The sequence below is a fragment of the Bufo bufo genome, chromosome 4 (assembly GCF_905171765.1).
Source record: "Bufo bufo chromosome 4, aBufBuf1.1, whole genome shotgun sequence".
Taxonomy (NCBI): Eukaryota; Metazoa; Chordata; class Amphibia; order Anura; family Bufonidae; genus Bufo; species Bufo bufo.
The window spans coordinates 118,445,129-118,506,076 of NC_053392.1; the positions used below are offsets into that span (position 1 = coordinate 118,445,129).

A 60,948-nucleotide genomic window follows, 5' to 3' on the forward strand; every position below is an offset into this window, starting at 1 on the left:
CCTCAGTATCTCTCAGATTTTGCGGATGTCTTTTCGGAGGGTGGGGCTCAGGAATTGCCTCCTCATCGTGACTATGATTGTTCAGTTAATCTCATCCCAGGGGCTAAGTTGCCAAAGTCTCGGCTGTACAATCTTTCTCAACCTGAAAGAGAGGTCATGCGGAAGTATATTGCCGAGAGTTTGGAAAAAGGTCATATTAGACCATCTAAGTCTCCGGTTGCAGTTGGTTTATTCTTTGTAAAGAAAAAGGATGGATCACTTAGACCTTGTTTGGATTTCCAGGAATTGAACCATATTACGGTCCGGCAGCTGTATCCCCTTCCTTTGATCTCTGACTTTTTTGATCAAATTGTTGGAGCCAAGGTGTTCTTCAAGTTAGATTTAAGAGGGGCCTACAATCTGATCAGAATCAAGGAGGGGGATGAGTGGAAAATGGCCTTCAACACGCACGAGGGTCATTTCGAGAATCTGGTGATGCCTTTTGGGTTAACTAACGGGCCAGCAGTGTTTCAGCGATTTGTCAATTACATTTTCCATCATTTTGTGGGAAGGTTCGTGGTAATTTACTTGGATGACATTCTAATTTACTCTCCTGATCTGAAGACCCATCAGGATCACGTGAGACAGGTTTTGTCGATCCTTCAGGAGAATAAATGCCAAATTGGAGAAATGTGTTTTCTGTGCAGGAGCTTCCGTTTCTGGGATATCTGCTTTCTGACTCTGGTTTTCGTATGGACCCCGAAAAGGTCCGGGCGGTTCTGGAATGGGACCAACCAGAGAATCAGAAAGCTTTGATGGGGTTTTTGGGGTTTACCAATTATTTTAGAAAATTTATCTTGAACTATTCTACCATTGTAAAACCTCTGACCGATATGACTAAGAAGGGCGTCGACTTCTCTGTCTGGTCGGAGGAGGCATTGCAAGCCTTTTCGGCTATTAAGGAGTGTTTTGCGTCTGCTCCCATTCTGATGCAGCCCGATGTGTCTCAGCCATTTGTGGTGGAGGTGGATGCGTCAGAGGTGGGGGTTGGAGCAGTGTTGTTGCAGGGTTCATCTCCTGGCAAATGGGTTCAGTGTGCTTTTTTTTCCCAAGAAGCTCTCGGTCGCCGAGAGGAATTATGATGTAGGAGATAGGGAATTGCTGGCCATCAAATTGGCCTTTGAGGAATGGCGTCACTGGTTGGAGGGGGCGTCTCATCCCGTTACGGTATATACTGATCATAAGAATTTGGCTTACCTGCAATCTGCCAAGCGTCTGAATCCTAGACAGGATAGATGGTCACTGTTCTTTACTAGGTTCAATTTTGTGGTTACTTTTCGCCCGGGGGTTAAAATCATCAAGGCAGATGCATTGTCTTGTAGTTTTCCTGGGGGAGGTGATTCAGAGGATCCTGCTCCGATTTTGGCTGATGGGGTGGTGGTCTCCGCTCTGTACCCCGAATTGGAGATGGAGGTGTTGGGAGTCCAGGAGGGGGCCCCTGATTCTTGTCCTTCAGGGAGGTTGTTTTTTCCTGATGGACTGCGATACAAGGTATTCAAGGAACATCACGATACTGTCCTTGCTGGACATCCTGGTGGCAAGTCCACCTTTGATCTTATTTCCCGGAGGTTCTGGTGGCCCGGGTTACGTAAAAGTGTTGAGGATTACGTAGCAGCTTGTGAGACCTGTGCACGGTCAAAGGTTGCTCACACTCGACCTTCTGGTTCACTTCTTCCTTTGCCTGTTCCATCTCGTCCTTGGACGCACTTGTCTATGGACTTTATTACGGATCTGCAGAGTTCCTCTCGGAAAACTGTGATTCTGGTGGTTGTTGACCGTTTTAGTAAAATGGCTCACTTTGTATCGTTAGCTAGTTTGCCCAATGCCAAGACTCTTGCTCAGGTTCTTGTTGATAACATCGTAAAATTACATGACATTCCCTCGGATGTGGTTTCTGATAGGGGCACGCTGTTTGTTTCCAGGTTTTGAAGGGCGTTCTGCTATCGTCTTGGCATTCAACTTTCGCTCTCTTCGGCTTTTCATCCGCAGTCGAATGGGCAGATAGAGCGTACTAATCAAAACCTGGAGACCTACTTGAGGTGCTTTGTGGCTGAGAATCAGGACTGGTCCTCATTCTTATCCCTAGCAGAGTTTGCTTTGAATAACCGTAGGCAGGAGTCCACGGTTAAGTCACCATTTTTTGGCGCATACGGTTTTCATCCTCAGTTTGGTACCTTTTCTGGGACTAGTTCCTCTGGGATGCCAGAGGAGGAGAGATTTTCTTCTGCCTTGTCTTCTATCTGGCGGAGGATCCAAGTGAATTTGGAGAAGATGGGTGAGAGGTATAAGCGAATGGATGACCAGAGACGTGCGACTGGTCCGGACCTGTGTGTGGGTGAACTGGTGTGGTTATCTACTAAAAATATTAAACTGAGAGTGGCATCTTGGAAACTGGGTGCAAGATTTATTGGACCTTACAAAATATCTGTGGTTGTCAATCCAGTGGCGTTTCGTCTGGATCTTCCGCAGATCTGGAGGATCCATGATGTGTTCCACAGGTCTTTACTGAAGAAATATGTGGAACCATCGCCATTGCCCCCTCCCCCTGTTCTGGTTGATGGAAATTTAGAGTTCGAGATCTCTAGGGTTCTCGACTCACGTGTTCTTCGAGGTTCCCTTCAGTACCTGGTGCACTGGAGGGGATACGGCCCGAGGAGAGGATGTGGGTTTCGGCTGTGGATGTTAGTGCCAGCCGACTGGCGAGGGCCTTTTACAGGGCCCACCCGGATAAAGTTGGGCCGGGGTGTCCGGAGGTCACCCGTAGAAGGGGGGGGGGGGGGTACTGTCATTCCCTGCTCAGGTTATGTGCAGAGGTCTGCCAGGCTAGCAGCACATGTGTAGTTTGTTTTATTTTGGGTGTGGATTTGAGCTGTATCCGCCTCCTTCCAGGTGCACTGGGTGGGGTCGTTTGTATGAGTTTAAATTACTCCCTTTCCCAGTGTCCTGTACGGGTTATAGCTTCTATCTTGCTCTGTGGAAGGAAGGAAGGAATTGCTGTTTCTGCTCAGCTACAGATAAGTTGGTTTTGTTTCTCTCTTGTGTTCTTTCTAGGCTGTTAGGGAGACACCTGCTCCCTCCTTGCTTGAGGAAGCAGGCTGTCTCTTTTCCCCTTTTCCACTATCTTAGGGATCTTAGGGTTTCTTCAGTCTTAGGCACGGGGGCACGTTTATTCCCACCTTCAGGGTCTGAACGTGGGCACAGAAGTCAAGCGAGAGTGGGTAGGGATTTGCTAGGAGGTGACCTTTATCTACAGCTTCTGGCCTAGACACTGGTTTCATGGTTTTCTGTGTTTCTATTGTATCTTGTATCCTACCCAGCGTGACAGATGCTAGTGGCTGCTCTGATGTACTGCGAACACTAGCGCAGCAGAGAGGGAACAGGAAAAGCTTCAGGGGAGAGGGGTAGGGTGGAGACTGCCGGGAGGGAAAGTGTGTGATGTAATGATGACAAAGGGGGACAGGTCAAAGGCTAGGGGGGATGCAATAATGATAATGCAAACCAGGCATTAAAAATAATAATGCTGGAAAAAATTAGCAATGAATAGATAAATAGTGGGGAAGGAATGATTAGCAATTAATCAGGGGGACACAATAGTAATAATAATGAAATAAAAGCAATAATCATAGGTGAAATGATGATACATAAGCAAGATTGATAATGAATAAATAGTGGGGGGTATATTATATATAAAAATATATATATATATAAAGAATATAAATAAAAATAAATATGAAAATATAGAAATAAAGTTAGTTATCAATTAAGCAATCAATCATGAACTGATAGTTCGATAGGCGGTACAGTAGAATACAATTAAATACAACCACAAGAAGTGATCATTCATGGGGAATAAATAGATATATATATATATATATATAAAAAAATGAAAAGAAAAAAATCTATATATACATATAAATATTTATATAAATATAAAAATACAATCTATAAAAATGTATATACCGATATAAATATACATAAATATGTGAAAAGATGAATTCATTGATTGATTAATAGACAAATTGAATTCTAATAAATAATTAATGATGATAAATGATTAAAAATTAATATCAAAAATTAAAAATATAAGGCTCCAAACTAGATGCGTATACTAATCCAAATGGCGGTGGTATATACCGTACTTGTTAAAATAATGTATTACAATAAAACTAAAAATTTGGAGCAACTGAGGCGGTTTTAACCACCTCCGGACCGCTGTACGCAGATTCGCGTTCCGGAGGTGGCAGCGCTGCGCACAATCACGCATATACGCGTCATCTCGCGAGACGCGAGATTTCGCTCCAAGCCGGCCCGTGCATGCACATCGCGGGCCGGCAAAATTCAAAGAAGAAGTTCGTCACCAGCCTGCCAGCAACGATCATTGGCTGGCAGGCTGGCGATTTTTAAAAAATCCAATCAAAAGTCATATAACAGATCATATTAGTAAATATGATCTGTTATATGGCTTCTCTGCTTCTCTGCTGGTCCTTTTCGTCGGTTGGATCCAGCAGAGAAGCAGACTGAACTGTAAGTACACCAAACACTTCACTGTAGCCCCTGATCACCCCCCTGCACCCCAATTAACCCTTTGATCACCCCTTTGATCGCCCCTGTCAATCACCAGTGAAAGGAAAAAAAGTGATCAGTGTAAACTGTCACTTTTTTTTCACTAGTATTGGCTGTTAGGTTTTAGGGATAGTTTAGGCCCCTTGGTTAGGTAGTTAGCGTCAGTTAGCGCCCAGCCCACCGCACCGCAGTCACTTTTATTCGCTGAATAGCATATCGCTAATCAGCATTTGTACTTTTATAGTATCTGTAAGTGATCAAAACTGATCACGGTCAGATCTATAATAGTATTAGTGTCGCTTTAGTTCGCCCTCCACCCAAAACGCAGTGTTTGCCCGATCAGTCGCCCACACGTGCGTTCACCCACGCCCGCCCCACCGCAGTGACAAAAAATATATATTTTTTGATCACTGCACATTCATTTTACACGCACTGCGGCGATAAAAAAATCAGTTTTGATATTTTTTTATCAACCGCAGCGGCCTCCGGTACTTCGCTAGCCTCCCCTTTGTAAGACAGGCTTGCTTTTTTTCTTGGGTAGTCTCAGGGAATACCCCTAAATTTAGTAGTCCAAAATGTCAAACAGGGGGTATTCTTCTGAAGAATATGAACCTGTGGAAAGCAGTGGCTCTCTGACCCAAAGTTCGGACGAGGAGGTGGAGGTCCCTGGCAGCACCAGGCGTACCCGGCCCCGTGTCGCTAGACCACAGGCTATGCAGGATTTGCTTCAAGAGCAGCAGAGTGGGGCTGTCGCTGCCGGATCACGTGGTGAGGCATACACCAGCAGCGCAGCCCTCCCTGGACCTAGTACCAGCACTGCCGTACAACATGGTGACGTGGCGAGCACCAGAAGGGCAGTTGAAGCTGGTACGGTGGCACGTGCACTAGTTACCCCGTCGCAGCCACCGCACAGACAGGCCCGTAGAGCCCCTAGAATCCCTGAGGTGCTGGCAAACCCTGATTGGCAGTCACCAACTTCAGCCGCACCTGTAGTTCCCCCTTTCACCGCCCAGTCTGGAGTTCGGGTTGAGACGGCTCAAATCGGTTCGGCTCTGGGATTTTTTGAGCTGTTCTTGACTGCGGAGCTCTTGGACTTAGTCGTGGCAGAGACCAACCAGTATGCCACACAATTTATATCCGCCAACCCGAGAAGCTTTTATGCCCAGCCTTTCCGGTGGAAACCAGTCCAAGTTTCCGAACTTAATATTTTTTTGGGCCTTCTCCTCAACATGGGCCTGACAAAAAAGCATGAATTGCGGTCACATTGGTCAACGCACCCGATTCATCACATGCCCATGTTCTCTGCTGCTATGTCCAGGGCACGATTTGAGGCCATCCTCAGTTTCCTGCATTTTAGCGACAACACCACCTCCCGTCTCAGAGGCCACCCAGCTTTTGACCGGCTCCACAAAATTCGGCCCCTCATAGACCATTTCAACCAGAAATTTGCAGATTTGTATACCCCCGAGCAAAACATCTGCGTAGACGAGTCCCTAATACATTTTACCGGGCGCCTTGGCTTCAAACAGTACATCCCAAGCAAGCGTGCCCGGTATGGGGTCAAATTGTATAAGCTCTGTGAAAGGGCCACAGGCTATACCCACAAATTTCGGATCTATGAGGGAAAAGATCAGACCCTGGAGCCGGTCGGTTGCCCTGACTACCTGGGGAGCAGTGGGAAGACAGTCTGGGACTTGGTGTCACCCTTATTCGGCAATGGGGTACCATCTTTATGTGGACAATTTTTACACAAGTGTGGCCCTCTTTAGGCATTTGTTTCTAGAACGGATTTGCGCCTGTGGCACCGCGCGAACTAGTCGCGTGGGCTTCCCCCAACGGCTTGTAACCACCCGTCTTGCAAGGGGGGAGAGGGCTGCCTTGTGTAACGAAGAACTGCTCGCGGTGAAATGGAGAGACAAGCGTGACGTTTACATGCTCTCCTCCATTCACGCAGACACGACAATCCAAATTGAGCGAGCAACCCGTGTCATTGAAAAGCCCCTCTGTGTCCACGACTATAATGCGCTCATGGGAGGGGTGGACTTCAATGACCAGATGTTCTCTCCGTATTTAGTTTCCCGCAGAACCAGACGCTGGTATAAGAAGGTGTCTGTATATTTAATTCAATTGGCGCTGTACAATAGTTTTGTTCTCTACAGTAAGGCTGGGAGAACACGATCTTTCCTCAAATTCCAGGAAGAGATCATCGAGAACCTCCTTTACCCAGGAGGTTCCGTGGCCCCATCCACCAGTGTAGTTAGCCGTCTACACGAGCGACATTTCCCCAGTGTCGTTCCTGGTACCTCAACCCAACCGTCACCCCGAAAAAGATGTCGTGTCTGTAGCAGGAGTGGAATAAGGCTAACACCCGCTATTTCTGTCCTGACCACCCTGCCCTATGCTTTGGTGAGTGTTTCCGGAAGTACCACACACAGGTACACCTAGCATAGGGATTGCATCTCACAGGACAGGCACACAGGGCTATTAGGGCCCTTTTACTCTCAGCTGCTGCAAACCTCTCCTTTCACCTGGGATAAAGTGCATAACGTACTTCGCCACATCTTTGGGCGATTTGCGCTTTGCACATTGTCCCATGGGGAAGGAGAGGTTTGTTCTATAAAGGTAAAAAAAACTAAACAAAAAAAAAATTACCGGTAAGTAAAAAAGGTAAAAAAAAGTTAATATGTTCTGTTCTAAAGTTAATAAAGTTATTGCTTTGCGGCCTGGTTTTTTCTTTTTTGTTTTGTTTTTTTTACCTTTCAGGTGGACCAACCGATCGACTAGCTGCAGCACTGATGTGCATTCGGACAGAAGCATTGCGCTGCTGTCAGATTACACGCAAGTCGGTGTATGCGGCGCTGCAAGACGAGATTTCTCCTCTGCAGTAAAAGATATGTTTGCCGAGGCATATGAGCTGAGGAGGTGGCGGTGTTCATATACTTTGGCAAACACTTTGTATATATAAAAAGAAAAATCCCGGCAATGATTTATTCATCCACATCGATTGATGTGAATGGAGAAATCTGGTTTGCCAGGGCATACGAGCTGAAGTGGGTATGGATGTTGGGCGGAGCTCCTATGTCCTGGCAGACGCCTTTCCCCTCCTTTTTCTTTTTTTGGCAGAGATTTTTTCATCCACATTGATCGATGCGAATGAAGAAATCTGTGCCGTTCATTTTTTTCTTTCAGCCCAGAGGCTGAACGAAAAAAAAAAATCTCATTACCCGTATGTTCAATATAAGGAGAATAGCAGAAACTCCTAATGCTGGGCATACATGTAATGATTGCGGAGACCCTCAAATGCCAGGGCAGTACAAACACCCCACAAATAACACCATTTTGGAAAGAAGACACCCCAAGGTATTCGCTGAGGGGCATATTGAGTCCATGAAAGATTGAAATTTTTGTCCCAAGTTAGCAGAAAGGGAGACTTTGTGAGAACAAAATCAAAAAAATCTATTTCCGCTAACTTGTGCCAAAAATTTTTTTTTTCAATGAACTCGCCATGCCCCTCATTGAATACCTTGGGGTGTCTTCTTTCCAAAATGGGGTCACATGTGGGGTATTTATACTGCCCTGGCATTTTAGGGGCCCCAAAGCGTGAGAAGAAGTCTGGTATCCAAATGTCTAAAAATGCCCTCCTAAAAGGAATTTGGGCCCCTTTGCCCACCTAGGCTGCAAAAAAGTGTCACACATCTGGTATCTCTGTATTCAGGAGAAGTTGAGGAATGTGTTTTGGGGTGTCTTTTTACATATACCCATGCTGGGTGAGATAAATATCTTGGTCAAATGCCAACTTTGTATAAAAAAATGGGAAAAGTTGTCTTTTGCCAAGATATTTCTCTCACCCAGCATGGGTATATGTAAAATGACACCACAAAACACATTCCCCACCTTCTCCTGAGTACGGAGATACCAGATGTGTGACACTTTTTTGCAGCCTAGGTGGGCAAAGGGGCCCACATTCCAAAGAGCACCTTTCGGATTTCACAGGTCATTTACCTACTTACCACACATTAGGGCCCCTGGAAAATGCCAGGGCAGTATAACTACCCCACAAGTGACCCCATTTTGGAAAGAAGACACCCCAAGGTATTCCGTGAGGGGCATGGCAAGTTCCTGGAATTTTTTATTTTTTGTCAAAAGTTAGTGGAAAATGATGATTTTCTTTTTTTTTTTTTTTTTTCATACAAAGTCTCATATTCCACTAACTTGTGACAAAAAATAAAAACTTCCATGAACTCACTATGCCCATCAGCGAATACCTTGGGGTCTCTTCTTTCCAAAATGGGGTCACTTGTGGGGTAGTTATACTGCCCTGGCATTCTAGGGGCCCAAATGTGTGGTAAGGAGTTTGAAATCAAATTCTGTAAAAAATGACCTGTGAAATCCGAAAGGTGCTCTTTGGAATATGGGCCCCTTTGCCCACCTAGGCTGCAAAAAAGTGTCACACATCTGGTATCTCCGTACTCAGGAGAAGGTGGGGAATGTGTTTTGGGGTGTCATTTTACATATACCCATGCTGGGTGAGAGAAATATCTTGGCAAAAGACAACTTTTCCCATTTTTTTTATACAAAGTTGGCATTTGACCAAGATATTTATCTCACCCAGCATGGGTATATGTAAAAAGACACCCCAAAACACATTCCTCAACTTCTCCTGAGTACGGAGATACCAGATGTGTGACACTTTTTTGCAGCCTAGGTGGGCAAAGGGGCCCACATTCCAAAGAGCACCTTTCGGATTTCACAGGTCATTTTTTACTGAATTTGATTTCAAACTCCTTACCACACATTTGGGCCCCTAGAATGCCAGGGCAGTATAACTACCCCACAAGTGACCCCATTTTGGAAAGAAGAGACCCCAAGGTATTCGCTGATGGGCATAGTGAGTTCATGGAAGTTTTTATTTTTTGTCACAAGTTAGTGGAATATGAGACTTTGTATGAAAAAAAATAAAAAAAAAATCATCATTTTCCACTAACTTGTGACAAAAAATAAAAAATTCTAGGAACTCGCCATGCCCCTCACGGAATACCTTGGGGTGTCTTCTTTCCAAAATGGGGTCACTTGTGGGGTAGTTATACTGCCCTGGCATTCTAGGGGCCCAAATGTGTGGTAAGGAGTTTGAAATCAAATTCTGTAAAAAATGACCTGTGAAATGCGAAAGGTGCTCTTTGGAATATGAGCCCCTTTGCCCACCTAGGCTGCAAAAAAGTGTCACACATCTGGTATCTCTGTATTCAGGAGAAGTTGAGGAATGTGTTTTGGGGTCTTTTTACATATACCCATGCTGGGTGAGATAAATATCTTGGTCAAATGCCAACTTTGTATAAAAAAATGGGAAAAGTTGTCTTTTGCCAAGATATTTCTCTCACCCAGCATGGGTATATATAAAATGACACCCCAAAACACATTCCCCACCTTCTCCTGAGTACGGAGATACCAGATGTGTGACACTTTTTTGCAGCCTAGGTGGGCAAAGGGGCCCATATTCCAAAGAGCACCTTTCGGATTTCACAGGTCATTTTTTACAGAATTTGATTTCAAACTCCTTACCACACATTTGGGCCCCTAGAATGCCAGGGCAGTATAACTACCCCACAAGTGACCCCATTTTGGAAAGAAGAGACCCCAAGGTATTCGCTGATGGGCATAGTGAGTTCATAGAACTTTTTATTTTTTGTCACAAGTTAGTGGAATATGAGACTTTGTAAGAAAAAAAAAAAAAATCATAATTTTCCGCTAACTTGTGACAAAAAATAAAAAGTTCTATGAACTCACTATGCCCATCAGCGAATACCTTAGGGTGTGTACTTTCCGAAATGGGGTCATTTGTGGGGTGTTTGTACTGTCTGGGCATTGTAGAACCTCAGGAAACATGACAGGTGCTCAGAAAGTCAGAGCTGCTTCAAAAAGCGGAAATTCACATTTTTGTACCATAGTTTGTTAACGCTAGAACTTTTACCCAAACCATTTTTTTTTTACCCAAACATTTTTTTTTATCAAAGACATGTAGAACAATAAATTTAGAGCAAAATTTATATATGGATCTCGTTTTTTTTTGCAAAATTTTACAACTGAAAGTGAAAAATGTCATTTTTTTGCAAAAAAAAAATCGTTAAATTTCGATTAATAACAAAAAAAAGTAAAAATGTCAGCAGCAAAGAAATACCACCAAATGAAAGCTCTATTAGTGAGAAGAAAAGGAGGTAAAATTCATTTGGGTGGTAAGTTGCATGACCGAGCAATAAACGGTGAAAATAGTGTAGGTCAGAAGTGTAAAAAGTGGCCTGGTCTTTCAGGGTGTTTAAGCACTGGGGGCTGAGGTGGTTAAATAGGGAACGTCACACTAAGCTCGGGGTATTTCAGAGATTTATCTCAAAGGCCTCGTTAAGACCAAATGGGTTGAGACAGTTAAGTTTGTATATCCAAAACATATCGCGCCTTTTTATCGTCTGCATAACATTATGGCAATCAGAACCGATTTGTTCAATGGGCATAATGGAAAAACCAGTGGCAAGACCCTCATGGCGAATGGTTACGTGTCTAGACATGCTGTGCTTTAAGAAACCCTTTTTGATGTTTGACCGGTGGTATTGGGCTTGATGGGCATGATGCTTAGAATTGAGGCCAAAATGTTTCATCTTGGTGACATCAAATCAGAGTTTCTAGTTTCTCAAAGTCTGAGACTACTTTAGAAGCCTCTTTCTGGCCACTCTGCCATAAAGCCCAGATTAGTGGAATACTGCAGTGATGGTTGACCTGGAAGTTTCTCCCATCATGCAGATCTTTGGAGTTCAGTCAGAGTCACCATTGGCTACCCCTGGTTATCTTTCTTACCAAGGCCCCTTTTTCCCCTGTTTACTTAGTTTGGTGGGGAGGCCAGCTCTAGGAAGAGTCCTCGTTGTCCCAAACTTCTTCCATATAAGAATTATGGAGGCCACTGTGCTCCTGGGAACTTTCAGTGCAGCAGAAAATTTTTGTACCCTTTTCCAGATATGTGCCTCCACACAATCCTGTCAAGCTCTACAGGCCCGAGCTCTTTCCTTCTCAAGGCTTGGTTTTTGCTCCGATATGCATTGTCAGCTGTGAGACCTTAGGCTACTTACACACTCGCGTATGGTGCGGATCCGTCATGGATCTGCACAGACGGATCCGTTCAGATAATACAACCGCATGCATCCGTTCAGAAAGGATCCATTTATATTATCTTTAACATAGCCAAGACGGATCCGTCTTGAATACCTTTGAAAGTCAATGGAGGACGGATCAGTTTTCTATTGTGCCAGATTGTGTCAGAGAAAACTGATCCGTCCCCATTGACTTACGTTGTGTGTCAAAACGGATCCGTTTGGCTCAGTTTCGTAAGACGCAAGCAGCGTTTTGGTGTCTGAACTGGAGACTAAACTGATGCATTCTGAGCGGATCCTTTTCCCATTCAGAATGCATTAGGGCAAAACTGATCCGTTTTGGACCGCTTGTGAGAGCCCTGAACGGCTCTCACAAACGATAAGCCAAAACGCCAGTGTGAAAGTAGACTTATATAAGCAAGGCTTTGTCTTTTTAAATCATGTCCAATCAACTGAATTTGCAATCCTGTAGACTGCAGCTGTCATTCAGTGGTTAAAATGAATAAATCACAGTGAAGCCCAGTTTTTTTTTTTTTTTTTAGTTGTAGCCCTGTCGCAAGTAAGTCACATGTTGCAAGCAACTTACTTTGAATTCAATGGAGCAATACGCTCATGCGACTTGCGACACAAAATCCAGTAGTGTTGGATTTGATGTGACTGTAGGTTCACAGTCGCATCATGTCACGTGTAGCACTGCAACACCTTTGACATACATTATATGAAAAGTCATGCAACACATGTTGCCGTGTAGCCCTAGCCTACGTGCCACGGCAATTAGCGGTAATCTACATGCAAATCCTCTAGTGTTGATGATTTTGTGAAGATCTGTACATGTTGATATAGGCAGTATGTATAAACTGTGCGAATCTGGAACTTATTTTTTTACTTTTATTTTTCAGGCGCTGTGCGTCAGGATTTGCTTTAGCAAAAAACCTTAGCCTGAAAAATGAATTTTTATGCATTACTTACAAAATGTTACAATTTGATGCAACATTGCAAGAAGGCGTCCATAAAATGCTGTATGGCTTTTTACAATTTATCAGGTGTGTACATTTAAAAATATACCCAAGTATGGAGGGTGGTGGGTATACATTTTACTATTCAGGTTTTCTTTGTGTATGCAAAAATTGTCCTGAAATGCCTGACAGAGAAAAGGTTAAACAGATTATATTTTGATGACACTTTCTCTTTACAATAATTTAGGCATATAAAGTGAACTCCGTATTAGTCTCCTCGTAAACAATGCAGCTCGCCAGCAAAATTTGCAAATGGATCACTGCTAATCCCAGGGCCACACTTGTACTCGTTGGACATTTCAAGGAACATGTAAAGGGGTGGCATGGCAAGTACAGGAATGGGCGGCCTTAATGCCACATCATTATAGCAAGAGCAATTCTAATAATGAAGCAGTTCTGCAGTCCCCTAGGTCTTATGATTTTCTGGGGAGAGGTAGTTACAGACAGAAATAGGAAATCTCTCTTTAAGGGCTCATGCACACGACCATATGCCCTCCAAGACATACGGTCCGTAAGCGGGCCATATGTCCCAGAGGCATAAGTTTGCACGGGTGCGCATAGCATCATAGCTTACTATGATGCTGTGCGCATCGGGCCGCCCGCAGGGCTATCGTCCCGCACTCATAATATCATGAGTGCAGGACAATAGTCCCGCGGGCGGCCCGATGCGCACATCATCATAGTAACCTATGATGCTGTGCGCTCTGGGACATATACGGTCCGTGAGCGGGCCATATGTCTCGGAGGGCATACTGTTGTGTGCATGAGCCCTAAAAAGGACAAATACAGATGTGTCCTTCCTTGGCTGCACAAGTCCTTATGTGTGCGTCACAAGATGACCAGCTTTTCAAAACATCATTTCAAGATAATGTGTCACAAGATGTATATCCTATATGTGCAGCAAGTCAGTGGTTAGTTTGTAAGTTGGAGTCTGTTCAGAGTTTTGCTAGCATGTCACAATGTACCAATTTGGTTTCATGAGAACTTCTTAACCACTTGCCATCCGGGCCATTTGCCCCCTTCATGACCAGGCCAAAATTTGCAAAACTGACATATCTCACTTTGTGTGGTAATAACTTTGGAACGCCTTTATTTATCCAAGTCATTCAGAGATTGTTTTCTCGTGACACATTGTACTTCATGATAGTCATAAATTTGAGTCAAAATATTTCACCTTTATTTATGAAAAAATCCCAAATTTACCCAAAAATTTGAAAAATTCGCAATTTTCTAAATTTCAATTTCTCTGCTTTTAAAACAGAAAGTGATACCTCATAAAATATTTATTACTTAACATTCCCCATATGTCTACTTTATGTTGGCATCATTTTGGAAATGTCATTTTATTTTTTTAGGACGTTAGAAGGCTTAGAACTTTAGAAGCAATTCTTCAAATTTATAAGAAAATTGCCAAAACCCACTTTATAAGGACCAGTTCAGGTCTGAAGTCACTTTGTGGGGCCTACATAGTGGATACCCCCATAAATGACCCCATTGTAGAAACTACACCCCTCAAGGTATTCAAAACCGATTTTACAAACTTTGTTAACCCTTTAGGCGTTCCACAAGAATTAAAGGAAAATGGAGATCAAATTTTTAAATTTCACTTTTTTGGCAGATTTTCCATTTTAATCAATTTTTTTCTTTAACACATCGATGGTTAACAGCCAAACAAAACTCAATATTTATTACCCAGATTCTGCGGTTTACAGAAACACCCCACATGTGGTCATAAACTGCTGTATGGGCACACGGCAGGGCGCAGAAGAAAAGGAACTCCACATGGTTTTTAGATGCCATGTCCCATTTGAAGCCCCCTGATGCACCCTTACAGTAGAAACTCCCAAGAAGTGACCCCATTTTGGAAACTAGGGGATAAGGTGCCAGTTTTATTAGTACTATTTTTGGGTACATACTTTTTGATCATTCATTATAACACTTTATGGGGCAAGGTGACCAAAAAATTGGTTGTTTTAGCACAGTTTCTATTTATTTATTTTTACAGCGTTCACCTGAGGGGTTCAGTCAAGTGACATTTTTATAGAGCAGATTGTTACGGACGTGGCGATACCTAATATATATATACTTTTTCTCATTTATTAAAGTTTTACACAATAATAGCATTTTTGAAACAAAAAAATTATGTTTTAATGTGTCCATGTTCTGAGAGCTATAGTTTTTTTATTTTTTGAGAGATTTTCTTATGTAGGGGCTCATTTTTTGCGGGATGAGGTGACGGTTTTATTGGTACTATTTTGTGGGACATACGCATTTTTGATCACTTGGTGTTGCACCTTTTGTGATGCAAGGTGACAAAAATTGCTTGTTTTGACAGTTTTTTTTTTTTTTTTTTTACGGTGTTCACCCGAGGGGTTAGGTCATGTGATATTTTTATAGAGCTGGTTTTTACGGACGCGGCAATACCTAATATGTATACTTTTTTTTATTTTTTCTATTTTTAATTTTTTTTTTTTATTCCTTACTTGGGAACTTTTTTTTTTTTTACATGTGAAACTTTATTTTATTTTTTCAACCCTTTATTTTTTTTTACACTTTTCGTCCCCCATAAGGTCATACAAGACCTCTGGGGGACATTTACTTCACTTTTTCTTTTTTTTTTTCACAGTTGATTTCTCCTGTAACTGGGGCTGACATAGTAACCCCAGTTACAGGACAAATGCACCCCTAGAGAGGCTGTACAGCAGCAATCCTGCGCTGTACAGCCTCACAGCAGGGCTGATCGAGGTCTCTGAGAGACCTCACACAGCTCCTGCACACTCCGGTCACGGCGGTCACATGACCGCCGTGCCGGAACAGGAAGCGCACAGCTGTGTCTGCAGCGATCGTGAAGGCAGGGACACCTGGGAACTGTCCCTGCCTTGCCTTAGGGTTGCCCTGCTGTCACTGACAGCGGGCAACCCGATCAGCAGCTGCACGATTAGCGTGCAGCTGCTATTTCTGACAGGACGTTCTAAAACGTGCTGTCAAAAATAGACGTCCACCCATAGGACGTTTATAGTCTATGGGCGGACGTGAAGCGGTTAACCAAAGTTCTTAACCAAATTCAAGCTTAAGTGCTCTCGAGGGATGAATCAGTAAAGAGCTCTCACACTAAAGCTTATATTACACATGCAGATTATGCAGGCGACTATCGGGAGGGAAGCGTTCCTTCCCGGCAATCGCCTGCTCTCTAGCTAATACATGCAGCGATCTACTCCTCAGTATGTGGACAAGTAAATCGCTATGCCATCGTTTGTCCCCACGCTGAATCATTGTGTGCCGGCAGCAGAGCGCTAATCACACAGCACGATCTGCCGCTGGCAAACGAGGATTTGTAAGGCTGCTGAAAGATTTCATTTACTGGGGAACAAGGGTTTGCTCACTCATTGGGTAATCGGCGACAGTATTACACTGCCAGAGCATTGTTAATGAGCGTTCATACAAATTCTTGTTAGAGATGATCTTAGCAATTATCTGCAGGAGTAATATAAGGGGTTATCCCATCTCATTGATCCTATTTTAATTTGTTATAGAAGTGCCTGTGAGCATTTTTGTAATTATGTTCCTTTAGCAAATCCCTACCGATCTTGGAAAAAATCTTTCAATCCTACCCCACTGTTGTCTTCTGGTATCCACTAGATACGACCACCGCTTGTGGACGGCGCCTGCGTAAAACACATTTTCTTCCCCCCACCGTGCATGCGCCATGGTGACTTCTTCCTGGCCAGTATAGTATAGAGCCGCGAACACGCACGCCGCCCCGCACAATGGTGACTTCTTCCTGGCCGAGTACAGAGACGCACATGCTCTGTATGCAGTGCAGTTCTGTACTATACTCGGCCAGGAAGAACTCACCATTGCGTATGCGCGGCGGCGTGCGCATTCGTGGCTCTGTACTATACTGGCCAGGAAGAAGTCACCATGGCACATGCGTGGCGGCGTGCACGTTCAAGACAGCGATGCGCGGCCCGGCCGGGACAAGCCTTCAATCAAGATCACTAATGCCTCGTTTCCACTGAGCGGATCGGTTCGGTACGGTTCGGTACGGTACGCTATTTTGGGTGTTTCCATTATGAAAGCGTGCCATAAAACCGAACCGTACCGCGCCATTCAGGGTCCTGCTTCTCATGTGGGTCCATAGAAAATGGAACGGTACGGTTAGGGCGGAGCTACTGGCGTCACACAGTACTTTCCACTGATTGGTGGTCAGAAAACATCAATGCTGACGTCAAAGCAAAGCGCCAAACAATCACCACGTCGCCTTATTAGTCCATATAAAGGAGAAGGATGCCAGCAAACAACAGCAGGGTCTGGTTATCTGAGGAACTATCTACGTTCTTATCAATCATCGGCGATGGCGTTATTCAGAGTGAGCTTGATGGATCAGTGAGAAATGAAAAGGTCTATAAAGATATTTCGCAGCGGATGGCAGCCGAGGGATTTGAACGGACGTCGGGCCAGTGTAGGGCAAAGCTTAAAAAGCTTAAAGCACAATATAAAAAAATTAAGGACGCCAACAGCCGTAGTGGAAACTGTCCAACTGCTTGGAGGTGGTACGACGCCATGGACGCCATTTACGGTCATCGGCCAGCAAACCAAGGCAGGGAGGGAGGTCTGGACTCTGCAACTGTAATTCTCGAATCCATGGTAGACCCCTTTGGTAAGTTTTTTTTTTTTAAAACTTCGCTTAGAATATCGCTCTGCTTACCATTTAAAATATAATATCTAACCATATGTTTATTTTCAGAAACAGTTGATGTACTCTCCACTGATGCATCAAACTTATCAGAAGATGGACCTTCAATGTCTTTCAGCAGCAACAGCAGCAGTATTTCCTCAAGCCAACCACAGAGTAGCCAACCACAGAGTAGCCAACTACAGAGTACTCCCAATGCACCAAGGCACAATGGTAAGACATGATGATAAAAAAGAAATTTTTAACTGTGCATTTTCTTAAACTAAAACAGCAGTGGGGCAGATGTGCAGGAGGTACAGTGTTGGAATAGATAAGAAGGGGGAGATCAGCTGTGGGGGAGATGTGCAGGAGGTATAGTGGTGGAAGAGATGAGAAGGGGGGGATTAGCAGGAGGTACAGTTGTGGAAGAGATAAGAAGGGGGGGATTAGCAGGAGGTACAGTGGTGGAAGAGATGAGAAGGGGGGGATTAGCAGGAGGTATAGTGGTGGAAGAGATGAGAAGGGGGGGATTAGCAGCAGGTACAGTGGTGGAAGAGATGAGAAGGGGGTTCAGCAGTGGGCAGATGAGCAGTGCTGTGTATTGGTGTAGCAGATGAGCAGGGGGAACAGAGGTGTGGCAGTGAATCAGTGTGGGGCAGATGAGAAAGGAGCTTACAGTATTGGTTTGGCAGATGTTACCAAAAGCAATATTTAGGTCTTTTGTATATTACAGGTGAAAGGAGAAGGTTACAGTTGGATCTGCGCACAGTCATGGAGGATATGCGGGCAGCAGAAGAAAGGCAGCTGGAAAGAATGGATAACCTTTCTGAGAGGCGGTTTCAAGCAGTACGTCAGGATGCACAGGAAGCTATGCGCCAGGAGGCAGAAATTGCCCGGCAGCAGATGGAGCAGTTGGCTACCTTCAACCAGGCCTTCCTCGGTGTCCTTGGTCAGCTTGTTCAAGTGATTGGAGCCAATCGTCAACCCAGGTCACCACCCAGACATTAGTGCCTTTCATGCAGCACAGGACCTGTACCCAGGTTTACGTTTAAAAATATATAATTAGAGTGGGTTTTAAAGGTTAGATTTTTTTTTTTTTTTTAATAGGCTCCTTTGAGCCATCAGCGATCACACAAGATTGGACACATTTGCTCCTTGCTGCACATGGCTTTCTTTGTGCTGCTGCTTTGATTCCCTTCTGCCTCCTTTGCGTTATCACCCCCCTTGGACGGTGGAGCCTGGATTTCAACAAAGGGCACCCCCGATCGCTTAATTTCTTCTCATTTTTGCATTGTAGATGTAATTGCGAATATACTTGGCATTTTTGGTTTACCTTTTCCTTTAATTTCCTTTTTAGATGTTTTTTTTCTTGGTCTGAATTTCTCACTTCCTGTTCCTTCTCAGTAAACCAGACAACATCATCTGAGCTGTGTTTAGTCAGTCAGCACAGCTTATTGAACAGCTTACTGAGGAGGAACAGGAAGTTAGAAATTCATACAAAGAAAACAAAAAAAAAACATTTATTGGAAGTGAAATTGAAGAAAAAAACAACAATGCAATAGCTTAGGGATATGCAATTAGTGGATATCCAACTGTTTCAGAACTACAATTCCCATGTGGCATAGCAAGACTCTGACAGTCACAAGCATGACACCCAGAGGCAAAAGCATGATGGGACTTGTAGTTCTGCAAAACAGCTGGATTTCCGCTAATTGCATATCCCTGCACTAGCTTAATAAAAAACAAACCTTTACAAGCTCTTTATTGTAAACAATGTTTTTACATTATCAAAATTTTTCCTTTACAAAATATGTAGGAAGATGATTTTTTTTGTGGAATAAAAAACAAGAACGACTTCTCTGAGTATGTCTGATTTTATTTAGCATTTAGCAAAAAGTAATTAAAGATTTTAATTATTCACGGTAACAACGTTAACGTTAAGGTGCCTCATCAGAGCCTGACGTATTTCACTGCACTCTTCTTCCATATCCTGTGCTGCTATTACTGGTACTGGCTCTTCTGGAGATGTATTCCAATCCTGGTCAAAGTCTTCTCCATGACTTTCACAAAGATTGTGAAGAGCACAGCACGTTAGGACCATGGATTTGGTTAGTTGTATGTCACTGTCATTCCTCTTCATAAGACACCTCCATCTACCCTTAAGTCTTCCAAACGCATTTTCCACTACAACACGTGCCCTGGATGTTTTCTTGTTGTAGATTTGCTGCTCTGTTGTTAGGCGCCCATTGTCTGGAAATGGTTTCAGGAGCCAATTTTGTAAAGGATAGGCAGAGTCCCCAAGCACATAATAGCCAACATTCACCCCACAAATGTTCTTAGTGCTAACAGGGTACAGGCCTCCCTGGCCAACCCAATCCCAAAATGTTGACAATCGGAGAACCCGAGCATCATGCAAACTCCCAGGCTTTCCTACATTCACATTCCAGAATAGTCCCTTGCCATCCACTACTCCCTGGAGGATGATGGAATGCCAGCCTTTTCGGTTGAAGTAGTCAGTGTGGTATTCTTGTGGTGCTATTATTGGTATGTGTGAGCCATCAATAGCACCAACACACTGTGGAAGGCCCCACCTGTTCTCAAAGTACTCAGCCATGTCTTTGAGCTTTTCCCTGTTAGGAAAATGAACAATTTCAGGCGCTAGCAATGTGCACACAGACTTACAGAAGTCCTGCACACACCGGCACACTGATGATTTGCTGACACCAAAAAGATGACCTATACTCCTGTATTCACTGTTGGTAGCCAGCTTCCACAGTGCAATGGCAATTCTTTTCCTTACAGGCAAACAGGCTCTGAAGTTGGTGCTTTTCTTTTCCATCACTGGACGTAGCTTTGCACAAAGGAATGAGAAGGTTTCCTCTGACATCCTTAAATTCTGCACCCACTGTCTGTGGGTGAATCCTGGGACGGTCACATTCCACCACTCATTGGCACGAGGGAAAGCCCAAATCACTGGTCGGCGGCGCTGCTTTGCCAAAAGGAGAAGCATCTGTAAAAAATGCAGTGTGTCAGTGTGTATAGGTCAGTGTGTGTGTCAGTGTGTGTGTGTAGGTCAGTGTATGTGTGTGTATAGGTCAGTGTGAGTGTGTCAGTGTGTATAGGTCAGTGTGTGTATAGGTCAGGGTGTGTGGGTCAGTGAATGTGTGTGTGTGTGTTTCAGGTAAGTCAGTCAGTTGTGCTTACCCTATAGCGCTGCCGTCTTTGTCTTAGCAGCACAAATGTATACTTCTCCTCCCGGCTACACATCCAAGCTAAAAGTTTTCTTCTCTTTTCGGCTGTGTTTCTCATTGCCGCTCGCAACCTTCTCTCATACAGTGCGGTATGAATTTTGCCTATTACGAACCAAAAGGCTAGCAGAGAAAAGACGAGCTGCTGAATGACCTCCATTGTTGTTGTTGTTGTTTGGCTGACGCTGAGTGACGCTGCATCACGTTTCTCGTCGCACTAGTGTGACATCATGAGAGGCATTTTTTCTAAAACCTGTATGGCCCCGGCGGTCCGATTTGCAGTGGAAACGCTCACCAGAATAGACCGGACCATTCAAACCCGTTCCATTCTAAACGACCCGAACCGATCCGCTCAGTGGAAACGAGGTATAAGCCCGCCCAGCCTCACAAGCCGGAAACCAGAAAGTGAACAGCGCACCTCGCAGCAGGTGAGTATGAAATTGCTAGATGGGACAACCCTTTTAAGGGTCCTTTTACACGTAGAGATGATCTGTCAGATTATCGGGAACGAGCGTACATACAAAAGCTATTCTCTGATAATCTGACAGATAACTGGTCCGTGTAAACAAAGTACCCCAAGCATAGAAGCAGCCCTTGTGAAGATTTGGATAGATGGCAACCAGACTACCAGGATGATCTTCCACCTGAAAATGAAGATTTAATTGATTTAAATATATTTCAGTACCAGTAAGTAAACTTTCCAGTATAAATATGCTGCATAATTATATATCTAAAATTTATAATCGCTGTATGCATTTTCTTTACTTAAAGAACATAGTGCACAGCTGTCTTTAACATATACATTCATTAAAGGGATATTCCCATCTGAGACAATGGGGGCATATCGCTAGGATATGCCCCCGTTGTCTGATAGAGAGGTGGAACCTGCACCTCTCTCGTAAACAGGGCCGTGAAAGTCGCGGAGGGTGCCTGCTGGAGCCTCTGAAAATAGCTGAGCGCTGGCTCGGCCATTTCTGTCGGCCCCATGGAAATGAATGGGAGCAGTGGCTGCGCAAGCATGGTGCGCCCTCCATGACTTTCGAGGCTCCGTTTCCAAGAGGTGACATCCGCACCTATCATACAATGGGAGGCATATCCTAACGATATGCCCCAATTGTCTGAGATGGGAATACCCCTTTAAAGCACTGCCAGAATAAAACATTACAAAATAACAACTTAAAGGCCATCGCCACCTGTATTTTTACCTAAAAATAATTTTTGTAACAGGGTTTTAACAAAAATGTCATTTTTTGGGGCCTTCTGCAGCTTCTATATATCATATTATATAGCGAGCTGCAAAATGCTGTTCACAGTCAAATTGGGCAGAGAGCTCAGCTGGAGAAGAAGCCTTCAGATGAGCCCGCAGAGATTTGTAACACACAAGTTACAGAAGCCACGTGAGGCAACATCTTTAATCAAACCTTACACCTTATTACAATTTTTTTTTTACGTAAACATGTCCCCAAAGGGGTGTGTAGCCTTTAACTTGCTTTACTAACATTTGAGGAAGAATTTATATATGCTTGAAGCTCCACCCCATAAAAATGTTAAGCGTCAGCTTCTATATAGCATTTGTTCAGTGAGGCCTCTTTCACACAAACGATACAGACTGCGTCAGGATCTGTTCAGGAAAAAAACTGATGGCGTCGCACGCAAGTTAAGTCAGACTTGTCTGCGATTGCGTTAAGTGTTTCAGTTATTTCCGTGCGTGAAAAAAACTAAAACTGAAGAATAACAAACTACATCTCCTAGTAACCATCAGTGAAAAACACATTGCATGCTGGTGTAATCAGTTTTTCACGCAAGCCCCATTCACTTCTATAGAGCCAGGGCTAAGTGGAAAAAAAACCTGAAAATAAAACATGCTGCTATTTTTCCTGAACGCAAAGATGATGCACTCATGTGTACAGACTCACTGAAATGAATGGTTCAGGATTCAGTCCGGATGCTATGCGTTCGCTTCACGCATCGCGACAGAAAACTTGCTTGTGTGAAAGAGGCCTAAGGCACTGCATATAGTGTGGATCCTTGTCACCAACACATCTGTCCATCAAGATTACCTGTATGTCCATTGTTCTGAAACCTCAAAGGGGTATAGGGGTATTCCGTTATGTGAATCTATTAGATCAGTGGGAGTCCTACTGCTGGGACAGAATGACGACCCTGTACCCCCCAAAATGAACAGCGCAGCTGGAATGTGCGCAGTAACTCCATTCATTTCTAGGGGAGTCCTGGAGATAGTACAGCACTATACTCAGAGGAATTGACGGAGTATGGGGGTCCTCGTGATGGGTAGTATCCCCACCTATCTAATAGTTATCCACTATCCTGGGGATAGAGGAGAACTTCTCATAAACGGAATACCCATTTAATGCTGGCACTTTAATTTGTGCGTTCCTCAGCAATCTATAGCTCACCCAGCTGATAGACAGATATGGCATTGCTAGGATCTGCAACTAGAACCACTTTCGACCCCTGAAGTTCAGCTCCTAGAATCCAGTTCACTTTTTCTCCATGTTCAATGCAGAGACTTGAACTGACTCTTGGAGAAGCCTCTGCCATTTGTTTCACTTTAAGTTTCGATGAGGACTTCTTGGGGTGGTGTTTTTGCGGTTTCTGAGCTTGTACAGCGTCTTTTCGGAGATTCCAAAGGCACACTCTTCCGTCATTGCCTCCAGAGAGTAGCAAAGTCTGTCCAGAATCTTGTCCTATAAAACTGACTTGAGAGACGCCTTGAGTGTGAGCCTTAAAACAGAGATCCTCCTCAAAACGAGTTCCTGTTATCCGAAATGAGCGAATTTTCCCATCCTCAGCACCACAGCAAAACACATTTCCACAGCTGGACACAGAAAGTGAATGAGCCAGTGGTGGATTAAAGAGCTGACCTGGGGACTGATGGAGATCCAGATCTTCTTCATCTTGAGCCAAGTGTTGCAGATTTGTAAGCCATAGTGGTCTTGCTTTCTGCACATTCCAAAGCAACACCTAAAAAACAAGAAACAGGGCTGCTCATAGCATGGTTTCCCTTCACCGGTTATTACATAGTGAGCGGGGCCGATTCCACTCTGAATAATGTCATTCATCAACTCAAAGGACATTTAGCTTAATTTATCACCAACGCATTAGCAATTTCATACAGACGTATATCAGATATTATATTGACCAGCCAGTCCCTATGGAAGTCACACAGACAAGAAAACGGTTGCACTATATGATAACTTGCTCGGCCCTCTCAGTTGGATGAGAGAGATCACATGGCAATTTTTGCAAAGGTTTTGTAGCTGCGGCCATTGATCCCTTCTGATCAGCATTTAGAGCCTACACTCATGTGGCACCCTGAATGGGAGATTAGGAGGTTGTTTATAGGGTGCAGGAAGCACCTACTGGCTTGTTTCAATTAAGATTATATATGCCTTAGGGGCTCATGCATACGAACGTATTTTTCGCCCGCATCTGATCCCCTTTTTATGCGGGTCGGACGCAGTCCCATTCACTTCAATGGAGCCACAAAATATGGGGACAGCACTCGTGTGCTGTCCGCATCCGTGCGTCCGTTCCATGCTATCTGCAAAATTACAGAACATGTTCTATAATTGTCTGCATTACAGGCAAGGATAGGACAGTTCTAATAGGGGCCGGCCATTCTGTTCCGCGGATCCACCCATGCAGACCGCAAAACAGGAAACGGTCATGTGCATGAGCCCTTAACGGGGTTGCCCGATCATTAACACTCACAGGAATGAAGAAGATGGCTGAGCTATACTCAGGTTTTTCAGTTAGGGTAGGGCCACAAGGTCAGATTTTTACATGCAGTTTTAGAAGCCAAAGTGAATTAAATAAAACAGGAGAAGTCGTATCTGCTCTTTGTACTTCCTCTCCTTTTATGATCCACTCCCGATTCTGCCTTCCAATACTGCATCAGGAAACCTGACCGTGTGGCCGTACCCTCAGTCCTATAGACTTAGAATGGAGTGGCAGTGCACATGCACAGTTACTTGTCCATTCAAATGAGGGACAAGAGACCCAGTTCTATAAATCAGTTGGCTTCCCATAGGTCAGACCCTTGCAATCAGACCATCTACAGATAGGGGATAAATGTTAATTATAGGACAATCCCTGAAACTTGAGGGTCCCATTGCAACAACTTAACACCTTATCCACAAATTAGGGGATAAGTGTCCGATCCACCAGGGTTCAGCGAAATATAAGCGCTCGGCGATCTCAAGAAGGTATATAGAGCTGAAAACAGTGGCAGAGTTCATGCGTGAACACCACTCGATTCAAATGGTAATCGCAATCAACAGGGGCCCCAGCGGTTAGACTCTGATGATCAGACACTTATCCCCTACCATGTGACATGATGGGACAACCAGAAGTAGTAATAGAAACCCTTTGGCAGTCTATTCAAATAAAGCACTGCAGGAGCAGAATGAGATAGGTCAAGTCTCAAATCAAAGTCATAAAAGTAAAAGACACCGTCCCGCGCTGCCTATGTCTTCATAAAACCACTAACCTGGACAGAGATACAACCCTCTTGCAGGAATTTTCATGCAGTCATAGGATACCACACAGAATCGGTCTGTACAGCGGCAGATGATATAATGTTCTTTACACCAGGCACGCCCCACAGAAAAACCTGTATCAGGAAAGACGCAGGGCGACCCAGAATAGTGAAGCACCGCACAATTCAGCAATGTGATTTATTGTACTCACAAACACTGATAAAAAGCAGGCAAATCAAGCACACAAAATCCATGCCGATTTCTCAAAGCTACCGGCCCAACTCGAGTTTCGCTCAAAGGCTACTTCCGGGGCACAATAATAGGATGTTTGTGCTTACCTGCAAAATCCTTTTCTCACTGAGTTCATTGGGGGACATAGGAGACCATGGGAATAGTTGCTGCTGCCACTAGGAGGCGACACTAAGTAAAGTGTTAGCTCCTCCCCTCAGTTATACCCCTCCTGCATGCACTGAGCTAATCAGTTTGTACAAAAGCAGTAGGAGCAGCCAGGAGAAGCCAACAGAAAACAATTGTAAGAAAGAGAGCTGGAGATGGGTCCGAACCAAAAACAGGTGGGACCCATGAGGAAGAACCAGCAATGTACGAACTGGGTGGGTGCTGTGTCCCCCCCTGAACTCGGCGAGAAAAGGATTTTACAGGTAAGCACAAAATCCTATTCTCGCTCGTATCATTGGGGGGACACAGGAGACCATGGGATGTTCTAAAGCAGTACCATGTGGAGGGAACAGAATCCAGAACAAAAGCCATGGCAGGCCATAAGATCCCGCTTTAAAATGCAGGAAAAGGATGCACATGAACCCCTGAATGGGACAAGAAGAGCATGAACCTGAAAGGCCAGCCAGAGAGCTAAGAACATGCAGTAGCTTAGACTGGGTAGAAAGAGGAAAGACCAGTTAAAGGAAGCCCAAGGGCTCGAGAGACTTCAGAAGATGTGGATAGCAGCACAGAATATCCACAAGAAGCGTGTCTGACGACTGAAGACTATGTCCGGAAGGTTCCTCTGGATATCGAGGATCACAAAACTGAGGTGGAAGCCTGAACTGGAAGGGCAAGATGGCTTGCATGACAATAGGTGGCACAGAAAAACCGAGGGAGGTCAACTCACGGAAATGGATCTGTAGAATCCAGGTATGAACGAGACCCGGCAAACAAGCAACAAGGGGATCAAGACAAGACCTTACCAAATGTGTAAGTATCAGATGGGATTTTTCAACACAGGAAAAAACTTGCTAATCTGGAAGCAATCACTGGGCAGATGGCGGAGGACCAGTCCTGTAGCTATCTCCCAGATAGCTGAGGCGGCATCTGTGGACCAATTTGCAAGAGAAAAACAGAGCGTAGCCACCCCTTTGGAAAAGATCCAGCACGAGAAGAGAATAAGAAATATAGAATATCATTACTCATCGATAAAGAGCGGCAAAGGGAGATGAAAAAAAAAAAAACACAACGGGAACCAGTCAGAGGTATAAATTGAAAGGCCATAGGCAATTGGGGAGAAGTCTGAGAGGAAAAAACAGAGTCCTCGGGGACCAATAGCATCCCAGCTGTGTAGCAGAGATAAATGCGGCATAAGAGTGTGGCCAAAACTACCACTGTCACTGGACAAAAGGAAGAATGTGAGTGTCGCTGGATCCAGAACCATATCATGACTGGCTTTAGAAGGCCTGAGAAAACAATGCAGAGCCAAGACAACTGCACTGTGAAAAAGGAGCGGGCTACAATCCATGAGAGAGAGCACCTACTCTCCCCAGGAATACACTCCTGAAAGCAGAACCAAAAAGGTAAGGACCGCAGGATACTCCTCTGCTAAAAAAAGAAACGCTCCCTAAGGAGAAGGTAAAGTGGTAGACAGATGCATTGGGACTTCTAGCGAGAGAAGCTGCCCGATAATCCAGAGAAAACTACCTGAATCAGGCATGCCCAACCGCAGGCCAAAGAATAAAATACCTTGGTGATAGGTAGAAGCAAAGCCAACGAGAGAAACATTGGAGGTGGGAAGCCTCGTCAGAGACCATATACTGTAAGTGTAGCAACTCTGCCTGAAGGGGAGAATGTGGTCATCAGTGTCAGAGATAAAAGAAATACTCCTGCCGGAGGGTGTGCGATGACTAGGTCCAATGTCCCAACAGTACCAGAGAAACATTGGTCACATAGTAAAAAATAGTGATGGTATTCCAGAGCAAATTTAGTCACAAATCATAACTCCATCAACAATTATTTGGGATAATACAATCAGTGCATACATAAGGTGCTGTCCTGTCCACAGTATATGGTCACAGAGTCAGACTTCCGACCCTAGATCCAACGGACATTGTCAAGCACATTGCCATACATTGCCAGTCTGACGGTGGTGTGGCAGATACTTGGGTCAGTATGCTAGATTTTTTGCCAACTGTATGATATTCTTGTATGGCAATGTGCTTGACAATGTCCGTTGGATCCAGGGTCGGAAGTCTGACTCTGTGACCATATACTGTGGACAGGACAGCACCTTATGTATGCACTGATTGTATTATCCCAAATATACTTCTGCACTTGCACTTTATATGTATGAATTGTAATTGCCATACACCCGAAGTCTGATACATATTTTTTAATGTTCTTAATTTTTGTGAGGCCAGAATTTTTGTAACTCCTTAAGTACTAATAAAATTGATGATTATTTAAATGCAATTGTTGATGGAGTTATGATTTGTGACTAAATTTGATCCATGTATCCAAATATTGGTTTCGCTAATAGTGATATTGGATCACTGATATAGTAAGATAAAGGGAAACAATTGTTGGTTGTTTATGGGTATTCCAGAGCAGTAGGAAGAACGGATACTGGCCAGGTAGACAGAAACAGTATCTTGGGGGAAGGGGTGCAACCATTCGTCTTGCGGAGGGACATAAAGTAGAAAGCGTGTTGCGTTCCAGGAACGAAACCTCTATCGGTGGTGGCAAGGAGTGACAGCAACCCTGCTCTGCCTGGTGGGGGGAGTAATGTAGCCGACTCACGGAATGAGCAGTGAAGAATTATGTCCACCACCGAAGGACATGTCAGAGTAATTACTCATGTCTTAAGAGAGGCAGCGCCAATGGTGTCACAGCATCAACTGTTAGCGCCAATGTCCCACTTGTGACGGAAACAATGTGGTAGTCAAGTGCCATAGAAACTAAGCTATGCCAACTGAAAAACACCACAATAATGCGCACCCGAAGTGAGGTGCTCATCAGCTATAGCATTCATGCTATTGCAAATACCTGGTTTGATGAAGGAAGGATTGCAGATGACCAAGTCATCAGGAATAAATGGGCATGTCAGCTACAACGCCAAACACCAGCAGAAAGACAACACTTGTCAGAGCAACGGCATTTATTGGTAGCGTAAAATGAGCAGGAGGTCCACCTGAGAAGGAATTGTAGATACAATCACCACACCTAGGACCAGTGTGAAAGTTTTACCTGTAGAAAAAGGGATGCAGTAGGAGCTACAGCCTAGAAGCAAGCCAAGGCCAAATCATGGCGCGGAACAGAAGGCCAAGTGTTAGAAACCACAGAACCAATACCCAGTGCAAATGCAAGATGTGTGGAAGGGAGCAACGTAGGAGCCACCACAGCTTGCGGGGGGGGGGGGCTGTAAACCCTGAGCCTGATAAGGAAACAAAACAGTAGCAGATAAAAAGGTTAGGGCTAAGGCAAATTCCCCACCTGAGAATGAGGCCATACAGAAGTAGCCACAGGATCTAGTGGGAGCGCAATACTCCACCTGAGGAGGAGGCTATACAGTAAAAGCCATAATATCTAGTGCTAGTACCATACTTCACCTGAGGAGGGGGCCATACAGTAGAAGCCACAGTATCTAGTGCTAGAAGAATCCTCCACCTGAAGAGGATGTCGTGCAGTAGGAACCATAATATGTAGTGCTAACGCAAATACCCCAACTGAGGAGGAGGCCGTACCGTGGTAGCCACAATAACTAGGGCTAGGGCCATACAGTAGGAGCCATGGTACCATACCATCTTAGCCAAGTTAAGTAGTGATAGCATAAACACTCCACCTGGGAAGGGAGCTATACAGTAGCAGCCACCAAAGCCAGTGCCAGGGTAGAAACGCTACCTGAGGGGGACGCTCTACAGCAGTAACTACAATCTCTAGCGCTAGCGTGAATACTGCACCTGCGAAGGAGGACATACCGAAGTAGCCAATCCGGAGTACTAGCATAAATACTTCACCTGATAAGGAGGAGTAGTGGATAGAGTATTCAGAATCAGTGCAACACTCGACTCTCTTGATAGTAACCACAATATTCTGTTCTAGGGCTTAAGCACTACATATTGCAGATGTCAAGTACCATGACCAACCTGTAAGGTGGAGGCCCACCGGTGATGGGGGGTATATAAATCACACAAGTGTTGCATGGTAACCCTCTGGGAAAAATTAAAGGGAACCTGTCACCAAAAAAACGCTTACTAAGCTGTTAATAGTACCTTATAGTGCTGCATAGTAGTTTCCTAATGCACTTTTTCATCGTTTAGCCGCATCTACCCTCCTGGAGAAATCAATGTTTTATTCAGCCGCTGCCCCCTGCTTCAAGGTCAGGTTTGAAGTCAAGAGGCAGCGGCCTAGGCGTCTCCAATGCTGCTCTCCCCGCCTCCTGCCGCCTTTATTGACAAGCCGGATTTCAGTGCCGGGACCGCACTCCCAGCCCGCATGCGCAGTAAAGGGCTGCTGTAGCGCGATCCCGGCTCCGGCTCGTACACTCAGCCGGCTTCAGTTTCGCTACTGAGCATGCGCCCGCCAGCTTTACATACTAGCGCAGTTACAGAAGATGCCGGACGCATGCGCAGTAGCGAAACTGAAGCCGGCTGAGTGTACGAGCCGGAGCCGGGATCGCGCTACAGCAGCCCTTTACTGCGCATGCGGGCTGGGAGCGCGGTCCCGGCACTGAGATCCGGCTTGTCAATAAAAGCGGCAGGAGGCGGGGAGAGCAGCATTGGAGACGCCTAGGCCGCTGCCCCTTTGACTTCAAACCTGACTTGAAGCAGGGGGCAGCGGCTGAATAAAACATCGATTTCTCCAGGAGGCTAGATGCAGCTAAACGATGAAAAAGTGCATTAGGAAACTACTATGCAGCACTATAAGGTACTATTAACAGCTTAGTAAGCGTTTTTTTGCTGACAGTATCCCTTTAAAGGAGATAATGTGGAAGTAGCTGCAGTATCCAGTGGTGGTACCTGTATTCCACCAGATGAGGAGTATAGGGCACTAGTAGGTACCGTCTCTTGCCACACTCCACCTGTGAAGGAGGAGGAATATAATAGGAGATAAGGTATCTGGTGCTGTCACGTAGTAGTCGCAATATCCAATGTTGGTGCAGTTACTTCACCCATTAGTGGGATTACTCTACTTGTGGAAGAAGGTAATGCAGCAGGATGTACGGTAATGGTAATGCGACTGGCAAAACAGCATTCAGGGGTAGTGCAATTACTCTACCTATGGAAGGGGGTAATGCATACGGCAATTACTGTATCCAGTGGTAGTGCAATTATGCCACCTATGGAAGGGGGTAATGCGATAGGATGGGAGGAGGTTAATACAACCGGATATACAGTAACCAGTGATAGTGTAAATACTCTGAATGTGGAAGGGAGGGTGGTATGAGACAGCGTGTACCACATCCAGTAGACTGAAGGGAAAATGAGGAATGAGTGACCACATGAGGCAGGATGCACATGCACCACCTGTAGAAGGGGTTAACACTGTAACAGACCCACGCACAGTGCTGGCTAGCACCAGAGATAAGTTTTTTTTTGTTTTGTTTTTTAAATCATTAAATTTTCAAATGTAATGCCCCAGCCTCAAGTGGATAACATTTTTATTATCTATGCATGTTGCATGTGAAGTTGAAAACCCCAGTCACAATAGGTGCCGGCAACAAAAAGGTGGTAGGCAAGGAAGGGTTAATTAATAATTTTTTATTTATTTTTTTAGGACCAGGGGCAGAGTTCAACAGGCTTTTGAGGGAGTTGAAACATCTAGGTGCAAAGATTTCGCACCTGGGGGCAGATCCCACCCCCCCCCCATACACAGGCATGGAAGTTGCGGCCTATTAGGCCGTGAAGCCGGGGACTCGTGTAGGAGCAAGCGGACTGGAAGAACTTCCCACTGGAACGGAGGACAGGATGAACAGCCGTGAGATGCCCAAATCCTGGATCAAGGAGCCTGGGACGGGCACACAGGACGCCCGGTAGCAAGGTGCAGCGGTCTCCCCCTTGGGAGGGAATGTGACTGCTGGGAAATGCTATCGGCCCCGGAGGGAAGGGGGAAAAGGTGCTGCAAAAAAGAAAACCCATGCCAGGAGGGAATGCAGGCTGAAAGGAGCACTTCAGTGGGATGGGGAAGGAAGAGAGGAATGGAGAGGTGGGGTGGAGGGGTGAGTGACAGGGGGAGGTGGTGGATGGTGGGGGTTATACTTACCCTGTGTTCACGATACTCACCCTATCTTCCTTCTCTTCTCTTAACCCCCCTCGGGGTACCAGCAGGGTCACCTCTTCAGCCACTAGCACCGAGGTGGTAGTGAGGCTGGAGTGAAGGGGGGGGGGGGACTGCAGAAATGCAGGTGACCCCATGGCTGGCAGGATGCAGGGGAGCTGGGCTGCCCTGGTCCACTTTACCTTCTTGGGGGAGGTCGGGTGGTGAGGGGAACCGACACCGGCCTTCCTCCCCGGGTGAACAGAGAGGCAAAGAGTCTCCGATTCCTGTACCTAAAGGGGAAGAAAGTAAAATAAGGAAAGAAAATGGGAGCAGCTGCCCTGCAAAGCAGAGAGGCCTGCCTCCTACAGACACTAAGCTAAAACTGATTAGCTCAGTGTATGCAGGAGGGGTATAGCTGAGAGGAGGAGCTAACACTTTTTTTACTTAATGTCGCCTCCTAGTGGCAGCAGCAGCTATACCCATGGTCTCCTGTGTCCCCCAATGATACGAGCGAGAAAAATAACATTGCTGTTTTACTGAATCTTTGCCTGCATTTTAAAGCAGGATCTTATGGCCTGCCTCTGCTTTTGTTCTGGATTCTGCTCCCTCCCCATGGTCTCCTGTGTCCCTCAATGATACGAGCGAGAAAATAGGATTTGTGCTTACCTGTAAGTTCATTGGGGGACACAGCACCCACCTAGTTCGTACATTGCTGGCTCTTCCTCATGGGTCCCACCTGTTCCTGGTTCGGACCCATCTCCAGCTCTCTTTCTTACAATTGGTTTCTGTTGGCTTCTCCTGGCTGCTCCTACTGCATGCAGGAGGGGTATAACTGAGAGGAGGAGCTAACACTTTTTTACTTAGTGTCGCCTCCTAGTGGCAGAAGCACCTATACCCATGGTCTCCTGTGTGTCCCCCAATGAACTCAGCGAGAAAAGGATTTTACAGGTGAGCACAAACATCCTATTATTGTGCCCTGGAAGTAGCCTTTGAGCGAAACTCGAGTTGGGCCGGTAGCTTTGAGAAATCGGCATGGATTTTGTGTGCTTGATTTGCCTGCTTTTTATCAGTGTTTGTGAGTGCAATAAATCACATTGCTGTTTTACTGAATTGTGCGGTGCTTCACTATTCTGGGCCGCCCTGCGTGTTTCCTGAGAGGTTTTTCAGTGGAGCGTGCCTGGTGTAAAGAACATTATATCATCTGCCGCTGTTCAGACTTGACGATGAAGAACGTTTCTGTGTCGTATCCTATGACTACATAAAAATTCCTGCAAAACGGTTGTATCTCTGTCCAGATTGCTGGTTTTATGAAGACATAGGCAGCGCGGGACGGTGTCTTTTACTTTTATGATGGGACAACCACCTTTAAATCTACTCCGCCACAGCAGCCCATAACATTAACAAAATCGGTCCTGGGGTCCGTTTTTAGAAAATAAAACAAGACAGCCAGAGCAATCTGAAATTACTGCGAGCTTTCACAGCCAAGTTCCAGACAACCAGAGGGGGGACTCGCATCTACCTGACATTGTTAGCATGTCCTAGAGACATGCCACCGATGCGAGAGATAGGCCTAACCCTTTAAGTATCAATTCCTCACACTTTTCATTACCTCTGCTTTCTGTCATTTAATAGGAATCATTGCAGTTTATGTTCAGGGTTAAAAATATAGAAATAAAATTCTGTCCTGGTCATGTGGCTTGATGTTATATAGGTGTCCGTCACAAGAACACGACAGAGTATTTTCCTCTGAAGAAAACAATGAAAGTTTCTATTAAATGCTTTAAACTGATGCCCTGGAAGCAATGAAGACTTGATGCAGAAGTAGTCTGGAAAATGACTGGTACCAGTTTTCATTATACAATGAATTGCTGTGTCTATGCAGAAAACAGACTATCCCTTTAAATAAATGACTACTCTGTCAAGTTCCTGAGAAAAAAAGATATTAAATCAAAGGCCAAAGAATAATCCAGCAGAACAGATATTAACTCACCTGCATGTCAAGCCCACAAGAAACAAGGCTTTGTGGCCGGTGAGGTCTAAAAACAACGGCTGAGCATATATTGGTATGTCTCTGCAGGGTCCTGCAGACTTTCTTACTCTGTAGGTCTAAGACTTTCACAGTGCCAGAGTCATCAGCAGCCGCTAGTAGACTGTCTGTCTCATTGACAGAAATGCAGTTGATCTCTTCTTTGTTGATGCTGAAGGTCTCCACAGGATCCCCCAACGCTCTGATGTCCAGCACACTGACTGTCTCCCCGTGAGCAGCATAAAGCCTGGAAAAGGAAACTGGGGAGAATGTAACCCCAGTTACATCTTCATCGCCCTTCAGATGCAATTTGCCAAGTGGAGTTCCTTGCTCACTCCAGAAGGTAAGTTCCCCGCTTTCAGCACCAGAAGCGATCACCCTCTCCTTGCTGATTGCCAGGCTCAACACAGGATTGGAATGGCCAGAGTCCCACTTTGTAGCCATTATTCTGCTCCAGGCTAGCAATGGAAAATAAGAAGAAAACGTCTTATGTAAGCTTCTGGTCACTGACATTAAAAATGATGATTACTTACCGGTAACTTGATTTTCTAGAGCCCATGACAGCACCACGAGAGAGAGGATCCACCCCACAGACAGGAAACCTGCAGAATAAAAGGGCAGACACTCTCCTCCCAATTTAGTGTGATATCCAAGCATCGGAGGAAGTCCGCCAACATAACGTTAGATAATCCATAATAATTTTCGTTTAACTACGTTTTTTTTTTTTGCTACACCTACATGAATATAATAGAATCAGAAAAAAACAACAGGGAGGGATTATAAGGGTGCTGTCATGGGCTCTGGAAAATCAAATTACCGGTAAGTAACCATTATTTTTCCCTTCACCCATGACAGCACCACGAGAGATTTACCAGAGGAAATTTCAGGATGGGAGAGTAAAAAGAAGCACATTTTCCCTAAAGGAAGACCCCGAAGGGGAGGGGTTCAAATCAAGCCGATAGTGTTTGAAAAAGGTTGAAGGAGAAGACCAGCTAATTCCCTCTATGGGAACAGAGGATCTTTCCGTCCAGTAGGTAGCAACTGCCCTGGTAGAATGTGCCTTAAGACCCATTGGAGGAGATAACCCGGATGCAAGATAAGACAAGGATATAGCACAGACAATCCACCTAGCTATAGAACTTTTGGAGGCCGCATTACCCTTATTCACTACTTGAAACAGAATAAAGAGTGAAGAAGATTTGCGCCAATCTTTAGTGTGAGATAGATAATTAATCAAAGCCCTTCTGACGTCTAGGCAGTGAAGGGATCTGTCTTCTTCTGAACCAGGGTTTTTAAATAGGGTAGGAAGAACAATTTCTTGGGACTTATGAAATTTGGAAAATGACTTTTAGAAGAAAAGCCGGGTCTGGATGTATCAGAACTTTATCTTCTAAAATCGTGGTATAAGGAGGATTGATGGAAATGTCCTTTAAAACTAGGCTTAAATCCTAAGGAGGAGGTCTAGCTGAAGTTGCCGGAGTAGATCTGGCTATTGCTCTAAAGAACCTCGATACCCACAGGCTCCCTGCAATGTCTTGATTAAATAGGGCCGACGGGGCCTAGACGTTTACTTTTAAGGTACTACCCGCTAGTCCCAGATCTAGTCCCTTCTGAAAGAACTCTAATATTAGATGAATGGGAGCAGAAGAGGGGATGTCATTAATTTGGATATGAGCAAAATCCAAGAATCTCTGCCATACCCTAGCATAAATGGCTACTGTTGCCTTTTCCCTACTCTTAAGAAGAGTAGAGATCAAGGCATCAGAGAATCCTTTCCTCCCTAGCAAGTACCTTTCAAGTTCCAGGCAGTTAGGTGGAGATTCTTTATGCCTGGATGAAAAACTGGACCCTAGCTTAACAGACTCCGGATCTCTGGAAGAACCCACGGATCCAAGATCGACATGATCCGGAGCAACGTGAACCAAAACTTTCTTGGCCAAAACATAGCAATAAGGATAACGCTCGCCCCATCTTCCCTGATTTTCCATAGTACACGAGGAATCAAGGGAAGAGGAGGAAAGGCGTAGGCCAGGGGAAATTTCCAATTCAATAGGAAGGCATCTATCCCACAAGGGGATCCCATTTGATCTAGGGAGAAGAATTTCAGAACTTTCTTGTTTTGGTAGGTAGCAAATAGGTTTATGTTTGGCTGTCCCCAGAGGGCCGTTATTTTCTTGAAAATGGATTAGTCTAGAGTCTATTCGCCCTGAGAGAGAAGATGATGGCCAAGAAAGTGTGCCTGTCTGTTTTCCACGCCCCTGATATGTACTGCCGATATCGATGCACACTCTTTTTCTACCAGTAAGAGGATTCTCTGGGCTTCCTGCAGTAGAATTTTGCACCTTGTGCCCCGCTGTTTGTTCAGGTACGAGACTACTGTTTTGTTGTCCGTCATAATTCTGAGATTTTTTCCTCTTATTCTTGGAAGAACCGAACTCATCGCTAGATGTACAGCAGTTAGCTCTTTTAGGTTGGAGGACCCCCTTTTTTGGATATTCCCCCAACGACCCTGAAGGGAGTTCTCCTGAATGCGAGCACCCACCCACCCCCCACCCTCACCCCCAGGGGCTTGCGTCCGTAGTTAGACAAATCAAGTCTTCCAGCTTCCATGAGACTCCCTGAATCAGATTTCCCCTCTCCAACCACCACGTCAAGTTCTGGAGAGTCTGGTCCGATATTCTTATTTTCGCATCTAGGGAGTCATTTTTCTCCAAGCAAGACAGGATCTCCCACTGGAGAGCCCTTGAGTGGAGTTGCACCCATCGTACTGCTGGTATACATGATGTAAGGGATCCCAGGATAGACATTCCTTTCCTCATTGTGATCACCGGGTTTCTGATCAGATGTCTGAATTTTTCCTGGATAAGAATTACTTTTTCCTGTGGTAAAAAACAACTTTGGCAAGATGAATCTAATATCAAACCCAGAAAGGACTGTCTTCTGGTGGGATGTGGTCTTGATTTTTCCAGATTTAATCTCTTCAAGTTTATTATTGTCCTGAAAGAACCATCAGTTTTTTTCACTAGAAACAGGGGATAGTAAAACCCCTCGCCTTCTTCCGCCTTTGCTACTGGGACTAAAACAGATTTTTCGACTAGTTTTAGTACCTCGCTTTCCATGCCAGAATTTCCTAGAGCCGAGGCCTGATCTTTTGTAGTTAAGAATCTTACTGGAGGGGCCAGACGAAATTCAAATTTTAACCCGTTGAGAATGGTGTCGAGTATCCATGAACTTGAAGAAACCAGGCCGAAAAAAGAAAAAAAAAAATTTTACTCTGCCCCCCACCTGACTTCTGGAGTCATTGCTGATCCTGTTTCTTTTTGTCTCCAAAGGACTGATTGAAAAATAAATTTCTCCCTCTCCTTTGGTTCCGAAACCTATCTTCCCTGGATTTCTTGTCTGTTTCTTGATTACTTCTAAAGGGGCAACAGGAACGGTTAAACCTATTTTTAGAGTAGAATGAACTCTGAAACCCCGAAAATGTTCTCTTTTTATCTGCAGCCTTATCTAACAAGTCATCCAGAGTTGGCCCAAAAAGGTACTCCCCGTTACAAGGGACACCACATAGTTTGTTTTTTGATGGGAAATCTCCAACCCAATTCTTTAGCCAAAGCGAATTTGCCAGTCTGACAGAATCAGCAGAGGCATCCGCCAGGAAGTCAGCTGCTTTTTTTATCGTTGGCAAGGATGCTAAAATCTCTTCCTTGGTACATCAATTTTTTTAGCTGATTTTCTAAATTCAGAGAGCCAGACTATCTGAGATCGGGCCATACATGTAGAAGCTATACTTGGTCTGAAGGAAGACGTAGATGCCTCCCATGCTCCCTTTAAAAAAGTATCGGCTTTTTTATCTAATGGGTCCTTCAATATACCCATATCTTTAAAGGGAAGAGACATCTTTCTGCTTTATCCCATGTAGCACAATCTTCCTCTTTAAAGGGATATTTACACTTGAGATTTTTTGAGATGTAAACCTTCCTGTTAGGTTTTTTTCCATTCCCCTTCAATTAAGGCTGAAACTTTTATGGACCGGGAAGGTGCTGTGGTGTCTGAAATTTAGCCCCTCAAACATAATATCCTTTATAGACCGGGGCTCTTTTGTCTCCTCAATGCCCATAGTTAAAGAGGACCTTTCATTACAATAAAAAATCTAAACTAAGTATGCTGACATGTAGAGCGGCGCCCAGGGATCTCCCTGCACTTACTATTATCCCTGGGTGCCGCTCCGTTCTCCCGGTATAGGCTCCGGTATCTTCAGATTTTCGGCTCAACTGGGAGGAGACTGCTCTTGTTCTCCTGGGCGTCTCCTTCTCCCAATCGCAGCGCTCAGCTAGGAGCTGAGTGCTGCGATTGGCCAGCGCTACAGCCTGGGAGAAGGAGACGCCCAGGAGAACAAGAGCAGTCTCCTCCCAGTTGAGCCGAAAATCTGAAGATACCGGAGCGGCGCCCAGGGATAATAGTAAGTGCAGGGAGATCCCTGGGCGCCGCTCTCCATGTCAGCATACTTAGTTTAGATTTTTTATTGTAATGAAAGGTCCTCTTTAAACGTACGGCTTTCAGGAGTTTTTCTGTGTCTTCTATGGGGAAACATGGTCTACTACTAATTTAAAGGGGTTGTCCGGGTTCAGAGCTGAACCCGGACATACCCTTATTTTCACCCAGGCAGCCCCCCTGAGGCTAGCATCGGAGCATATCATGCTCCGATGCGCTCCCTTGCCCTGCGCTAAATCGCGCAGGGCACGGGCTCTTTTGTTTTCAATAACACACTGCCGGGCGTAAACTTCCGCCCGGCAGTGTGTTCGGTGACGTCACCGGCTCTGAGGGGCGGGCTTTAGCTCTGCCCTAGCCGTTTTACTGGCTAGGGCAGAGCTAAATCTCGCCCATCAGTGCCGGTGACGTCACCGGGCTTCCTGGCAACCCCATGGAGAGCCCCCGGTACGTCACCGGATCTCCAAAAAATGCCTTTGCCCTGCGCAATCTAGCGCAGGGCAAAGGAGAGCATCGGAGCATGAACTGCTCCAATGCTCATGTCAGGGGGGCTGCCGGGGTGAAAATGGAGGGATGTCCGGGTTCAGACAACCCCTTTAACCTTCTTCAGAGGAAGATATGGATGAATCGTCAGAATGCCCATATAATGAGGGGTGTATCTCATCAGAATCAGATGAAAAATGTTCCTGTGGAGTCTCATGGCGCCTTATTTCAGGATCTTTTTCACCTAAGACTTTTTTTAGACGATAGGATAGAATTAACTTCTGATCTGACTAGGGCTGCAGCTAACAATTATTTGAATAATCGATTAGTTGTCGATAATTTCATCGATTAATCGGGAAAAAAAACACCAAAATGACAAAAAAGGGGTTTATATGATTTTACTTGAAAAATTATGTTCAAAGGCCATATTAAAACAAATTATGGATGGCACTGTTATGGGGGGGATCTGTGAATGGCACTGTTATGGGGGGGGGATCTGTGGATGGCACTGTTATGGGGGGGGATCTGTGGATGGCACGCACTGTTATGGGGGGGATCTGTGGATGGCACTGTTATGGGGGGGGATCTGTGGATGGCACTGTTATGGGGGGGGGGGATCTGTGGATGGCACTGTTATGGGGGGGATCTGTGGATGGCACTGTTATGGGGGGGATCTGTGGATGGCACTGTTATGGGGGGGATCTGTGGATGGCACTGTTATGGGGGGGATCTGTGGATGGCACTGTTATGGGGGGGATCTGTGGATGGCACTGTTATGGGGGGGAATCTGTGGATGGTACTGTTATGGGGGGGGATCTGTGGATGGCACTGTTATGGGGGGGGATCTGTGGATGGCACTGTTATGGGGGGGGGATCTGTGGATGGCACTGTTATGGGGGGGGGATCTGTGGATGGCACTGTTATGGGGGGGGGATCTGTGGATGGCACTGTTATGGGGGGGATCTGTGGATGGCACTGTTATGGGGGGGGTCTGTGGATGGCACTGTTATGGGGGGGGGATCTGTGGATGGCACTGTTATGGGGGGGGGGATCTGTGGATGGCACTTTTATGGGGAGGGGGATCTGTGCACTGTTATAGGGAGGGGGACCTGTGGATGACTATGCTATGGGGGGGATCTATGGATGACACTATATAGCATCTTATGCTATATGTGCCATACACAGATCCCCCTCCCCATAACAGCCCTGGCCCCGCTGCTCACAGCAGTATTCCTTAACCGGCAGTAACTTTTACTTTAAATCACTGCATCTTCTTTTACCTTACAATGAAGCTCCAGTAACAGGCAGAGCGGGCGGCGGCGTAACGTCACTTAATCACGTGATGCGCCTGCTCCGCCTACTTTATGAATGAAGCAGGCGCGTCACGTGAGTAAGTGACGTTACGCCGCCGCCCGCTCTGCCTGTTACTGGAGCTTCATTGTAAGGTAATAAAGATGCGGTGATCTAAAGTTCAAGGACCCGCAGGCATAGCAACGAATCGGCCGATTATTCGATAACGGGATTCGTTGACAACGAATCCCGTTATCGAATATTATCGATAACGTCGATTAATCGTTGCAGCCCTAGATCTGACTAGTGCCTGAAGACATTTATAAAAATGATGGCAATCCCTCAGCCGCCGTTTTATCAATACAGGACTGACACATTTTCTTTTCCCATTCAGAAGACAACCCAGCTTTACAAAGAGCACATTCCTTATTCTTCCTCTTAGTCACCACCAGCTTTGTCCTCAACACATTAGTATAAGTGCATCAGCAGAGAGAAGCATAACATCACCCAGAACACTCACCCCCTTAGAGGTACCAAGGTTGGAGGGACTGTAGACTCCTCAGCGCATTTGTCCTCCTCCATGCTTCTGTTGCTGGCCACCAGAGCGCTGCTTAGGATGCCGGCATGCAGCCCATAGCGCACCCTACTCATAGGCGCTCTGTGATGACGTCACGCCGAACCACGTGACTCCTCATGCTTTCCCCGACCTCACTCTCTGCTGGAAGCTCCTCCTCCTCCTGGGGTCTGGACGACCGTGCCTCTAGCGCATCAGCCCATGCCGCCAGGCACTCCATTCTCCAGCACACAAAGCACTCCCCTCAGGAGTTTTGCTGTGCCTCTGCCCGTCCCTACTAGCGCACCAACTAATGCCGCATTACATTCCCAGGGACAGCAGGTATGTCTGAGGACCAGATCCAGCGCACCATTGGATCGACATAGGAGCACCACCAGCGGGAAGGAACCTGAAAGAAAAACTGCAGGCTTCATCAGAGACAGGAAACCACACTGAATTGGGAGGAGAGTGTCCGCCCTTTTATTCTGCAGGTTTCCTGTCTGTGGGGGTGGATCCTCTCTCTCGTGGTGCTGTCATGGGTGAAGGGAAAAAATACAGTTGTGTATATGAGTCCTACTGGAGAACAAGCAGAACATTTACATGGGCCCCTCCATGTCATAGTTTTTAGTTGCAGATGCACCAATTCCCAGACTCTCTTCTGCCGCAATGCTTCTGAGACTGCCTGATGCACACCATGCTTTTCGTAATCCAAGACACTTCCCGCTTGTCCAGCGCTGTCCTTGGATTGGCCAGCGCTTCTCATGTGAGCAGTACTGGTTAGTCCGAGGGAAGCAGGATGTGTCCTGGACCGCCAAATGCTCAGTATACGTCCGGCAGTCAGAGAAGTGCAGCCATCTTGGGTGATAGAAGAAAAGCCCAGGAACTGGAAGATCTGCAGCTTAAAATATGAGAAGGAGGCATCGGGTAAGGCTTCTGTGTTCCCCAGTTAATGTGAATTATTTTTTTCTTGAACCGGAGGGTCACTTTAACCTTTGTGCATTTTGATGAAGGGATTTTCCTGTGGAAAAAAGTTAATCTTAAAGGGGTTCTGCACTTTCATTTAACTGATGATCTATCCTCTGGATAGATCATCAGCTTCTGATCGGCGGGCGTCCGACACCCGGGACCCCCACCGATCAGCTGTTTGAGAAGGCAGCGGCGCTCCAGCAGCGCCGCGGCCTTCTCACGGTTTACCGCAGGCCCAGTGACGTCACGACTAGTATCAACTAGCGTGGGCGGGGCTAATCTCCATTCAAGTGAACAGAGCTTAGCCCCGCCCACGCTAGTTGATACTAGTCGTGACGTCAGTGGCCCGGCGGTAAACAGTGAGAAGGCCGCGGCGCTACTGGAGCGCCGCTGCCTTCTCAAACAGCTGATCGGTGGGGGTCCCGGGTGTCGGACGCCCGCCGATCAGATGCTGATGATCTATCCAGAGGATAGATCATCAGTTAAATGAAAGTGCAGAACCCCTTTAAAGACATGACAAGTAGAACAGAAGGACCTTTACAATACATTTCCTCTAAAATACATAAAACTGGATCAGAACTTCACCGTACACGTGGAGGACATTTACCAAAGCTCTATTCTGCGACTTTTTGAAGCCAGAATTCTGGAGCGCCGGGCGTGATAATTTCCCACAAAGAGTCTGTGCTATTCATTCCCAAATACAACTCGCACCAGATATATCTCTGTCTCCTGAACAAGGATAAATCCTCAGTGTGAATCCATCCAAACGCTTCAAAGGAGCTCTGGAAAAAAAGAAAGAAAGAACCGATTAAGAATCTCATAATAAGAAAACTTAAAGGGGTTGTCCAAGTTATTTTTATTGATGACCTATGCCAAGGATAGGTTATCAATATCTGATCGGCGGGGGTCCGACACCAGACACACCCCGCTGATCAGCTGTTTGAAGAGAAGGTGCCCCATGCCAGCGCCGCTTCCTCTTCATTGTTTACCTGCTCGCCGCCGCATCCGCAGCAGTGTGCAGGCCTAATTACACCCAAGCCGCCCCATTCATTTCAATGAGACAGCTCCCTCCTAGAGCATCGAGCCGTCCGTCCAATAGAAGTGAATGGGACGGCTTCTTGTAATTACACCTGATCACTGCTTCGGGCGCGACGGCGAGCAGGTAAACAATGAAGAGGAGGCGGCGCTGGCACAACCCCTTTTAACCTCATAATACCAGAAGACACCGATCAGCCATAACATCAAAACCACAGACCGGAAGTGAATTACACTTGGCACAGGTCAAGGAGTGGGATATATTAGGCAGCAGTTGCAGAGAGAGCACAGCCTCTAGGTGTAATGACAACGCCCCCGTTGCTCTTAGAGGCTCATTTGCATATATTAAAACATCATTTTTCTCAGCAATGCGGGCACATATGAACATGGGACCAACACAGATGCCTTCAGCTGCCAAGCGCACATGTAACAGGTCAGCCGGTGTCATGGGTACAAATCTGCTGACAGAATATTGCCCAATACACAGCAGCGCCTCACATACAGGGTGTATACCAGACAAGCAGTGCATCCCTCCTATTACCACTCAAGCCAGCCAAGAACTACAAGTCCAAGCATGCATTGCCGCTCTGAACCAGAGCTATACCACCAGAATTGCCAGGGTTCTACCACCTGAGGTTAGAGCTGCAGACAAGTAAACACAGTACAGAAGACTCGCACGCCTCGCTCTCCAGAATTAATGGCGTCTTCCCCTCTCACACATGTGCTGCTTAACCCCATTGGCCACATTCTTTCCGCATAAGTAAAAGGAACGCTCTGATTGGTTAAAAGATCGACATTCCCCCGTAGTAAGGTGTGGCTACCCATGCGAGGCGCAGGCGTGGTAGAGCCTTTTGTTGTGATTGGGCCACACACTGTCATAAGGAGGCCGGATCGGTCGCTGGTTGGTCACTGAGCTGCGCCGCCAAGGGTTGCAGGGTGACAAGTAGAGCTCTGCTAGTAGCCGACATCCGATTGGATCGCCCGCTAGTTATGCTCGTAGACGCGAGCGCTGATTGGCTAGTGATTACGTGATGCAGCAGGATGTTGCTTGGCGCTAGGTGATGAGGGAGTGTGGAGGGGCTTGAGTCGCCGGTAACCGGGAGATAGGGAGGGTATGGCGGCGGCTGCCGCCGCTCCCTCTGCGGCTCCCGCTGTGCCTCCTCCACCGCCTCCTGCTTCGGGCTCGGGAAGATTACCAAGCCGTGTGCTGGAGCTGGTATTCTCCTACCTGGAGCTGTCAGACCTCCGGAGCTGCGGCCTGGTGTGTAAGCATTGGCATCGCTGCCTGCACGGGGACGAGAATAACGACGTGTGGAGGAGCCTGTGCCTGCGGACGGTCAGCGAGGAAGCCCTGCGCACCGACGTGCTCTGCAACCTGCCCACGTACAAGGCGAGGGTGAGAGCGGGCTCCGGCACTTCATTCATTCTATGGGCGAGGCTTGCTGCGGGCCCGACCAATCAGATCACGGCTCTTGTTTTCTAAAGGCAGATGGGAAAATGCAAGCGGCGTGCTGATTGGTTGCTCTGAGCTTCTCCGTTGCATCAGTTGTCTCTATAGAGCAGAAGGTGGAGGTGACCGCTGTCCAGCCTCTAGTTATGGGTCCACCCAGTCTGTAGGTTACCTCAGCCCCTTAGTCAGGAGGATTCTAAAACCCTGGGGTCATGTAGGAACGTTTTTATGAAATATTGATTTATTTTTTGTGTGTAAAAATGTCACATGAGCTCTTTGTTGCAACATGTCACACGGATGTTTCAGCGTCACATTAGGGTACTTTCACACTAGCGTTATTCTTTTCCGGTATTGAGCTCGGTCATGGGCTCAATACCGGAAACAAACGCTTCAGTTTTATCCTAATGCATACTGAATGGAGAGCAATCCGCTCAGTATGCATCAGGATGTCTTCAGTTCAGTCCCTTTACGGTATTTGGCTGGAGTACATACCACAGCATGCTGCGGTTGTTTCTCCGGCCAAAATTCTGGGACACTTGACAAATGCGGCATTAATTCCCATTGAAATGTATTAGTGCCAGATCCGGTACCAGGTGTTCCAGAAAACCGGATCCGATTTCCCGGTCTGCGCATGCGCAGACCTTTAAAAAAATGCGAAAAAATAAATACCGGATCCGTTTTTCCGTTTGACACGAGAGACGGATCCGGAATTTCAATGCATTTGTCAGACGCATCTGGATCCGTCTACAAATTATATCTGTTTGCATACGGATTTCCGGATCCGGCAGACAGTTCAGCCGACGGAGCTGCCTGCCGGATCCTCACAACGCAAGTGTGAAAGTACCCTTAGTCATAGAGGGAGATTATGAAAATGGTGTAAAGCAAATTCGGCTTAGTTGCCCATAGCAACCTGTAAAGGGGAATATTAATCACCAATATTTATGCAAATATCAATAATTAATATTCATAAATAGGAGGAGCCGTCTATTGAGGACTCCGTCTATTTATACCTTTATATTAATAACACAATACTTTCACTATACTTTGCCTTACACTAATCACTAATCTAGCTGCATGCGCCTTACTAAACGATCGCTAATAACCACACGTTACACAGATGGTTACAAATAGAATAAGATATTTATTAATACTAACAATACAGTACTATAAATACAGCACTAAACTACACGGTTCCCAAATGCCACCCACAAACTAACTATACAATACACTTACACAAATATTAGCAGCCCACCCCACCTGGTTCCATTCCTGTCCCTAAGGGATCGACGAGGGTTAATAGGGAGCAGGGATGCTCCTGTAGGGTAAGGGTAGGGATTCAGCAATGCAAGGGTTAATACCCTGCAAGTGAATGCTGGGGTACAGGGGAATATTAGGGATACAGGTGGCAGGGATTGAGTGAGGGGTACAGCAGGTTGTGGGTAGGGGTAAGGTACAGCAGGTAGGGTTATAAATCGTTGGTGGGATAGTGGCAGGGGTTAATCAGGGGAAATAGGGGTGAATCAGGGGAGTAGGGGTTAATCGTTGGTGGGATAGCGGTAGATCAGGGGCGTAGGGGTTAATCAGGGGAAATACTCAGCGCTTTGTTGCTTGTTTGTCCAGGGGTTGATCCTCTTCAGGCGGGGGGAGGCCAACTCCGCTCTCCCCAGAGCAGGGGCCGCCGGATATTTATATCCAGCGGCTCGCACTGCTGCACCGCCCACACAGTGGCGCACGCCACCATCGTGAACACGTGGGCCGGCGCAGTGAGATGACGTCACTGCGCCAGCCCGCGTGCCTACGGATGAACGCGGCCCCGACGCGCCACTTGCTAACAGGCGGGAGAGGCCTTTGATCTCCCGCCTGTAGCACTTTGCATTCCAGCCAGCGCGATGGTAATTGCGCTGCCGGAATGCGCATAATAGGAGGGGAAGTTTCTCCCTTCCTTCTATCATGCATAATTAAAACAAAGGACTCAGATTCTTTTGAACCTGAGTTCTTTGTATCCCTTGTCCGGTCATTCTGATGCAATCAGCCAGATTGCATCAGTGTGAATGCTTGGGGCACATTCACACTGATGCACCTGGTTTCAGGTAAAGGGGCCTATGATGGGGGATATATGTATAATATACATGTATATGGATGCTTGGGGCAAATCCATACACATGTATACACTGATATTGGGGTATAATATATTATAAGGGGGCACAGATCAACCAGGGACCACATATTTCCCACAGGGCCACAATGAGCCCCTGTGGGCCACCAAGGGCAGATGTGCGCAGATGCTGGGCACATCATCCTATGATGTGGTAGTCAATGCATGCATATATATCATACATGCATGCACGTGTTTGCATGCATATATGGCTATATATGCATACGTCTCAACACAACCAATCAGATTGCACTTTTCATTTTACAGCTCCTTAAGAAAATGGTTGCCATGGGCAACTAAGCCAGTTTTTCACACTTATAGAAATCTATTAGGGTGAATAGGACTTTACACTGTCCCTGCTGAGCTGTGCCTCGTGCACACAGGGCAGCAGGGAGCTTATGGCAGCCATGGATGGCTTTTGTAGCATCCTGGCTGCCATGGTAACCGATCGGAGCCCCGCAATTTCACTGCTGGGGCTCCGATCGTAAGCTGCCACTGCCACCAATGTAAAAACTAAGGAGCGGGAGGGGAACCTGTGGCCATGAAGATAATACTGAGGGGGGGGGGGGGGGCTGACCGCCAATGCATATAAGTAACCTCTTAATCAAACGTACACGGCGGGAAAGGGGATTTAAACCAGACTCTGTAGCCCTAAATGGCTGATAACTGAGAACACTAGATTTAATTCAGTAGCACTACAGATCCCAGCACCCTCTGTAGTGTTGGGTGCAGCAGTTATGGTCACGCTATAAGCCTATAAACTTTTTGTTGCACGTGCGCCTTCCGTTCAACCAGTCCTTTCTTATTTCAGTAAAGGGAGATCAGCGGCTGCTTGGCAGCCCCCACACCGCTTATGCTGAAAGAAGCACTGAGATCGGGCAGATTTACATCAGTCCCTATAGACACTACATTAATGCAATCCTTAGTTGACGAAAACATTTCACGTAAACTGGGAAATAAACGCCTACGTGGAGCTCTCATCAGCTGCAGAGTTACCAGTTCCCAGGCTCTTCTTTCCAACATGGCCGCACCTCCTCTCAGATTATCTGACCCATACTGTGCGTTTGGTAGGTCCAGACACTTCCTGCTGCCTTCGGACTGGCCAGCGCTGGACAAGTAGAAAGCATCTCGGACTATCAATGCACGGTGTGCACCAGTCTGAGAAGAGGAGTCCGGGAATAAGGAGGTCACCAGGTAATCTAAGAATCGGACATGTACTGTCCATGGTCTCCATAGACTGCACAGCAGACTCCTTGCACATCACAGCGTGTGCAATGCGTGAGGCGGGCACAGCACCTGCACTGAATCCTGACCCAGTCATTTCAATGGGTCTGTGTACATGAGCGTTGTTTTTCACGCATCACTTCTGCATTGCGTGAAAATCGCATCATGTTCCACAGATGGTTGCTAAGGAATGTTGGTTGTAAACCTTCAGTTTTTTTATCGCGTGCATGAAAAAAAAAAAACTGAACGAAATTGCAGGCAAAACTGAATGAACTTGTGAAATCGCACATCTGGACCTAATCCGTATCGCTCGTCTGCAAGGGGCCTAATACTTACGACGGTCGTGTGTATTTTCAGACCATGGTGACTCCACAGAAGCTTGCCCTATTTAACCCCTGGCCTATTTTGGGCCTTAAAAGGGTTTTCCAGGACTTTAATACCGATGATCTATCCTCAGAATAGGTCTGCAGTGTCTGATTGGTGGGGGTCTGTCAGCGAGCAACTGTTTGAGAAGGCAGCGGAGCTTGCAGTAGTACCGCGGCCTTCTCACAGCTCACCGAGCACAGCGCTGTACATTGTATAGCGGTTGTGCTTGGTATCCCGCTCGGGCCCCATACACTTCTTTGAGGCTGAGCTGCCCCTAGGCCACGTGAATGATGAACATGTCCCTGTCCTAGGGAAAGCCAAGAGAAGGCTGCGGTGCTACTGCCTTCTCAAACAGCTGATTGGCAGGGGCCCCGGGTGTCGGACCCCTGCTGATGATCTATCCTGGGGTATCAGTATTATTCTAGTATATCCTGAGGTATCAGTATTGGTCTCAGCAAACCTTTTTAAAGGGGTTCTCTGCTTATCCTATATTGATGGCCTATCCTCAGGCTAGGTCATAAATAGCTTGCCGATCAGCTGTAGGAAGAGGATAAGAGGGAGGCATTGAAGTGAATGGGACGGCAAAGTAGTAGTTACACCACCCTACCGCTATGATGTAGACGACGAGCATGCAAACTGCTGCGTTCTCTTCATACAGCTGAGTGGCGGGGTAACCCCCCTGCCGATCTGATATTGACAACCTATCCCGAGGAGAGGTCTTCAATACAGGATAAGAGGAGAGCCCCTTTAAAGGGGATGTCTCACTTCAGAAAATTGCATTTATCATGTAGAGAAAGTTAATACAAGGCTTTAACTAATGTATTGTGATTGTCCATATTGGCTCTTTTCCATCACATTATGCACTGCTCGTTTCCATGGTTACAACCACTGCAGCGCAGATACCAGGATAGGAGCTGCTGCGCATGCGTGCCTATGCGCACTTCCTACCACTGGAAAGGCCGGCACTTTTTCCTATAGTGTGCAAGCACGACCACTGCTGCTGGAGTGCAGGGTGGTTGTAACCTCTGGATATGAGCAGTGTATAATGTGATGGAAAAATGAATCCAGCCAGCAAAGGAGGCAATATGGACAATCACAATACATTAGTGCCTTGTATTAACTTTCTCTACATAATAAATGCCATTTGCTGAAGTGAGATAACCCCTTTAATGAAGAACCATTTTTTTTCTAATAGCTATAACTTTTTTTTTTTTCCTGTTGATGCAGCTGTATGAGGGATTGTTTTTGAGGGACAAGTTTTGAATGGCATTTTGGGGTACAGATACCTTACTGATTAACTTTTAACTAGCCTAAGGCCTGTAGTTAACCATTGTAAAAAGGCATATTGGTGGTCACTAAGTGGTTAAAGTCTTGAGTCCATGAAAACCACGGACACAACGTGGATGCCATGTGTGTTTGGTCCGTGCTTTTTGTTGACCATTGCTAGGGGATGCGATGGAAATTAATTTTCAGCCTAGCAGTGTACATGGAACACGGATGACACATGGATCCTTCATGGACATCTTCACAGATGACCTGCTGACCATCTTGTCATGGATATCATCACGGACGTGTGAATGAGGCCAAAGTGTTGTGTTTGTTACCTAATTCATGTGATTTTGTTTTTTTTCCCTGAATTTGGAGGGGGCACTTTAAAACTGTTTTCTGGGAGTTAGAGATTGATATCCGATCCTCCTCAGGATAGGTCATAAACATCTGGTCTATGAGGGTCTGCGAACTCCCAGCACCCCCGCTGATCAGCTGTTTGGATGCAGCACTGGCTTCTTCACAATGTAGCAAGCACAGTGCCATACATTGTATAATAGCATTGATTGGCATTCCAGTCCATGCCCATTAAAGGGGTATTCCGGTTATGTTAAGTTAACCCTCTTGCACAGGATAGGTGATCACTATTAGATCGGTGGAGGTCCTCCATCGATCTCAAGAATGGGGACCCAGTACCCCATAGAGCCGCATGAACAAAGTGGCCGTTCGGGCGGCTGCTCCATTCATTTTTATGTAAGTTCTGGAGACTGCAGAGCGCTGTACTCGGTTGTCTTCAGAACTCCCATAGAAATGAATGGAGCTGCTGAACACATGCCTGCCTGGCTGCTCTGTTCATTTCAGGGGGTTCAATGGGGTACAGGTTCCCCGTTCTCTTGATCTGTGGGAGCCCTACTACTGGGACCCCCATCGATCTAATGGTTATTACTTATCCTGTCGGTAGGGGATAAGGTAATATAACTGGAATACCCTTTTAATTTAAATGAGACTGAGCTGCACCTAGGCCACATAACCAATGAATGTGACATCACTGGCCCAGGATGATTCCATGGATCTTGGTTCAGTGCTGCAGTCTCTTCAAACAGCCGACCAGCAGGAAAGCCTCATGTCAGACCCCAATCAGATGTTGTTGACCTATCTTAAGGATGGGCCATCAATCTCTAACTTCCAGAAGATCCTTTAGATGACCATTCCATACTAGGATATGTCAAGGAAGAGCTCTTTGGCTGAGCTTTCTGTTATCTTTAAGTGTGGCATAGTTTTGGTTTTCTGTGAACTCTTGAATACCGTGTATCGAGAAATCAATATCTGAGCATCTATATCTTTCTTTCAACAGGTCCGAGCCATCCAGCATGGATTCAGCTCCAATGACTGCTCTAGGAACGTGTACATCAAGAAAAATGGTTTTACTCTGCATCGGAATCCAATCGCTCAGAGCACTGATGGGGCACGCACCAAAATTGGCTTTAGCGAGGGGCGTCATGCCTGGGAAGTATGGTGGGAAGGTCCGCTTGGCACAGTGGCGGTAATTGGCATTGCGACAAAACGGGCTCCCATGCAGTGCCAGGGTTATGTGGCGCTCCTTGGCAGTGATGACCAGAGTTGGGGCTGGAACCTAGTTGATAATAATCTGTTGCACAATGGAGAAGTGAATGGAAGTTTTCCTCAGTGCAATAATGCCCCCAAGTATCAGGTAAATACAAGCTGACTGTCATTCTTTGTGTTTTCTGAAGAGCTCCACCTAAAGAGCACATGAGACCTCAGGACAGTCTTGCGGCAAAAGCAAAAAAGCATCTAAAGGAGTAGAATTATCTATTGACCATCTGCTCAGTCAGTAGAATACAGGCTACTGTAAGGAAACCTGATGGTGATGGGTAGGCTATGTCCTCAGTCAAGATTTAGGCACAGATTCTACACCTTAAATGGTCCCTAACTTTTCACACAACGTTGCATAAGTAACCAGTGAGAAATGTCTAGTTCTGTTATCAGATGTGTATCCAGCCCCCCCCCCCCCCCCCACTTCTAATTGCTTTACACTTTGAAAAACGGCTCTCTGCAGGAGGACCATATCACACATGTCAATGCAAGTCTATGGAGAGGGGAGGGGGAGAAGTGAGTAGGAGATGGGTACAAAGAGAGACTGCACAGCTACAGGGGGAGGTTAGAGTTGAGCACGTTCACAAGCATGCAGGTCAGTACTTCTCTGTAATGTCCTCCATTATCCTAGGGCTGCTTCTGAGTGAGTAAGAGAAGGTTAGGAAGGAGATTCTCTACTTTCTGTGTGGCAGTGGGTAGCAGCTAGTCTCCACTCACCATGTGAAAGAACTGCAAACCAGATATTCAGCATGCACAGAGGAAACCTGCTAAAAATGCCAGATACGTATTCTAATGGCCAGAAAGTGTTATTCTTCATGTACACACCCTGGACTATTGATAAAATGCAAAGTTTGTTGAAAGGTTGACGCTTTAGGGAGGGCCAGTCAACAAAATGAACCATATTAAACCAGGTATGCTGATTTGAATTGCACCAGTATGAAGAAAATGTGATAAGCCATTCTGGGGATATCTTGGTCCAAATCCATATGCAAATCAGGCTTTCTCGCCCATATTCATTGGAGGACACAGGAACCGTGGCTATAGCTATGTCCTCTAGGAGGCGTTGACACTAGTAAAAGCTGTTAGCTCCTCCCCTGGCAGCTATACCCCCTCCAGCTTCAGTTTTTTCTAGTGTCAATAGAGGCCAGACCTCCCTGCTCTGCAGGGAATCTCCTGAAGATTTTTTATTTTACTTTATTTTTTTCCTTTTTCAGATAGGACAACAGTGGACGCCTCGCCTCCCTGTTCGGCACTGGCGCAACTCGACCCCGGGAGATCACCTGCCTGCTGCCTCCCCCACAGAAGACAAGGTGGACCAGGGCAGTCTTGCTCCCCTGCATCCCGCCAGCCAAGGGGTCACCCATCCAAGCCCCCCTTTTCCAGCGTCCTGCCACTACGGTGCCAGTAGCTGAAGCGGTGACCCTGCTGGACCAGAGGAGGGGTGAAGATGGCGGCAAGTCAGAAGATGAGGCGAGTACACGGGACTAGGTAAGCATGTCCATTCTGACATGGGTTTAACCTCCTGGGTCATCTGGTCTTCTCCCTCCCTCCCTCTTGGTGGCAATAGATTCTACAGGCACAGGGTTTTTAGCAAGCCCAGCACCTCACTCCCCCTCTGGTTCTAACCCCTGGAACAGGTGCTCATTGTTGTCCTCCAGGCGGGACAACTGCACATAAGGGGTTAATACAGGCATCGCGCTTCGGCTCTCAAAATTGCAGGAACATGCTGAGAAGGGAACTCAGAAGGCTCCCGATCTCTTCCTGGGGCTGTCATCTTCCGCCATTATGCACCCCTTTCAGAGCGGACGCTGGGCGCGCCGCTCTGGAGGGGGTTAACCGGTGCTGGCCACAATGTTATTTGCCCGCCCGCGCTGTGTCCGCCTGCCCACGGGATGGAGACGCTGCTTCCACCTCCACAGGAATCTTCCTGAGCGGCACCTAACACATTACCACCCCTTTCGGGAACGGATGCCGGCGCGCCGCTCCGGAGGGGGTTAACTGCCATGCGTTCGGTTTTCCGGCCACGATGTTGTTTGTCCAGCCTGCACTGGTGTCCGCCCGGCCCGCGGGTGCAGTCCCCGTCCGTTTTTCGTGCTGCTCTGGTCTCTGTGGCCGGCCGATGCAGGGGCTAGCAATGCCCTAATCGGCTGTGCGCAGGGGCTCAGCTAGGCCACAAACTTCGTCCCCTGGGGGGGGGCACTCTGGCGCGAATTCTTCCCGCCCTGCTCCCCCTCCCAGAAGCATGCTGAGCCTGGCCCGGTCCTAAAAATGGCCTTAACCCTTTCATGCACAGCCACCTCTTTAGGCCGGCATATCTGGGGTTCCACCCCTGTGCACGCTGGTAATGCAGAGGATTTTAACCCTTTCCTGCCTCTTGTGCGCTTGAGGCCGGCATTGTATTTAAAAAAAAAAATGTGTGCCATATGGGCCCCCCTCCTCAACCCTCACTAACGCGGGACCAACCTTTCTGTGTGGTACCACACTGGGCCATGTCCTATCTCGGATAGGGAGGACCTCTCATATTCCCAATCCGCTCTCCACGGCCGTTTGGTTAATAATTCTCCACCTTCGTAAATCCCGTGGAGGACAGTTGAAGTATTCCCAATCCATCCTCCAGGTCGTTTGGTTGATATTTCTCCACCTGCGCAATCCAGTGACGGACCACTGCAGGATCCCAATCTGTCCTCCGGGGCTGTTTTGGTTGATAATTCTCCACCTGCTCAATATAGCGGAAAACCTCTGGAATTCCCGATCCACCCTCCGGGGTCATTTGGTTGATAATTCTCCACCTTCGTACATCACGTCGAGGACAGCTGAAGCATTCCAAGCCTACCTTCCGGGTCGTTTGGTTGCTAATTCTCCACCTGCGAAATTCAGCGTAGGATCTCTGCGGGATTCCCAATCTGTCCTCCGTGGCCGTTTGGTTGATAATTCTCCACCTGCGCCATACGGTGGAGAACCTCTGGATTCCCAATCCACCCTCCTGGGTCGTTTGGTTGATTCCCCACCTGCGCAATTCCAGTGGGAGGCAACTGGAACTTCCGAATCCACCCTCTGGGGTCGTTTGGTTCATCATTCTACATAGTACATAAGGCCGAAAAAAGACATTTGTTCGGCCAGTTATCCTACAAGTTGATCCAGAGGAAGGCAAAAAAAAAAAAAAACCCTGTGAGGTAGAAGCCAATTTTCCCCACTTTAAGGGAATAAAAAATTCCTTCCCGACTCCAATCATGCAATCAGAATAACTCCCTGGATCAATGACCCATCTCTAGTAGCTATAGCCTGTAATATTATTACGCTCCAGAAATAATCCAGGCACCTCTTAAATTCCTTTATTGTACTCACCATCACCACCTCCTCAGGCAGAGAGTTCCATAGTATCACTGCTCTTACCGTAAAGAATCCTTTTCTATGTTTGTGTACAAACCTTCTTTCCTCCAGACGCAGAGGATGTCCCCTCGTCACAGTCACAGTCCTGGGGATAAATAGATGATGGGATAGATCTCTGTACTGACCCCTGATTAGATTTATACATAGTAATAAGATCTCCCTTCAGTCGTCTTTTTTTCTAAAGTGAATAACCCTAATTTTGATAATCTTTCAGGGTACTGTAGTTGCCCCATTCCAGTTATTACTTTAGTTTGCCCTCCTCTGAACCCTCTCCAGCTCTGCTATGTCTGCCTTGTTTACAGGAGCCCAGAACTGTACACAGTACTCCATGTGTGGTCTGACTAATGATTTGTAAAGTGGAAGGAATATGTTCTCATCACAGGCATCTATGCCCCTTCTGATGCAACCCATTATCTTATTGGCCTTGGCAGCAGCTGCCTGAAACTGTTTTTTGCAGCTTAGTTTGCTGTTTATTAAAATTCCTAGATCCTTTTCCATGTCAGTGTTACCGAGTGTTTTACCATTTAGTATGTATGGGTGACTTGCATTATTCCTTCCCATGTGCATAACTTTACATTTGTCAGTGTTAAACCTCATCTGCCACTTCTCTGCCCAAGCCTCCAATCTATCCAGTTCCCTCTGTAGTAGTATACTGTCCTCTTCAGTGTTAATTACTTTACACAGTTTAGTGTCAGTGTCATTCTCAACCGGTGCAATTTTATACAGGACCTCTGTTCCCATGCCACCCCCTGGGTAGTTTGGTTGCTAAGCCCCCTCCTGCGCAGTCCGCATCTGCCAGGGGCGAGATTCTGAGGGGCAGACCTGCGCGCTAGCGGACCACAGCAGGTCATCTTCTCCTCGAACCGCTCTGCTCCCCCTCCCTTCCTCCCCGGGTCACACTCGGGCGCACCCTCTCACAGGAGCGGGTCCGCCCGAGGGGGTGGGGGAGAATCACTGATTCAGACCCCGACATGAATCTGAAGCAATCTCCTAAGATTGCGTCTACGGTGGCCAGCAGCACTTGTCGTAGGCATTACCCTTTTCCTTAGGCGGAGTAATTGCACTACTTTGGGATACAGTACTGACCTTATACATTGTCCCCTGTCATAGTTGGACTAAGTACAATAACACTTGTTCGTTGCCGGTCGTATACATTCCCCCTTCTGTAGGTGGTGGAATTGCATCTCCACTGGGTTCAGTACCTTCCGTATTCAATAGCTCCTTCCACAGGTGTCAGGATGACATTATCACTGGTTACAAGGTGTGCTGTATGCATTACCCCCTTACTTAGGTGCTAATTGCACTCCCACAGGGTACAGGACTCTCCATATGCACTAGTTCTTGCCGTGGGCATTAACCCTCCTTTATAGGTGGGATATTTTCCCTACCATTGGCTTAAGTACTCCGTACGCATTCCACCTTCCATAGGTAGGGTAATTGCACCACCTTTTGGATACGGTCCGACTGTTGCGCTATCCTCCCATAGCCGGAGTGTTACACATCACTGTGCTTCCTGCCTGCCTTGCTCCCTTTCGCAAGTGATCCACTAGCGGGGGAATAACTGAATATCTTCAGATACGGCAATTCAACAGTCGGTACTCAATGGTGCCTGGTACTCTTACTCTAGTGCTATGAGTGCCGCCAGTGCATACGGTGGCTATGCTCATTGTGTTCTTTTTGGTACTGGTTTTGGCCATGATTATAACTCCTCTGTCTTCTCAGGGGGTTTACTAGCATCACTTGTGTCCTAGAGACTCTCTCATCTCCATGGGTCTTCATTGTTCCAGTCGGTCATGATATTGTCCGCATCAGTGGTAGTGTGTACACCATTGCACATATATGGTGAGTACGTTCCAACGAGTCGAGCGCTTCACTGACCGTATTCTCTATCCACCACTCCTCCTTCTCTGGGAAAGTGGTTATGCTGGCACTCTGGTAGCAGCTACAGCGTGTTTTCCTCCACAGGTGCAGCCTTTTCTCTAATGTTGAGTTTGTGGTCTCTGCAGTGGGACATCCCCTCAGGTAGGGGCCCTACCCTGGCGCCAGCTTGGCAGTTGCTCCCGTTCCGTGCCTTTCCAGGTAGAGTTCTTAAGGTTGCTCTACTTAAACTGGGGCAGTATGGTACGTGGCTTCTACAGATGGTCTCAGGCCTCCCTCTGTTTTTTGCGCTGACGGGGCGATCGCTGGCTACTACTGTGGGAGCGGTATTGCATACCACTACATACTTGGGGTCTGTCTGTTTTAGTTTTTTCGTCAGGTCATGGACTCTTCTACAACTGAATTCCTTGGCTGTATAGTGCCAGTCTCTACGGAAAATGAGCTTGGACCTAGCCTATTCTGCCCCTGTCCTTTGCCTCCTCTGGATCATGATTCATACACCCCGCATGCCTTGGTGGTTCTTATGTTACTACCTTCCCTCATCTGCACGGGTTATTCTTTTAGTGGCCTTCCATTCCAGGCACACTCCGGTCCCAACTGGTGGGCTGTGGCGCCCTCCACCTCCCTCCTTCTATAGGGACTCCTTCCATTGGTCTGGGTGTGCTAACGGTATACTACACGAAAGCTTCCCACCTTCTCTCCCGAGCAGGAGTTCCGGAAACATACAACATGGATGCCCTGACATCTCCTTGGCGGGAGTTTCTCCCTCCTTATGTGTTTCTTCTCTCCTACCCAGGGTTCTACGGAGGGCATTCCGACAAATCCTAGTTGCTCTGGATTGGCCCCGTCGCGCGTGGTACGCTGATCTCGTTCTAGGAGATGTCTCTTGTCACTGCCACTCAGACGACCTTCCTTTTTAGGGTCCGGTCTTACATCGGCATTTAGGGTCTTGGTTGACGGCGTGGCCTCCCCTGGTGCCCATGGAAGCCTTCTTTCAGGGAGTGGCACATACGGTTCCTCTGTACCGTCCTTTACCGCCTTGGGATCTGAATATAGTTCTCTGAGTTCCAGTCTTATCCCTTTGAGCCCTCTCTCTCTCTGACTCCTGTCCTAGAAGGTAGTGTGTTTTTTTTTGTTTTTTCCCCTCTTGGCTCTCATCCATCAGACGGGTGTTTTCAAGTTGGGGGTGCTCTCTTGCAGGGAACCTTTCCTGGGTCTTCACAAGGATAAGGCGGTTCTCTGGGCTATTCCTTTTTTCTCCCGAAGGTGGTCTCTGTCTTCCACTTCAATGTAGGAATTGTCCTTTTTTCACTGTCCCTCTCCTTCACGCCCTAAGGCAGGGAGCTACGTCATTATTGGCAGCCTCCAGTCCCTTCCGGCATACGGAACCTCCTTTTTTGTCATCCGGAGGTTCCACGGAAAGGATTGGCGGCCTCCGAGGGGAAATTGCATGATGGATTCGGTCTACAAATGCCTTACCGTTCCGCCCTCAAGTGTCACGGCTCGCTCCCCTGAGCGGTGGACGCTTCTTGGGCTCTGAGGCATCGTGCCTTGGCTGCGCAGTTGTGTAACGCGGCTTCCGGTCCTCCTTACACACATTCAGAAAGTTTTCCAGGTGCATTCTTATGCATCTGCGGCCGCTGCTTAGCCCGCAAGGTCTTGCAGGTGGCAGTTTCTTAGCTACCAGCAGGGACGCTTGCTTCCATGGGTCTGTGGTTTTTCCCTCCCCGTGTACTGCTTCTGAACATCCCACGGTTCCTGTGTCCTCCCCCAATGAATATGGGCGAGAAAAGGAGATTTTTGTATAACTTGCCAGTAAAATCTTTCTCGCTCTTCATTGGGGGACACAGCACCCACCCAGTATTGTTGTTCGTCCACAGTTGTGGCTGTTGCTGGTTAGAACCTAGTTCGGTTCATGGCATTGATGCTGTTACACGTTTTTTCGTTGGTTTACTTGCTTCTCCTACTGCTTCTCACAAACTGAAGCTCTCTCTCCAGGCAGGAGGGGTTATAGCTGCCAGGGGAGGAGCTAACAGCTTTTACTAGTGTCAACGCCTCCTAGAGGACATAGCTATACCACGGTTCCTGTGTCCCCCAATGAATATGGGCGAGAAAGAGATTTTACTGATAAGTTATACAAAAATCTCCTTTTCATTACATGGAGGGGTAAGCCCAGACCTCTTGGTGCACCACAGCTCTTCCGCTTTCGGGACTTAGTATGCGCCCCCTTCCCTTGAGTGACAGGTTTAGACATCTTCATTGTGCTGTTTCCTGTAATCCCGGGCATGCACTGTTGCTTCTACAATCGGTGTATAAGCAGTATGTCTCGCTTTGGTTCCCCCACAGCTGAGATATTTTTTTTCTGTACATGCACCAATGACATCAGCCTCCACCTGGACAACACTTCTCCTTTTTCAGATGGAGAGTGACATCATTGCTGCATGAGCAGAAAACACTTTGGTGCATTATTATAGAGCCAGGCCATAGAACAATGTGGATTTCTGGCTCTGTCACACGAGGGCAGTTGTGGAGAACCAGTGGCACTCTAAGCCCTCTCTGTGGGCACCAGCACCCTGGAAAAAGTCTACTGGACTGGAGTATTCAGGTTACGTTGCCTTGTTGGCACTTTGCGATAGTTTGGGCACTCTCTAAACTGTTCACCACCACTGCCCTAGGGGATTTTAACATGCCATCATCTAATTGCTTCACCCAGAGACTTCAATGATTTACCATATACCTGTCCTTGGATAATGTCTGGTATTGTAGTTAAGCTCTTTTGAAGTCAATGGAGCTGAACTGTAATACTACAGACCTCCTATGGCGCTGTTTTTAGAAGTTTTAGTAATCCTGGACGACCATTTTCACAACCATGTCAATTGAAAGACTTCTCTTGTGTAGTTGTTGCATGGCTGTGGCTACACACACAGCGCGAGTTTGACTTTTACCCTTGATGTTGCTATGTGTAGCTGCGGCCTCATCGTCTTGACCTATACTCAATATGTATTTTTCTCTTTCCATTGCAGATAGGTGAAAGGATCAGAGTCATCTTGGATATGGAAGACAAGACCTTGGCCTTTGAGCGCGGCTATGAGTTTTTAGGAGTGGCATTTAGGGGACTTCCAAAGACCTGTCTATATCCAGCAGTTTCAGCCGTCTATGGAAACACAGAAGTGACATTGGTCTACTTAGGGAAGCCACTGGATGGGTGATGCATCTCCAGAAGTTGGCTGTGGCCAGACAGGAGGGGCTGTGCATGCAATGGAGCAGAAGGCACAACCTGCTCTGCAGGTACCCACAGGACAGAAGTGACCAGGGGATCATCCTTCTTACGTTCCAGCTCATCTCCTGTGATCGCTGAGAGTCTGTGGGTTGTTGCTGTGTGTATGGCGATTATGGGTTTATTTTTTATCCCAGTTGTTGTTGTGTCGGTTTGGTGATTGTGCAATGGAAACCAGTGTCTTTAGCTAATGGATGCAGAGATGAGGGGAGCAAAGTATATCGCCCCCTTCTTTCCGGAGAGGGACTCTTTTATGGTGTTGTATGGTCTCTCCATTTATTATGCCCTAGCCGTAATATCTGGCATAAGGGTATATGATGGGTTTTATCCATGCCTCTTTTTAAGCCTTCATTACTTGGTATCTCTAGGGTACTTTTTATTTTATTTTTTTTCTCCGATGGCTCACTCAGGTCTTTTATTTTATTTTTTTATATTTTTTTTATTAAAGGGAAGGTATGATTTTGAACATTTTATTACTGACTATTTGAAATGATTTTTAAGGAACATTCCAGGCGACTGTCAGTGTTATGTAGAATGCAAGGTCTGGGGGAGGTCAGGCATGAATCCTTATGGCATTCACCACCCCTTGCACCAGGCATAACAGTGTATCTGTTTTTGCCCCGCATGTTCCTTTTAATGCATGCCACATGTAAAGTACAGCTTGAAGAAGAATGCATTTTAACTGTTACAGCGGTATGTTGGGACTATTTGGTTAACTAGATCAGACAGGAGGATTGTAAAAGTATTTTTTTTTTTTTCTTGGTATCCTAAATCACTGCCTTTAGTAATCTCTACAATTATGTAAAATCATAACTGTCATGATCGAGAGTCTTTCTGCCATGGAGACTATTATAATCTACATTGTGTTTTTCTTGACCGCCCATTGTGGATATGCCCTGGAAACTGTTATCTGGCAATGATATCATTGGATGGGTTGTGTATTTCTACTGGGTGGCTCATAAGCAGTGTTTCCTAACACCGTTGTTCAAGACTTGGAATATTATAAAGTCTTAGGTTTATATATATTTTGCAGCAAGAAATGGCATTAATCCATGTCTTTATTTCCTGACAATCACACATACAGTGTACGGCCGGTGTCCACCTCTGCAATCTATTTTGTCCATTGCAACCAAAATAAAAATGAGGCGACTTTTACAAATCTTGATTATCCTGCCATCTTGCGTATACAGCTCTTAAGCAGGCCATGCACTTCCAGTAGCCCCCCCAAATACCCATGCAGGGATAAGGGGGAGTAAGCGACTGCCAGACACCCCTGGTAGTGACTTATCTCCCCTAACAACAAAAGGATTTGGGAATGTTGAAATCCAAAATGCCATACTTGCTGGCTGTCGGCCAGAACAAAAACTGCTGCATGCAATGGTTTTTGTCAGGCCGAAGCCTGGCACTTGGGCTAGAAAGCAGCTGGATCCCATTATAGTCAATAGGGATTTGCCAGTGATCACTGCATCCAGAGGTTGCTGTTCAGACACAGCTGAGCATATGTCCTTCATAGGTTGGCCAGGGATCCGGCTTTCTGACGCCCCGTCCTCCGTTTGGTGCAGGGCCTGTACGGACACAGGTATGTCCTTTTTAACAGCTTGGACCGCAGTACTGCGCTGTCTGAGCCTGAGCTGCAAGGATAGTCCTCCTCCCACCCCTCGCAGCTGACCCAAAGTCTATATTTATTTATTTTTCTCTAATCTCCGTCTGCTGCAGTGGGCAGGGAGGGGTTTCATGGTCTAACGGAGTCAGGGTGTGGCTTAGCGAAGGTGGGGTTGGAAAGTCTGGCTTTTGAGGGTGGTCTGAATGGCCACCCTAGTCCTTCAGGAGA

At 46.4% G+C, this 60,948-nt stretch overlaps 4 protein-coding genes across 7 annotated transcripts; 2 read left to right on the forward strand and 2 right to left on the reverse strand.

The window, feature by feature from the left end:
* The first annotated feature begins 17,038 nt into the window (after positions 1-17,038).
* On the forward strand, positions 17,039-18,434 carry LOC120999038. Its single transcript, XM_040429914.1, has 3 exons — positions 17,039-17,411; positions 17,499-17,660; positions 18,160-18,434. Exons 1-3 carry the CDS (start codon positions 17,039-17,041, stop codon positions 18,432-18,434), a joined length of 810 nt encoding a protein of 269 aa, XP_040285848.1.
* A 901-nt stretch (positions 18,435-19,335) lies between these two features.
* On the reverse strand, positions 19,336-21,176 carry LOC120999039 (protein ANTAGONIST OF LIKE HETEROCHROMATIN PROTEIN 1-like). Its single transcript, XM_040429915.1, has 2 exons — positions 20,631-21,176; positions 19,336-20,436 (listed from the first exon to the last, which is right to left on the reverse strand). The coding sequence occupies exons 1-2, from the start codon at positions 20,832-20,834 to the stop codon at positions 19,336-19,338; spliced, it is 1,305 nt and encodes a 434-aa protein (XP_040285849.1). The 5' UTR covers positions 20,835-21,176.
* Positions 21,177-21,307: 131 nt separating this feature from the next.
* On the reverse strand, positions 21,308-43,249 carry WDR53 (WD repeat domain 53). Of its 3 annotated transcripts, none has more exons than XM_040427751.1 (4): positions 43,128-43,249; positions 42,070-42,244; positions 33,647-34,140; positions 21,308-23,659 (listed from the first exon to the last, which is right to left on the reverse strand). In XM_040427751.1, the coding sequence occupies exons 3-4, from the start codon at positions 34,124-34,126 to the stop codon at positions 23,081-23,083; spliced, it is 1,059 nt and encodes a 352-aa protein (XP_040283685.1). In that variant the 5' UTR covers positions 34,127-34,140; positions 42,070-42,244; positions 43,128-43,249; the 3' UTR covers positions 21,308-23,080. The 3 variants fall into 3 exon arrangements, with proteins under 3 accessions (XP_040283685.1, XP_040283683.1, XP_040283684.1); XM_040427749.1 differs by having other exon boundaries at positions 33,647-34,284; XM_040427750.1 differs by having other exon boundaries at positions 42,053-42,244.
* Positions 43,250-43,539: 290 nt separating this feature from the next.
* On the forward strand, positions 43,540-60,276 carry FBXO45 (F-box protein 45). Of its 2 annotated transcripts, none has more exons than XM_040427752.1 (3): positions 43,540-43,893; positions 50,313-50,669; positions 58,864-60,276. In XM_040427752.1, exons 1-3 carry the CDS (start codon positions 43,612-43,614, stop codon positions 59,047-59,049), a joined length of 825 nt encoding a protein of 274 aa, XP_040283686.1. In that variant the 5' UTR covers positions 43,540-43,611; the 3' UTR covers positions 59,050-60,276. The 2 variants fall into 2 exon arrangements, with proteins under 2 accessions (XP_040283686.1, XP_040283687.1); XM_040427753.1 differs by having other exon boundaries at positions 43,540-43,887.
* Positions 60,277-60,948: the final 672 nt, after the last annotated feature.

Excerpts from the sequence above, each read along its gene's own strand:
- LOC120999038 (XM_040429914.1), top strand. The coding sequence starts at position 17,039 with ATGCCAGCAAACAACAGCAGGGTCTGGTTATCTGAGGAACTATCTACG. Across the intron at positions 17,412-17,498 it reads ATCCATGGTAGACCCCTTTG|AAACAGTTGATGTACTCTCC; the intron begins GTAAGTTTTTTT and ends GTTTATTTTCAG. Across the intron at positions 17,661-18,159 it reads CAATGCACCAAGGCACAATG|GTGAAAGGAGAAGGTTACAG; the intron begins GTAAGACATGAT and ends TGTATATTACAG.
- LOC120999039 (XM_040429915.1), bottom strand. The coding sequence starts at position 20,834 with ATGGAGGTCATTCAGCAGCTCGTCTTTTCTCTGCTAGCCTTTTGGTTC. Across the intron at positions 20,437-20,630 it reads AAAGACGGCAGCGCTATAGG|ATGCTTCTCCTTTTGGCAAA; the intron begins GTAAGCACAACT and ends CATTTTTTACAG.
- WDR53 (XM_040427749.1), bottom strand. The coding sequence starts at position 34,195 with ATGTCAGTGACCAGAAGCTTACATAAGACGTTTTCTTCTTATTTTCCA. Across the intron at positions 23,660-33,646 it reads CTTGTGGGCTTGACATGCAG|GTGTTGCTTTGGAATGTGCA; the intron begins GTGAGTTAATAT and ends CTTGTTTTTTAG.
- FBXO45 (XM_040427752.1), top strand. The coding sequence starts at position 43,612 with ATGGCGGCGGCTGCCGCCGCTCCCTCTGCGGCTCCCGCTGTGCCTCCT. Across the intron at positions 43,894-50,312 it reads TGCCCACGTACAAGGCGAGG|GTCCGAGCCATCCAGCATGG; the intron begins GTGAGAGCGGGC and ends TTCTTTCAACAG. Across the intron at positions 50,670-58,863 it reads ATAATGCCCCCAAGTATCAG|ATAGGTGAAAGGATCAGAGT; the intron begins GTAAATACAAGC and ends TTTCCATTGCAG.